We start from the raw sequence: 72,089 nt of genomic DNA, 5'->3' as shown, positions 1-72,089 counted from the left end.
ATTCTCTATCTGAAAATTTTGTTCACATGTCTTAGCATGCAAATGTGGCAAGGGATAAAAATAAACATTATTGAAGATCAGCCTTAGTCCATGGTGATCTGATAGAATGCATGAGATTATTTCAATATTTTTGTATCTGTTGAAGCCTGTTTTGTGACTGATTTGATGGTCAATTTTGGAGAAGGTACAATGAGGTGCTGAGAAAAGGGTATATCCTTTTGTTTTAGGATAAGATGTTCTATAGGTATCAGTTAAATCCATTTGTTTCATAACTTCTGTTAGTTTCACTGTATGTTTGTCTAGTTTCTGTTTCTAGCAACGGTACATTGATGAGAGTGGGGCATTGAAGTCTCCCACTATTATTGTCTATGGTGCAATGTGTGTTTTGAGTTTTACTAGTTTCTTTAAAGAATGTGGATATCCTTGTATTTGAAGCATACATGTTCAGAATTGAGAGTTTTTCTTAGAAGTTTTTACCTTTGATGAATATGAAGTGTCCCTCCTTATCTTTTTTGATAACTTTGGGTTGAAAGTCAATTTTATTTGATATTAGAATGGCTACTCCAACTGGTTTCTTGGGACCATTTGCTTGAAAAATGGTTTTCCAGCCTTTTACTCTGAGGTAATGTCTGTCTTTGTCCCTGAGGTGGGTTTCCTATATGTAGCAAAATGTGGGGTCCTGTTTTTGTAACCAGTCTATGTCTTTTTATTGGGGAATTGAGTCCAATGATATTAAGAGATGTTAAGGAAAAGTCATTTTGCTTCCTGTTATTTTTGTTGTTAGAGTTAAAGTTTTGTTCATTTAGATATCTTCTTTTATATTTGATGAAAGATTACTTTCTTGCTTTTTCTAGAAAGTAGTTTCCCTCCTTGTGTTGGGGTTTCCTTTTATTATCCTTTGAGAGGCTCAATTTGTGGAAAAATATTGTGTAAATTTGGTTTTGTCATGAAATACGTTGGTTTCTCCATCCATGGTAATTGAGAGTTTTTCTGGGTATAGTAGCCTTGGCTGGCATTTGTCCTCTCTTAGGCTCTGTATAACATTCATCTAGGATCTTCTGTCTTGCATAGTGTCTGGGAGAAGTCAGGTGTAATTCTGATAGGTCTTCCTTTATATGTTACTTGACATCGTTACCTTATTGCTTTTAATATTTGTTCTTTGTTTTGTGCATTTATTGTTTTGATTACTATGTGACAGGAGGAATTTCTTTTCTGGTCCAAACTATTTGGAGTTCTGTAGGCTTCTTGTATGATCATGGGCATCTCTTTCTTTAGGTTGGGGAAGTTTTCTTCTACAATGTTTTTAAAGATATTCACTGGCCCTTTAAGTTCGAAATCTTCCTTCTTGTCTATACCTATTATCCTTAAGTTTGGTCTTCTCATTGTGTCCTAGATTTCCTGGATGATTTGGTTTGGTATCTTTTTGCATTTCACCTTTTCTTTGACTGTTGTGTCAAGGTTTTCTATGGTATTTTCTGTACCTCAGATTCTCAATTCTATCTCTTGTATTTTGGTTGTTATGTTTGCATCTATGGCTCCTTGCTTCTTTCCTAAGTTTTATATTTCCAGAGTTTTCTCCCTCTGTGATTTCTTTATTGATTCTACTTCCATTTTTAGATTCTGAATGGTTTTGTTCAATTCTTTCACCTATTTGGATTTGCTCTCCTATATTTCTTTTTTTTAAAACATTGTTCTTAAATATTCATTTATTTTATGTATATGAGTACACTGTAGCTGTCTTCAGACACACCAGAAGAGGGCATCAGATCCCATTATAGATGGTTGTGAGTCACCATGTGGTTGCTGGGAATTGAACTCAGGACCTCTGGAAGAGCAGTCAGTGCTTTTAACTGCTGAGCCATCTCTCCAGCCCCCCTCCTGTATTTCTTTAAGGGAGTTATTTATGTCCTTCTTATAGTCCTCCATCATCATTATGAGATGTGACTTTAGATCCACATCTTGCTTTTCTGGTGTGATGGTGTGTCCTGGATTTGCTATGGTGAAAATTTGGGTTCAAATGATGCCAAGTAACATTGGTTTTTGCTGCTTCTGTTCTTAAGCTTTCCTCCTGCCATCTGATTATCTCAAGCACTCCCTGCCCTTGATATATCTGATTGGAGCCTGTCCTTCCTGTAATCCCTGTTGAGTCAGAACTTCTCAGAGTCCAGCTTTCTTTGGGATCCTGCAATTTTGGGATCCTGTGATGCTGAGAATCAATTGGGTGTATCAGAGTTCTTGGCAGTCAAACTTCCTCTGAGACCCTGAGATCCTGGTGTGACCCAACTCCTGGGATCCTGTGATTTTGGAATCCTAAAATTCTAGGTGTGTTGAGGGCCTGGAAGTGGTACCTCCTCTAGGAACTGTAAGCCTATCTGCTTAGTTTGAAACAAAGGTAGACCAGTGCTGATCAGAAGGAACCCGAGCCACTGGTCTGGTATGGTTCCTATTTCTGTGCTCTACCTGGCCCCAAGCATCCCTGGTTTTGTTGGAACAGATGTTATGTTCCAATCACCAGTGATCCTAAGATCCTGGGCATGCTAGGGAGCATGAAAGGAACCCCCTGATTCTCTTTTAATACAATTTTCTGTCACTTCTTCACAGTCGTATCACATAGTGTTTGTGCAATCTAATGTCGACCATGCTCCTTCGCCAAACATTGTGATATGTCTCATTTTACTTGATTAACCTCATTTTATATAAAAGATTTTTTTAATGTCAGTTTTTCATACTTCTTATGAAATATTTACAGACACATCATGAAGCATTAATGATTAAGTTAATTTGTTGTACAAATTATATATACAATGAGAAGCTTTCATAAGTTACCCAGGTAATGTGAACATGTAGCATGTAAAACCAGGTGAATGTGATGCCCATGGGTAACACATTAGAGTGGTAACAGGGTAAGAAGACAACATGGATGCTGTGTGTAAAGTAACTGTTCACATTGATAACACAGCCAATGCAGAGCAATAGTGAAAAGATAATATTCTCACAGGAAGGAAAGTTCAAAAAATAATGGTGGAGGAAAAATTTTCTTCTTGGAAGTAAATTGTGGAAATAAAAGTCTCCTGAAGCACAGGTGGAGGGAATTCCTGTCTGATATTATAAATACTGTTAAAACCAAGGTTAAAAAAGCTGTAGGAAAGAATTTATATATACTGCATTGCTAAATAGTCATATTGCCAAATCACCTTCTAATTATTCATGTTTATACATGTAAATGATCCTCTCTAACTTGGTCACAAAAACCTCTTATGTCAGAATGTAGTGGTTAATACAGAGACTTGTAAATGTTTAAAATGCAGAAACTGAATGATTATGAACTCATGGGCATCTTTATCAATGCCTGTGCCCAGCAAGGCTCAGGGGACAAAGCAGAAGAGTGAGTCAATAGAATATTAATACTATAGAACCATGAGATGTGTTGTGAAATGACATGGCCATTATGCACATGAACTCTATGCAACTGTAGTTACTATAGAATCTCCACAAGAGCAACATAACTAAAATTCCAAAATGCTATCCAAAAACCCCTTCCATCTGAGAAACTATTGAGAGTTGATGAGGTACAGTCATTTTATTTTGGTGGAAAACCATTCCTCTGTTTACAAGGGCAGCACTAGTAGGCTTCAGTAAGCTGTAAAAATTGACAGGAGCTAACAAGAGAATAATTAGCAGGTGATCTTCCTCAGATGACTTTGCCCTAGATTAAAAATCTATGATGGACCTGCAGTAGTCAAAGTCCAGGAGAAAATAATTTTAGGAAAGATTTCTGATATTATTATGCTTTTTCTGTTACTATTAAACATATATAACAATCACTAAGTGTTAATCCAACCACTCTTTTGAGCAGATCTCTGCAGAACTATTAACATGTATCATCTATTAGTGGTGCTATATAGACAAATAGATGAAGTCTTGATTCTTTTTTCCCCCTCAAAAGACTTGATACCCATGGGAGTGAGGAGGTCTGGCAGGGGTGGTGGTGTGGTGGTGTGGACATTCTCTTGGATACAATGAACAGTGGGGAGGAGAAATTGGAAAGGAGGAAATGTGGGAGGGCAGTCCAGGAGGAGGCTAGTGGCTGGACTGTCAAAATGTAAAACAAAACAAAACAAAACAAAAAGACTTCTTAATTTTTAATGATGATCCTACAAAAATTCCTAAATTTATATCAGTATTTATTAAGCTCTTTTGTAGTGGGACTGCTATTAAGTCCTTTCTGATAGTCAAAACTGCAATGAGAACCCTGCCAGTCTCTGTCACCAGTTAATTCCTTCTACTATTCAGAGTACATAACAAAAGGTTGTAAAACCATTAACCAAAGGTCATAAGGGAGCTATGATTTATTATAGGTGCTAGGAAAGACGATAAAATATTGACTCTTTTTATCTATACAAAACTTCACTAATAACTTATTTCTGTCATTTAACTCTCCATGAACCTGTGGAGTTGTGATAGGTGATGAATGTTTTGCCAGATAATTACTCCTAATTTATATGCATGTAAACATTCTCTGTTACAAACTTCTTTTTTTAAACATTTTTTATTAAGTATTTTCCTCATTTACATTTCCAATGCTATCCCAAAAGTCCCCCATACGCTACCCCCCCCCACTCCCCTACCCACCCACTCCCACTTTTTGGCCCTGGCGTTCCCCTGTACTGGGGCATATAAAGTTTGCATGTCCAATGGGTCTCTCTTTCCAGTGATGGCCGACTAGGCCATCTTTTGATTCATATGCAGCTAGAGACAAGAGCTCCGGGGTACTGGTTAGCTCATAATGTTGTTCTACCTATAAGGTTGCAGATCCTTTTAGCTCCTTGGGTACTTTCTCTAGCTCCTCCATTGGGGGCCCTGTACCAAAGTGTGGACACTTTGCCCCTTCTTAGAATTGGGAACGAAACACCCATGGAAGGAGTTACAGAGACAAAGTTTGGAGCTGAGACAAAAGGATGGACCATCTAGAGACTGCCACATCCAGGGATCTATCCCATAATTAGCCTCCAAACGCTGACACCATTGCATACACTAGCAAGATTTTGCTGAAAGGACCCTGTTGCAAACTTCTTATTCACTCTATGATTCAAATTTATGTGTAAACTTGTTCTGAGGTCTTTACCATGTGATCATGTATTCTGAAAGATATATAAGTGCTCAGGACAAAGAGAAGAGGCAGACGTGAGCCGAGAAAAACTTTTTGGAGAGAACAATTTTTATATAAAGAAATGATTATTCTGCATTTCAGGTTTTTCTTAGAGAGCTTTAATAGGAAAGATTTTTCCTGCAAATTCAACTAGTAGGCTGAAAGTTAAAGCCCCTGTAATTTCTGAGGAGATTGAACAAAGGATACACCACTTAAACATCTGCTGTTAGGCTACAAGTGTTAATCTCAAAAACCAGAGGCTTTTAACCCTCTGAAAGATCAAGAAAGCTTTTAGGACTTTTTAGAAGTTATCATCAGCATTCAGTATAGTTAGAAAGCTAGAACATCCAGAGACTCTCAGTCTTTAAATTTGCACCAGAGTGCTACTCTGTCTCATTTTAACCTGCTCCAGGTCAGGTGGCTCCTGGAAAAAATTAATAAATGAAATAGGTATAGGAGAAATGAAATTGGAATAGAGATGTGGGAGAACTTATCTTATTCACCCATGGGGGAGTTGAAAGAAAGAGTGGATATGGATCAGATGAAGATACATTAGATATATATATGAAATAAGGACACAGGATTTGAACTAGATCTAAATTACTCTGTAAGCTGACCATAGATAGAAGCAATTAATAGTCTGTAACATCTGTGAACTAAAACAATGACTAGCATGGCATGGTATCTGCAAAGGTGCAATATGTGGTATTCACACTGGGGATAAGTAGCAGCTGCCCATTAGACTTGAGGGCCATTGATCAGCAAAGAGATTGAGCCTGATACAAGAAACATATTCAATTCCTTAGCTGGAAGTCCTAAAAAACAATCTACCATCATAACTTTGCTAGACCAGCATAATGACTTATTACATTCTAAATTGTATCATTATACCCATAGTTAAGTATATCTAATAACCAATGATCTGTGTAGTATCTCTTTATAGCAAATGGAGACAATCACAGAAAATCACAACTGAACAAACTGCACAGATAGAATTCCCAGGAGCATGATTCAATACATATATGAATACCACACATTTTGGCTTTGTGGCTCACAGAACATTTAAGAAGAGGGGTTTGAAAGGCTGTAGGAGACAGAATACTAGGAAGTGTTTGGTGAATTTTTTCTCTTAGAAATAGCTGCAAAAGGAAGACATAACAATGAAAGTATCAATAGAAATGTCAACAAGGGGCAAAAACAATGTCATAAGGTCTCACCTCTATAATATATCTCCCAGGGATGAACTTCCTTATTGGTTATCAAATACAAAGCTGTCAGTTTTTAAACCATGTACACACACAAACAAGGAAAAAGAACTAAACAGGTTGCATTTATATTTTCATGTTTTTATAAATAATAATAATAATAATAATAATAAAAGAGAATCAACTTGAGAGTTGGCAGGGTCTGAAAAGGGTTGAAGGAAGGACACACATTGGAGGAGCTGAAGTGAGGAAAGATAAAGAGGAAAATAGTATAATTCTATTTTGTTTAAAGTGTATATTTAATAAGAATAGTGGAAAAAAGTCATAGTGTTCCACAAAACAGCTTTTTCATATTATATAATTCCAACATGATGGTCTTCTTTGTTCTGTATGTGAAGGTACTTGTAGAAGATAAGGATGTTAAACATATGCAGATTGCCAAACTTCTCAAAGGCATTTGCACAAATTCTTAGAAAAAAGTCACTAACAATTGCTGTTGATGACCTTTCTTCTTGTTGTTTTTAAGGAAAGATAACTCTGCAGTCTTCATTGCATGACAGATGGTATAATCACCTGCTTTTACATGTAACAGCTAGACAGGAAATAGACTCATTAATGTAAATTTAATCACAATGCCATCTAACATAAGCTTGTCTGCTAGTTAATCAAGGTTTTTATGCAGTTGGAGTATGACACAAGTAGTATTGGAAAATGGTGTAACACAGAAAGACAAACTCTTCAAATTCAGGATAAATACATTATATAAACCATATTTACTGTAAAACAAACACTAGAAAATCAGTTTTAAAACATCTAATCAACTGGTGTACCTAATGAATGTACACAGTGTAATTCTGATTCAAATGTTCAGATGAGTAGATAGAAAGTATAAAGAAGATACTGGATATACTTCTTCACATATCCAGTGTTCTAACTCTGGAGGAAAAGACAGGTTTCTTTCTGTGAGTCTAAAGTCAGTTTGTTCTATATAGTGAGTTTAAGATTAGCTAAGGCTACATAGTATAAACCAGATTCAAAAAATAAACAAAAAGAAAATAGAAAAGTAAAAGGAATAAAAATTAAAAACAGTAATTTATATAAATACATATGGGTTATCAGACCCATATTCAGTATAACAATGAATAATGTTTTAAGAAATTATGAAAATGAGAACAATAATATATATCATGTAAATAAACCTGATAAAATTATTTGATAATTTATATAATATATAATATACTCTATAACCTCATTTTACTTGATATACTTGCTTAATATAAATATATACAAGATATAAATGTCATAGATAAAAGCAAGCATTATATTTACCTTCAAAACAAAAAGAAAAGGTGTTGAAAAAAGTAATGCTTGTAAATTTTTATAAAATGAGAAATTGTTAAAGTAATGGGTCAGAGTTTAATTAAACAAGAGTAATTCTTTAGACTAGTATAATCTCAGAGACTATATTTAATATCAATTATATTAATTATTACATAATTAATATATTTGCATATAAATATATAATATAAATATAGAATTAATATTAATATTATTAATGTTATGGATATGTATTTAGATTTTATTAGGTATTTTCCTTATTTACCTTTCAATTGTTATCCCCTTAACTGATTTCCCTCTGAAAAACCCCCTCTCTTATCCCCTCCCCTCTCCCCATGCTCACCAACCCAGCCACTCCTGCTTCCTGGCCCTGACATTTCCCTATTACTGGGGCATTGAGCCTTCACAGGACCAAGGGCCTCTCCTCCCATTGACGACCTACTAGGCCAGCCTCTGCTACATATGCAGCTGAAGTCATGAGTCCCACAATGTATATAATCTTTCATTGGTGGTTTAGTCCCAGGGAGCTCTAGGGGTAGTGGTTGGTTCATATCATTTTATATATTTGCATATAAATGTATATAATAAATATATAATTAGTATTAATATTATGGATATTATTGAGAAGAATAGCTTTTCTCAGGGATGATCATCATTACTGGTTATCTAATAAAAAGGTGTCAGCCTTGAAAACATATACACAAAATAAAAACTGACTCAGCAGATTTCATTATATTTATATTTACAGATTTAATAAAAAAAAATTTAAAAATGATACTATGACTTCAAAGCTGGCGCTACATGGGAAAGGTTGAAGCCAGGCTTCCTAGGAGAGGCTTTAAGGACAAGAGTGAGGGACAAGGTGATATAATTCTACTTACTTAAAATATTTATTTATTTATTTATTTATTTATAATGAAAAAATCTTTCATTCAATGTATTTTGACATTAATTGATCTTACCCAATCCTCCCAGATTCTCCCTACCTCCCCTCTTACCCAGTTAATGCTTCATGCTCCCTTTCTGCCAACAAACAAATAAAATTTTTAAAAATTTTAAAAATTACATAAAACACCCCAGAAAAATGGACACCTAAATGTATATATATATATGCAAAAGAAATTATGTCATTCTTTTTACTGAAAATTCTTTTTTTTTTTTTTAATTAAGACTAAAAGAAACTACCAGTATCACTGAGGCAAATATTTCCCTCAGGGTTTGCACTAACAAGCCCTGATACAGTTGTAACCAAGGCTGACAGCCAGATTTGATAACGTGTGAACGTTTCCTAGGAGGCCCTGGTCTTGAAGTCATAAAGGGGTCATATAGAGCACCTGAAACTGAGCACTTTGAAAGGCCAGGAGAGGACTTCGGCAAAGGTGGCAACTTCTATACAGTAGAAAAACAAACAGGAAGGGCCATGTTGCAAGGTCAAAGTCCCAAGAGTCCATGAGCGGCTATCTAGTGAGGGTGTAACTCAGTAGCAAACTCCCTGCTATTCTGGAGATGTTTGTGTCATGGATTGACAAACAATGACAGCAGCAATTACGGAATGAAACTGGCTTGATCCTACTGCACATGTTGTGTAAGCTATGGCTATAGATCCAGAGACTTAGAAATGCCTAGGCTTTTTACAGCTCAGAAGATCCTGAGTCTCAGATGTCCAGAGCTTTACACTGTGAGATACTAGTTTTGCTTTGATCTGATCATAACTGTGTCCTGGTATTTCCTTTGGGAAATATGATTATATAATTTATTGATATTTTTCAGTCTTTGAACTTCAAGAAAAGCGTTTGGGTTTTTAAAGAAACTGAAATTTTAAGGGTTTGCATTTTTAAAAACTAGAACTTCTAAAACTTGGAAGCATTTTATATAAAGATATTAGTAATGATTTCTCTTTGACATAAACAAGAAAATAAGAGTTATAGTTTAATAGTAATGTACTTTTATGTCAAGTTACCAAAGGTCTTTGTACTGTTTCATTTTTGTCAACTTGACACAAACCTAGTGATATCCAGGAATAAACATCTTAATTGAGAAAATGGTTCCAATCAGAATGACTTTACGAAAAGCCATAGGACATTTCATTGATTACTGATTGATATGGCAGTGATTAGATCACAGCATTTTGTGCCATCCCAAAGTGAACTGAGCTAGCCAACAGGAGCAATAATACTATATAATGTTTCTCTATGGCTTCTGCTTCAGTTCATGCCTCCAGGGCACCCTAACTTCCATAAGTGATGGTGCATGACATGAGATATGTTGAGGAAACAACCCCTATCCTCCCTAAGTTCCTCTTGGTGATGGTGTTTATCACAGAGTAGAAACCCTTACTAAAATAGCAAAGGCAACCCATGTGTTTTAAAGCTGCCATTCCCCCCATGGACTTACATTAATTAATATATATGTGTAGATTAATTCTGTGCAGTAAATTAGTTAACTTTTTAAAGCACTACTTAAATCAGGGAGGATTAATCATTTACACTTTCCGGTGCTGCTTTGACCGTAAATGTGTTATTTTCCTTCCCAAATAACTTTCATTAAGTCCACATTTAATCTATAAATAAATTGAATTCAAATTGACATATGGTCTTGTGACCCATGAATGTACTGTGTCCTCATTCACTGTACATTCCTACACCTCTTTAAGAAATAAAAGAATACCTTCTGGTCCACTCCAGCACCGAGGTGCCTTGCCTGAGGAGACTCCGGATACCCGCAAGGACCTTCACAGGACACCCCACGGTAACCTAAGACCTCTGGTGAGTAGAACACAACCTCTAACAGGAGGCAGGTTCAAACACCAGATATCTGGGCATCTTCCCTGCAAGAAGAGAGCTTGTCTGTAGAGAATACTCTGAGAACTGAAGCTAAGGAGAGAACTAGTCTCCCAGGTCTGCTAATAGAGGCTAACGGAGTCAGCTGAGGAACAAGCTCTAACCAGAGACAACTATAACAACTAGCTTCAGAGATTACCAGATGGCGAAAGGCAAACATAAGAATCCTACTAACAGGAATCAATACCACTCACCATCATCAGAACACAGCACTCCCACCCCACCTAGTCCTGGGCACCCCAATACACCCGAAAAGCAAGACCCGGATTCAAAAGCATATCTCATGATGATAGTAGAGGACATCAAGAAGCACTTTAATAACTCACTTAAAGAAATACAGGAGAATACTGCTAAACAGGTACAAGACCTTAAAGAGGAAACACAAAAATCCCTTAAAGAATTGCAGGAAAACACGAACAAACAGGTGATGGAATTGAATAAAACCATCCAAGACATAAAAATGGAAGCAGACACAGTAAAGAAAACCCAAAGTGAGGCAACGCTGGAGATAGAAACCCTAGGAAAGAAATCTGGAACCATAGATGCAAGCATCAGCAACAGAATACAAGAGATAGAAGAGAGAATCTCAGGTGCAGAAGATTCCATAGAGAACATCAGCACAAAAATCAAAGAAAATACAAAATGCAAAAGGATCCTAACTAAAAACATCCAGGAAATCCAGGACACAATGAGAAGACCAAACCTACGGATAACAGGAGTTGATGAGAATGAAGATTTTTCAACTTAAAGGGCCAGCAGATATCTTCAACAAAATTATAGAAGAAAACTTCCCAAACCTAAAGAATGACATGCCAATGAACATACAAGAAGCCTACAGACTCCAAATAGACTGGACCAGAAAAGAAACTCCTCCCGACACATAATAATCAGAACAACAAATGCACTAAATAAAGATAGAATATTAAAAGCAGTAAGGGAGAAAGGTCAAGTAACATATAAAGGCAGGACTATCAGAATTACACCAGACTTTTCACCAGAGACTATGAAAGCCGGAAGAGCCAGGAAAGATGTTATACAGACACTAAGAGAACACAAATGCCAGCCAAGGCTACTATAACCGGCCAAACTCTCAATTACCATAGATGGTGAAACCAAAGTATTCCATGACAAAACCAAATTCACACATTATCTTTCCACAAATCCAGCCCTTCAAAGGATAATAACAGAAAAAAACCAATACAAGGAGGGTAATCACGCCCTAGAAAAAGCAAGAAAGTAATCCCTCAACAAACCAGAAAGAAGACAACCACAAGAACAGAATGCCAACTCTAACAACAAAAATAAAAGGAAGCAACAATTACTTTTCCTTAATATCTCTTAATATGAATGGACTCAATTCCCCAATAAAAAGACATAGACTAACAGACTGGCTACACAAACAGGACCCAACATTCTGCTGCTTACACATTAGTAAAGCTCAAAGCACACATTGCACCTCACACAATAATAGTGGTAGACTTCCACACCCCACTTTCATCAATGGACAGATCGTGGAAACAGAAACTAAACAGGGACACAGTGAAACTAACAGAAGTTATGAAACAAATGGTCTTAACAGAAATCTATAGAATATTTTATCCTAAAACAAAAGGATATACTTTCTTCTCAGCACTTCAGAGGACCTTCTCCAAAATTGACCATACAGTTGGTCACAAAACAGTCCTCAACAGATACAAAAATTTTGAAATTGTCCCATGCATCCTATCAGATCACCATGGACTAAGGCTGATCTTCAATTACAACATAAATAATAGAAAGCCAACATTCACGTGGGAACTGAACAACACTCTTCTCAATGATAACTTGGTCAAGGAAGGAATCAAGAAAGAAATTAAAGACTTTTTAGAGTTTAATGAAAATGAAGCCACAACATATCCAAACCTATAGGACACAATGAAAGCATTTCTAAGAGGGAAAATCATAGCTCTGAGTGTCTCCAAAAGGAAACTAGAGAGAACACACAATCGCAGCTTGACAACACATCTAAATGCTCTAGAAAAAAAGAAAACAAATTCACTCAAGAGGAGTAGAAGGCAGGAAATCATCAAACTCAGGAGTGAAATCAACCAAGTGGAAACAAGAAGAACTATTCAAAGAATTACCAAAAGGAGGAGTTGGTTCTTTGAGAAAATCAACAAGATAGATAAACCCTTAGCTAGACTCACTAGAGGGCACAGGGAAGGCATCCTAATATGCCCAGAAGTGGTATTGCTGGATCCTCCTGTAGTACTATGTCCAATTTTCTAAGGAACAGCCAGACTGATTTCCAGAGTGGTTGTACAAGCTTGCAATCCCACCAAAAATGGAGGAGTGTTCCTCTTTCTCCACATCCTCGCCAGCATCTGCTGTCACCTGAATTTTTGATCTTAGCCATTCTGACTGGTGTGAGGTCGAATCTCAGGTTTGTTTTGATTTGCATTTCCCTGGTGATTAAGGATGTTGAACATTTTTTCAGGTGCTTCTCAGCCATTCGGTATTCCTCAGGTGAGAATTCTTTGTTCAGTTCTAAGACCCATTTTTTAATGGGGTTATTTGATTTTCTGGAGTCCACCCTCTTCAGTTCTTTATGTATATTGGATATTGGTCCCCTATTTGATTTAGGATAGGTAAAGATCCTTTCCCAATCTGTTGGTGGTCTTTTTGTCTTATTGACAGTATCTTTTGCCTTGCAGAAGCTTTGTAGTTTCATGAGGTCCCATTTGTAAATTCTCAATCTTACAGCACAAGCCATTGCTGTTCTATTCAGGAATTTTCCCCCTATGCCCATATCTTCAAGGCTTTTCCCCACTTTCTCCTCTATAAGTTTCAGTGTCTCTGGTTTTATGTGAAATTCCTTGATCCACTTAGATTTGACCTTAGTACAAGGAGATAGGAATGGATCCATTCTCATTCTTCTACATGATAACAACCAGTTCTGCCAACACCATTTGTTGAAAATGCTGTCTTTCTTCCAATGGATGGTTTTAGCTCCGTTGTAGAAGATCAAGTGGCCATAGGTGTGTGGGTTCCTTTCTGGGTCTTCAATTCTATTCCATTGGTCTACTTCTCTGTCTCTATACCAGTACCATGCAGTTTTTATCACAATTGTTCTGTAGTAAAGTGTTAGGTCAGGGATGGTGATTCCACCAGAGGTTCTTTTATCCTTGAGTAGAGTTTTTGCTATCATAGGTTTTTTGTTATTCCAGATGAATTTGCAGATTGCTCTTTCTAATTCGTTGAAGAACTGAGTTGGAATTTTGATGGGGATTGCATTGAATCTGTAGATTGCTTTTGGCAAGATAGCCTTTTTTACAATGTTGATCCTGCCAATTCATGAGCATGGGAGATCTTTCCATCTTCTGAGATCTTCTTTAATTTCTTTCTTCAGAGACTTGAAGTTCTTATCATATAGATCTTTCACTTCCTTAGTTAGAGTCATGCCAAGATATTTTATATTATTTGTCACTATTGAGAAGGGTGTTGTTTCCCTAATTTCTTTCTCAGCCTGTTTATTCTTTGTATAGAGAAAGGCCATTGACTTGTTTGAGTTAAATTTATGTCCTGCTACTTCACCAAAGCTGTTTGTCAGTTTTAGGAATTCTCTGGTGGAATTTTTAGGGTCACTTATATATACTATCATATCATCTGCCAAAAGTGATATTTTGACTTCCCCTTTTTCAATTTGTATCCCCTTGATCTCTTTTTGTTGTTGAATTGCTCTGGCTAGGACTTGAAGTACAATGTTGAATAGGTATGGAGAGAGTGGAGAGCCTTGTCTAATCGCTGATTTTAGTGGGATTGCTTCAAGCTTCTCACCATTTACTTTGATGTTGGCTACTGGTTTGCTGTAGATTGCTTTTATCATGTTTATGTATGGGCCTTGAATTCCTGATCTTTCCAAGGCTTTTATCATGTGGGTGTTGGATCTTGTCTAATGCTTTTTGCACATTTAACGAGATGATCATGTAGTTTTTGTCTTTGAGTATGTTTATATAATGGATTACGTTGATGGATTTCCTTATATTAAACCATCCCTGCATCCCTGGAATAAAACCTAATTGGTCAGGATGATGATTGCTTTAATGTGTTCTTGGATTCGGTTAGAGAGAATTTTATTGAGGATTTTTGCATCTATATTCATAAGGGAAATTGGTCTGAAGTTTTCTATGTTTGTTGGATCTTTCTGTGGTTTAGGTATCAGAGTAATTGTGGCTTCATAGAATGAGTTGGGTAGAGTTCCTTCTACTTCTATTTTGTGGAATAGTTTGTGAAGAACTGGGAATAGATCTCCCTTGAATGTCTGGTAGAACTCTGCACTAAACCCATCTGGTCCTGGGCTTTTTTTGGCTGGGAGACTATTAATGACTGCTTCTATTTCTTTAGGGGATATGAGACTGTTTAGATCATTAATTTGATCCTGATTTAACTTTGGTACCTGGTATCTGTCTAGAAATTTGTCCATTTCGTCCAGGTTTTTCAGTTTTGTTGAGTATAGCCTTTTGTAGAAGGATCTGATGGTGTTTTGGATTTCTTCAGGATCTGTTGTTATGTCTCCCTTTTCATTTCTGATTTTGTTAATTAGGATTTTGTCCCTTTGCCCTCTAGTGAGTCTAGCTAAGGGTTTATCTATCTTGTTCATTTTCTCAAAGAACCAACTTCTCCTTTGGTTAATTCTTTGAATAGTTCTTCTTGTTTCCACTGTGTCCCTGTTTAGTTTCTCTTTCCATGATCTGTCCATTGATGAAAGTGGTGTGTTGAAGTGTCCCACTATTATTGTGTGAGGTGCAATGTGTGCTTTGAGCTTTACTAATGTGTCTTTAATGAATGTGGCTGCCCTTGCATTTGGAGCATAGATATTCAGGAATGAGAGTTCCTCTTGGAAGATTTTACCTTTGATAAATATGAAGCATCCCTCCTTGTCTTTTTGATAACTTTGGGTTGGAAGTCGATTTTATTCGATATTAGAATGGCTACTCCAGCTTGTTTCTTCAGACCGTTTGCTTGGAAAATTGTTTTCCAGCATTTCACTCTGAGGTAGTGTCTGATTTTTTCCTTGAGATGGGTTTCCTGTGAGCAGCAGAATGTTGCGTCCTGTTTGTGTAGCCAGTCTGTTAGTCTATGTCTTTTCATTGGGGAATTGAGTCCATTGATATTAAGAGATATTAAGGAAAAGTAATTGTTGCTTCCTTTTATTTTTGTTGTTAGAATTGGCATTCTGTTCTCTTGGCTGTCTTCATTTTGGTTTGTTAAGGGATTACTTTCTTGCTTTTTCTAGGGTGTGAATTCCATCCTTGTATTGTTTTTTTTTCCTGTTATTATCTTTGAAGGGCTGGATTCCTGGAAAGATAATGTGTGAATTTGGTTTTGTCATGGAATACTTTGGTTTCTCCATCTATGGTAATTGAGAGTTTGGCCGGGTATAGTAGCCTTGGCTGGCATTTGTGTTCTCTTAGTGTCTGTATAACATCTGTCCAGGCTCTTCTGGCTTTCATCGTCTCTGGTGAAAAGTCTGGTGTAATTCTGATAGGCCTTACTTTATATGTTACTTGTCCTTTCTCCCTTACTGCTTTTAATATTCTCTCTTTATTTAGTGCATTTGTTGTTCTGATTATTATGTGTCGGGAGGAATTTCTTTTCTGGTCCAGTCTATTTGGAGTTCTGTAGGCTTCCTGTATGTTCATGGGCATTTCTTTCTTTAGGTTTGGGAAGTTTTCTATAATTTTGTTGAATATATTTGCTGGCCCTTTAAGTTGAAAATCTTCATTCTCATCAACTCCTATTATCCGTTGGTTTGGTCTTCTCATTGTGTCCTGGATTTCCTGGATGTTTTGAGTTAGGATCTTTTTGCATTTTGCATTTTCTTTGATTGTTGTGCCGATGTTCTCTATGGAATCTTCTGCACCTGAGATTCTCTCTTCTATCTCTTGTATTCTGTTGCTGATGCTTGCATCTATGGTTCCAGATTTCTTTCCTAGGGTTTCTATCTCCAGCATTGCCTCACTTTGGGTTTTCTTTACTGTGTCTACTTCCCTTTTTAGGTCTAGTATTGTTTTGTTTATTTCCATCACCTGTTTGGTTGTGTTTTCCTGTTTTTCATTAAGGACTTGTAACTCTTTAGTAGTGTTTTCCTGTATTTCTTTTAGTGAGTTATTAAAGTCCTTCTTGATGTCCTCTACCCTCAACATGAGATATGCTTTTAAATCCGGGTCTAACTTTTCGGTTGTTTTGGGGTGCCCAGGACTAGGTGGGGTGGGAGTGCTGCATTCTGATGATGGTGAGTGGTCTTGATTTCTGTTAGTAGGATTCTTACATTTGCCTTTTCCCATCTGGTATTCTCTGGACCTGTGTAGGATACACTTGGCGGGGTCCCGGAATCAAGATGTCTGCTGCTGATGCTCAGGAAAAGCGTTCCTGTGCAGGGCAGATCCCTATCCTCAGAAGTCTTAAGATCCCGTGGTGGGTGTTGTGGGTAGCTGGCGGATATCAGCCGATCCCGGTGCTGCTCAGACCGGAAGGCGAGTATTTTTATATATGTGCGCAAAAGTATTCCATACTTTTGCTGTTTCAGTTTCTTTCATTCATTATTTTGTTATATAAATTATTGCTATCAGATGTATCATGTTACATCTCAATTTTATTCTATGGCTTTAAATTCTGAAGAAGATTATGATTTCTGAGAACTATGATGGTATTAACCAATATGCTTGCCTGCCTTCTCTCTCTCTCTCTCTCTTTCTATTTTTTTCCAAAATAGATGTTATTTTTCTTATCTAATTTTTCTAGACAAAACCATCAGCATACAATTACATTGCTTTTCATTTTAATATGACATCTAGTATTGTATTGCCTAACCCAAAGAATAATATTTATCTATTATCTTTCTTTAAAAGTTTTACATTTTATCTTTTTGTTTGTTTGTTTTAATGTATTGAGCATATAGCGTTGTTTCCTATACATTTTAAAGTAGAGTTTAAATATCACACTTTGAGATTATTATTATCTTTCACTTTTTGATTTCTAATGTATATATGGTCTTTTATCTGACACTTATTTGTGGTTGCCAGGATACTGACAAATTTTAACTTTGTATTAAACTTACAAAATCCATTTCTTTGTTGTTTTATAACATTTACAATAGATCTGTTTACAAAACAATATTCATGGTCAAATTCTACTAGATTACTATGATTTTTCATTTGAATAAAAAAGTTCTTTTACCCAATTTCCTTTTATTTTCTTACCTTTTAAACTTGTGTTTTACTGATTTATATGATTAGTTTTATCTATTCTGTTAGTTTATTACTAAAATATCTGATTATCATTGTAAAAATTAAAGATTCTTATTTAATTCAAGAAGCAACTATATTGCCATAATGATATAATCCCCAATAGAGTTTCCAAACTTGCTGAAGTTTAGCAGGAGAATAACCTGTCATTTTAAATTCTTTGTTGCTGTTATAAATGTAGAATCTTGTCAATTGTAAACCACATATATAAACAGCAAAGTGAACCATATAGTAGGTTTTTTTAAAAAAAAAACTATTAACATATAAAAGTCACTATGTGATATATTTGGCATAAACATGTAAGTGGAATATATAAAGTTAAAATATCAGTAAAGCTGGCATACACAAATGCCTCTATATTAGAAGAACCCTATCAGTAAGTGACATGAATGCTAATTTAAAACCACAAACCAGATAGGTAGTAACCTTAAGCTAAGGGAGTAAAATTGGAACCAACTTAACATTCCAGGAAATAACTGAAAGTCTGAAGCTAGCTGATAGCAAACAACTAGCCAAGAGGACAAAGGGCCTATATAAGACTTACATACCATACTGTGTAGTCTTTCACCTGTTCATATTAAAATCAAGCTTCCATACAGATGTAACCAAGAGACATCCAAGCATTTCATCTGATTCCACATGTCTCTTTTCCATATTGCACATGAGAAAACAAAGTGTAAAACAAAGAAACAAGAGCATGAAAACCAGCTAACTGGATTTCAATAATTTTATAGCATTTCTAGATCTGATTTTAAAACAAAACAAAACAAATATATTTCACTTTCAAACAATGGCTTTCAATATTTTCAACCATCCTGGAATAGAAACCCTTTACTTTCTTCAAATCCTGGGGGGAAGTAAAGCCTCATCTAACTTAGCAATATTTGTAAAATGTTGTATGCACCATGTTTATTATTGCAATAATTAAATATAATCAATAGCTACTATTTTAAATACTTACATTATATTTAATAACAGAAACATGAATAGATTCCAATTCCTTCATGTTCTAAAAAGGGAGAAATATTCAGTGGGCTCCAAAGATTATAGGGAAAAAGGAGAATACTAAGTCAAAAGAATTACTCCTTTCACAAATATTAGAAATAATTGCCTACTTATTTCTCCATAGAATAGGTTTTTAAATTTTTTTCAAGTCTAACTTAAAACACTATTAATTATAACTGAAACCAGAGTAACAAATTTACATTTCATAGACTTACTATCGAGAATTAGTGAAGGTAACCCCTTGCTTTTCATTGTGTGGCTAACTTGTTTTATTTGCAAATTTGCAGAGTTCCATAAATACAGATATATTCTTCAGCCATATACATATTCTGCTCTTTAACTGGTACAAGTAAGTGTTTATTACAAACTCAAAGACACCTTTAAATAAAATGTGAACATGTAAATATTTTAGCCTTTTTAAGCCAGTGCAACAGTGTTCTTCTCATTATCCAGGAGTCTGAATTTTCCCTGCCTCAACTACCAACAATCCAATTCATGTTATCACAGACATACCACAAAATATAATAACTTCTGAAATAATTTGTCATGGTAATTATTAAAGTTAGTTTAAAATTGCATTCCCTGTACTTTGAGCATTATGTAAAATATAGTAAAGTATTCAACCTATAAACATACTTGAGTTTAGTGACAATAAATATTAATGCATACACTACACTTAACACATATTAGAGAACATATTACTTCTTTTTCATGAAACACAAAATGTTAAAATTTTCTCATTTGACAAGTAATAAATGTAAACTCATAAAATATTTCCACCTTGGTTTTATAGACTCCTTTTATGCTAGTTTTGCTAAGGATCGCTTTCCTTGTTATCTCCAGAATAGAGTGTGTGTGTGTGTGTGTGTGTGTGTGTGTGTGTGTGTATGTGTGTGTGTGTTTATGAAAGCAAATAATCAACACATAGAAGTGACAATCATAGACCCATGAACAAAAAGACAAGACAGAGATATATCAGTTCAATCTCATTATAAATCATTGGTTCAACATTATTCACAAATACTTAACTCACTGATCCATATAAAAGACCTGCTCTTTTCCTCCTGGAGAAACATTTCTTATCATTTATCTGTCAAAAAAAGAGAGACAGAAAATTTGAACATACAATATCATTTTTCAGACCTCACTGAATTAAACTAAGATCTCAGCAAAAGTGCAATTAGTTTATAAATGGCATCATCTTGTAAAAGTACTGAGCCAAATTTTCCTCCTCTGCTATTGGTGATCATGATTCAAATACATGACCAAGGGCTTAGCCTTCTACAAAAGTTTTTGAATAGATTTCACAAAAGGAACAAGAAGGGAATGCATTTATCTGGTATGAGGACAAATGACTTGAAAAAAGTTCTGATCATAAAATCTGATGTGAAAGTGGAAAGGATAATGCATTTGGGGAACTGAGAAATTAATTTCATTTAAATTTGTAAAAATGTTGACTTCTTGAGAACATTATTTCAGGAATGAGAAAATTAAGAATACAAAACACTTTTTTTTCTCCCCTAGACGCTAACATATGAGTTGATATCTACTGTACTTGAGGAAGAGTGACTTCCAGAAGTAAGTTGTTTATAAAAACAGCACAAGGAAGACTGCTTTAACCAGTGTTTTTTTTCCCTGAAGCACGGGCATTAAATTCTAGCATTATCAAAAGAAACATGCATTTGCTATCTCTATGCACTGGAAAGGCAACTGAAAGCAGTGACCAAGGTTACCATAAAACTTGTCTTTGCTTGAGGAAACCTTAGATAGTTTTTTTTTTTCCTGACAATATCATTTGCCTTAACAACTGGGATGTCAATCACTTTGATCACTTTTTCTGTGTTTTGTTTGTTTCCTTGCCTTGCCTTAAAAAAGTGGGACCCACATCATAAATCTGTTATCAATCTTAGTATCTCTAAGATAATAAGATTTTATCACTTCCCCTTCTCTCTCTCTCTCTCTCTCTCTCTCTCTTTCTCCCCAGCCCCCAAGAGAGAGTGTGTGTATGTAGTACAGAATTTATAATGAGGATGTACCTCAGTGATAGAGCACTTGAATAACATATATAATGTCATGGACTCCAACACTGAATAACCAAACGAACAAAACAAAAGAAAGAAAGAAAGAAAGAAAGAAAGAAAGAAAGAAAGAAAGAAAGGAAAGAAAGAGATAATTAAGTAAAAAGAGAAAGAAAGAAATGTCCTCAGATTAAGTATTCATTATGGAAACTATACAGAAAATATTATAGGCCCTTACAGGAAATCACATCAATCAAAATGCAAAGCCAGTTTCAATAGATACATCCACAAAGCTCTCTTGCTTGCATCTATAGATCAGGGAATATCACAAAAGATGAGACAGAGAAATTATAAAAGCCAAATCATGAAATGTGCTGTGAAACTGTCTCCTAGAAATTTTAGAAGCTACACCCAGAGAGTCTCCCTAAACATGAGCTCTATAAACACAATTACAATAGATACATTAATGCAGGAAGAGAATAGCTGAGTAAACATTAAACCTATACTTTAAGGTCAACGTGCAGGCACAGGAAAGCCACAAACCAAACTGGAGGAACTCAACTCAAATGGCTGATGGACTATGATCCATGGACCATGATGGATCATCCATGGTTTGTTCAAACCTCGAACTTAAAGTACTCCACTAACATGACTTGGGTCTAAAGGTCTGCTAATAATATTCCAGAATGACCTAGAAACCACCCTGTGTGACTAACGAGCTGGAACACTTAGGAACAAGGGTGCTGTATGTACTATGGAATGAGTCCACACTGATACCCAGCTTCTTAATAGTGTGACCCTTGATGGCAGGCTCCACCAATCAACTATCTCAAAGTATTCTCATACCTGACATTGTCTTGGGTGGAGCACCTATGATGACTAAAATGTCATAGTGGCTCTGGGCTCCATCTTCAGCACCAGGTAGGGAGAAAATATGAAATGAGTAGAAAAGAACAGAACTACAGGCAACTGAAGAATACTTAGTGTGGGGAAATAATCTTCTCCTAGGAAGACTGTTGCAACTGGTATTAAATACCGAAATGTCAAATATATATATATATATGTATATATATATATATATATATATATATATATATATATATATATATATATATATGTATATATATATATATATATATATATATGTATATATATATATATATACATATATATATATATATATATACATATGAGGAAGAGAGACAGAGAGACAGAAACAGAGAAAGAGAGAGAAAAAAATATATATAATTGCTCAGTCTGTATTATATATAATATATATATACATAATATATAATATATATATATTATATCTATGTGTGTATATGTCTGTATGTATGTTTGTAACAATACTTAATGAAAAATTAATTTGAATAAATAAAAGATGGTACATGGAAGTGTTTGAAAGGAGGATAGAAAAGGAAAAGTGTAAAATATCTTGGGGTAACTCTAACCAAACAAGAGAAAGACATGTATGACAATAACTTCAAGTCTCTCAAGAAAGAAATTGAAGAAGATCTCAGAAAATGGAGAGATCTCCCATGCTCATGGATTGGCAGAATTAATGTAGAAAAATGGCCATCCTACCAAAGACAATCTATAGAGTCAATGAAATCCTCATCAAGATGCCAACACAATTTTTCAAAGACATCGAAAGAGCAATTCTCAAATTCAACTGAAATCATATAAAAACCAGAACATGAAAACAATTCTTATCAGTAAAAGAACAGCTGGAGGAATCACCATCCCTGACTTCAAGCTTTACTACAGAGCAATAGTGATAAAAGCTACAAGGTATTGGTACAGAGACCCACATGATGATCAATGGAATAGAATTGAAGACCCAGAAATAAAACCATACATTTACCATCACTTGATCTTTGACAAAGATGCCAAAAATAAACAATGGAAAAAAGAAACAGGCAATAAATAGTGCTGGTCTAACTGGCTGTCTGTATGTAGAAGAATTAAAATAGACCCATATTTGTCACCTTGTACAAATATCAAGACCAAGTGGATCAAGGACCTCAACTTATAACCAGATAAACTAAATCTAATAGACAAGAGAATGGGAAAGAGCCTTGAACTCATTGGAACAGGGTTCATGCTCTAAGGTCAAGAATTGATAAATGTGACCTCACGAAACTGGAAAGCTTCTAAGGCAAAGACCATTGATTTTGACTGGAAAAAAATTTCACTAACCCCACATCTAATATATATATATATATATATATATATATATATATATATATATATATATAAAGAACTCAAGAATCTAATCATCAAAAAACCAAACAACCCAATCAAAAATTGGGCTACAGAACTAAATTGAGATTTCACAACTGAGAAATCTCAAATGGCTGAGAAACACCTAAAGAAATGTTCAGGTCGCCATCTTGGTCCGGGACCCGCCGAACTTAGGAAATTAGTCTGAACAGGTGAGAGGGTGCGCCAGAGAACCTGACAGCTTCTGGAACAGGCAGAAGCACAGAGGCGCTGAGGCAGCACCCTGTGTGGGCCGGGGACAGCCGGCCACCTTCCGGACCAGAGGACAGGTGCCCACCCAGCTGGGGAGGCGGCCTAAGCCACAGCAGCAGCGGTCGCCATCTTGGTCCGGGACCCGCCGAACTTAGGAAATTAGTCTGAACAGGTGAGAGGGTGCGCCAGAGAACCTGACAGCTTCTGGAACAGGCGGAAGCACAGAGGCGCTGAGGCAGCACCCTGTGTGGGCCGGGGACAGCCGGCCACCTTCCGGACCGGAGGACAGGTGCCCGCACGGCTGGGGAGGCGACCTAAGCCACAGCAGCAGCGGTCGCCATCTTGGTCCGGGACCCGCCGAACTTAGGAAATTAGTCTGAACAGGTGAGAGGGTGCGCCAGAGAACCTGACAGCTTCTGGAACAGGCAGAAGCACAGAGGCGCTGAGGCAGCACCCTGTGTGGGCCGGGGACAGCCGGCCACCTTCCGGACCGGAGGACAGGTGCCCGCCCGGCTGGGGAGGCGGCCTAAGCCACAGCAGCAGCGGTCGCCATCTTGGTCCGGGACCCGCCGAACTTAGCAAATTAGTCTGAACAGGTGAGAGGGTGCGCCAGAGAACCTGACAGCTTCTGGAACAGGCGGAAGCACAGAGGCGCTGAGGCAGCACCCTTTGTGGGCCGGGGACAGCCGGCCACCTTCCGGACCGGAGGACAGGTGCCCACCCGGCTGGGGAGGCGGCCTAAGCCACAGCAGCAGCGTTCGCCATCTTGGTCCAGGACCCGCCGAACTTAGGAAATTAGTCTGAACAGGTGAGAGGGTACGCCAGAGAACCTGACAGCTTCTGGAACAGGCGGAAGCACAGAGGCGCTGAGGCAGCACCCTGTGTGGGCCGGGGACAGCCGGCCACCTTCCGGACCGGAGGACAGGTGCCCGCCCGGCTGGGGAGGCGGCCTAAGCCACAGCAGCAGCGTTCGCCATCTTGGTCCAGGACCCGCCGAACTTAGCAAATTAGTCTGAACAGGTGAGAGGGTGCGCCAGAGAACCTGACAGCTTCTGGAACAGGCAGAAGCACAGAGGCGCTGAGGCAGCACCCTTTGTGGGCCGGGGACAGCCGGCCACCTTCCGGACCGGAGGACAGGTGCCCACCCGGCTGGGGAGGCGGCCTAAGCCACAGCAGCAGCGGTCGCCATCTTGGTCCAGGACCCGCCGAACTTAGGAAATTAGTCTGAACAGGTGAGAGGGTGCGCCAGAGAACCTGACAGCTTCTGGAACAGGCGGAAGCACAGAGGCGCTGAGGCAGCACCCTGTGTGGGCCGGGGACAGCCGGCCACCTTCCGGACCAGAGGACAGGTGCCCACCCGGCTGGGGAGGCGGCCTAAGCCACAGCAGCAGCGGTCGCCATCTTGGTCTAGGACCCGCCGAACTTAGGAAATTAGTCTGAACAGGTGAGAGGGTGCGCCAGAGAACCTGACAGCTTCTGGAACAGGCAGAAGCACAGAGGCGCTGAGGCAGCACCCTGTGTGGGCCGGGGACAGCCGGCCACCTTCCGGACCGGAGGACAGGTGCCCACCCGGCTGGGGAGGCGACCTAAGCCACAGCAGCAGCGGTCGCCATCTTGGTCCGGGACCCGCCGAACTTAGGAAATTAGTCTGAACAGGTGAGAGGGTGCGCCAGAGAACCTGACAGCTTCTGGAACAGGCGGAAGCACAGAGGCGCTGAGGCAGCACCCTTTGTGGGCCGGGGACAGCCAGCCACCGTCCGGACCGGAGGACAGGTGCCCGCCCGGCTGGGGAGGCGGCCTAAGCCACAGCAGCAGTGGTCGCCATCTTGGTCCGAGACCCGCCGAACTTAGGAAATTAGTCTGAACAGGTGAGAGGGTGCGCCAGAGAACCTGACAGCTTCTGGAACAGGCAGAAGCACAGAGGCGCTGAGGCAGCACCCTGTGTGGGCCGGGGACAGCCGGCCACCTTCCGGACCGTAGGACAGGTGCCCACCCGGCTGGGGAGGCGGCCTAAGCCACAGCAGCAGCGGTCGCCATCTTGGTCCCGGGACTCCAAGGAACTTAGGAATTTAGTCTGCTTAGGTGAGAGTCTGTACCACCTGGGAACTGCCAAAGCAACACAGTGTCTGAGAAAGGTCCTGTTTTGGGCCTTCTTCTTCGGCCAGGAGGAGGCCCAAATACAAGATATCTGCGCACCTTCCCTGTAAGAGAGCTTGCCAGCAGAGAGTGCTCTGAGCACTGAAACTCAGAGGAGAGAATCTGTCTCCCAGGTCTGCTGATAGACGGTAACAGAATCACTAGAAGAACAATCTCTAAACAGAGTCAACTATAACTACTAACTCCAGAGATTACCAGATGGCGAAAGGTAAACGGAGGAATCTTACTAACAGGAACCAAGACCACTCACCATCACCAGAACCCAGCACACCCACTTCGCCCAGTCCAGGGAACCCCAACACACCTGAGAACCTAGACCTAGATTTAAAAGCATATCTCATGATGATGGTAGAGGACATCAAGAAGGACTTTAATAAATCACTTAAAGAAATACAGGAGAACACTGCTAAAGAGTTACAAGTCCTTAAAGAAAAACAGGAAAACACAATCAAACAGGTAGAAGTCCTTACAGAAAAAGAGGAAAAAACATACAAACAGGTGATGGAAATGAACAAAACCATACTAGACCTAAAAAGGGAAGTAGACACAATAAAGAAAACTCAAAGCGAGGCAACACTAGAGATAGAAACCCTAGGAAAGAAATCTGGAACCATAGATTTGAGCATCAGCAACAGAATACAAGAGATGGAAGAGAGAATCTCAGGTGCAGAAGATTCCATAGAGAACATCGGCACAACAATCAAAGAAAATGGAAAATGCAAAAAGATCCTAACTCAAAATATCCAGGAAATCCAGGACACAATAAGAAGACCAAACGTACGGATAATAGGAGTGGATGAGAATGAAGATTTTCAACTCAAAGGTCCAACAAACATCTTCAACAAAATTATTGAAGAAAACTTCCCAAATCTAAAGAATGAGATGCATATGAACATACAAGAAGCCTACAGAACTCCAAATAGACTGGACCAGAAAAGAAATTCCTCCCGACACATAATAATCAGAACATCAAATGCACTAAATAAAGATAGAATACTAAAAGCAGTAAGGGAAAAAGGTCAAGTAACATATAAAGGCAAGCCTATCAGAATTACACCAGATTTTTCACCAGAGACTATGAAAGCCAGAAGAGCCTGGACAGATGTTATACAGACACTAAGAGAACACAAACTGCAGCCCAGGCTACTATACCCAGCCAAACTCTCAATTATCATAGAGGGAGAAACCAAAGTATTCCACGACAAAACCAAATTCACGCATTATCTCTCCACGAATCCAGCCCTTCAAAGGATAATAGCAGAAAAAAACCAATACAAGAACGGGAACAACGCCCTAGAAAAAACAAGAAGGTAATCCCTTAACAAACCTAAAAGAAGACAGCCACAAGAACAGAATGCCACCTTTAACAACTAAAATAACAGGAAGCAACAATTACTTTTCCTTAATATCTCTTAACATCAATGGTCTCAACTCGCCAATAAAAAGACATAGACTAACAAACTGGCTACACAAACAAGACCCAACATTTTGCTGCTTACAGGAAACTCATCTCAGAGAAAAAGATAGACACTACCTCAGAATGAAAGGCTGGAAAACAATTTTCCAAGCAAATGGTATGAAGAAACAAGCAGGAGTAGCCATCCTAATATCTGATAAGATTGACTTCCAACCCAAAGTCATCAAAAAAGACAAGGAGGGACACTTCATTCTCATCAAAGGTAAAATCCTCCAAGAGGAACTCTCAATTCTGAATATCTATGCTCCAAATACAAGAGCAGCCACATTCACTAAAGAAACTTTAGTAAAGCTCAAAGCACACATTGCGCCTCACACAATAATAGTGGGAGACTTCAACACACCACTTTCACCAATGGACAGATCATGGAAACAGAAACTAAACAGGGACACACTGAAACTAACAGAAGTGATGAAACAAATGGATCTGACAGATATCTACAGAACATTTTATCCTAAAACAAAAGGATATACCTTCTTCTCAGCACCTCATGGTACCTTCTCCAAAATTGACCACATAATAGGTCACAAATCAGGCCTCAACAGATTCAAAAATATTGAAATTGTCCCATGTATCCTATCAGATCACCATGCACTAAGGCTGATCTTCAATAACAAAATAAATAACAGAAAGCCAACATTCACATGGAAACTGAACAACACTCTTCTCAATGATACCTTGGTCAAGGAAGGAATAAAGAAAGAAATTAAAGACTTTTTAGAGTTTAATGAAAATGAAGCCACAACGTACCCAAACCTTTGGGACACAATGAAAGCATTTCTAAGAGGGAAACTCATAGCTCTGAGTGCCTCCATGAAGAAACGGGAGAGAGCACATACTAGCAGCTTGACAACACATCTAAAAGCTCTAGAAAAAAAGGAAGCAAATTCACCCAAGAGGAGTAGACGGCAGGAAATAATCAAACTCAGGGGTGAAATCAACCAAGTGGAAACAAGAAGAACTATTCAAAGAATCAACCAAACGAGGAGTTGGTTCTTTGAGAAAATCAACAAGATAGATAAACCCTTAGCTACACTCACTAAAGGGCACAGGGACAAAATCCTAATTAACAAAATCAGAAATGAAAAGGGAGACATAACAACAGATCCTGAAGAAATCCAAAACACCCTCAGATCCTTCTACAAAAGGCTATACTCAACAAAACTGGAAAACCTGGACGAAATGGACAAATTTCTGGACAGATACCAGGTACCAAAGTTGAATCAGGATCAAGTTGACCTTCTAAACAGTCCCATATCCCCTAAAGAAATAGAAGCAGTTATTAATAGTCTCCCAGCCAAAAAAAGCCCAGGACCAGACGGTTTTAGTGCAGAGTTCTATCAGACCTTCAAAGAAGATCTAACTCCAGTTCTGCACAAACTTTTTCACAAGATAGAAGTAGAAGGTATTCTACCCAACTCATTTTATGAAGCCACTATTACTCTGATACCTAAACCACAGAAAGATCCAACAAAGATAGAGAACTTCAGACCAATTTCTCTTATGAACATCGATGCAAAAATCCTTAATAAAATTCTCGCTAACCGAATCCAAGAACACATTAAAGCAATCATCCATCCTGACCAAGTAGGTTTTATTCCAGGGATGCAGGGATGGTTTAATATACGAAAATCCATCAATGTAATCCATTATATAAACAAACTCAAAGACAAAAACCACATGATCATCTCGTTAGATGCAGAAAAAGCATTTGACAAGATCCAACACCCATTCATGATAAAAGTTCTGGAAAGATCAGGAATTCAAGGCCAATACCTAAACATGATAAAAGCAATCTACAGCAAACCAGTAGCCAACATCAAAGTAAATGGAGAGAAGCTGGAAGCAATCCCACTAAAATCAGGGACTAGACAAGGCTGCCCACTTTCTCCCTACCTTTTCAACATAGTACTTGAAGTATTAGCCAGAGCAATTCGACAACAAAAGGAGATCAAGGGGATACAAATTGGAAAAGAGGAAGTCAAAATATCACTTTTTGCAGATGATATGATAGTATATATAAGTGACCCTAAAAATTCCAACAGAGAACTCCTAAACCTGATAAACAGCTTCGGTGAAGTAGCTGGATATAAAATTAACTCAAACAAGTCAATGGCCTTTCTCTACACAAAGAATAAACAGGCTGAGAAAGAAATTAGGGAAACAACACCCTTCTCAATAGCCACAAATAATATAAAATATCTCGGCGTGACTCTAACGAAGGAAGTGAAAGATCTGTATGATAAAAACTTCAAGTCCCTGAAGAAAGAAATTAAAGAAGATCTCAGAAGATGGAAAGATCTCCCATGCTCATGGATTGGCAGGACCAACATTGTAAAAATGGCTATCTTGCCAAAAGCAATCTACAGATTCAATGCAATCCCCATTAAAATTCCAACTCAATTCTTCAACGAATTAGAAGGAGCAATTTGCAAATTCATCTGGAATAACAAAAAACCTAGGATAGCAAAAACTCTTCTCAAGGATAAAAGAACCTCTGGTGGAATCACCATGCCTGACCTAAAGCTTTACTACAGAGCAATTGTGATAAAAACTGCATGGTACTGGTATAGAGACAGACAAGTGGACCAATGGAATAGAATTGAAGACCCAGAAATGAACCCACACACCTATGGTCACTTGATCTTCGACAAGGGAGCCAAAACCATCCAGTGGAAGAAAGACAGCATTTTCAACAATTGGTGCTGGCACAACTGGTTGTTATCATGTAGAAGAATGCGAATCGATCCATACTTATCTCCTTGTACTAAGGTCAAATCTAAGTGGATCAAGGAACTTCACATAAAACCAGAGACACTGAAACTTATAGAGGAGAAAGTGGGGAAAAGCCTTGAAGATATGGGCACAGGGGAAAAATTCCTGAACAGAACAGCAATGGCTTGTGCTGTAAGATCGAGAATTGACAAATGGGACCTAATGAAACTCCAAAGTTTCTGCAAGGCAAAAGACACTGTCTATAAGACAAAAAGACCACCAACAGACTGGGAAAGGATCTTTACCTATCCTAAATCAGATAGGGGACTAATATCCAACATATATAAAGAACTCAAGAAGGTGGACCTCAGAAAATCAAATAACCCCCTTAAAAAATGGGGCTCAGAACTGAACAAAGAATTCTCACCTGAGGAATACCGAATGGCAGAGAAGCACCTGAAAAAATGTTCAACATCCTTAATCATCAGGGAAATGCAAATCAAAACAACCCTGAGATTCCACCTCACACCAGTGAGAATGGCTAAGATCAAAAATTCAGGTGACAGCAGATGCTGGCGAGGATGTGGAGAAAGAGGAACACTCCTCCATTGTTGGTGGGATTGCAGGCTTGTACAACCACTCTGGAAATCAGTCTGGCGGTTCCTCAGAAAATTGGACATAGTACTACCGGAGGATCCAGCAATACCTCTCCTGGGCATATATCCAGAAGAAGCCCCAACTGGTAAGAAGGACACATGCTCCACTATGTTCATAGCAGCCTTATTTATAATAGCCAGAAACTGGAAAGAACCCAGATGCCCCTCAACAGAGGAATGGATACAGAAAATGTGGTACATCTACACAATGGAGTACTACTCAGCTATTAAAAAGAATGAATTTATGAAATTCCTAGCCAAATGGATGGACCTGGAGAGCATCATCCTGAGTGAGGTAACACAATCCCAAAGGAACTCACACAATATGTACTCACTGATAAGTGGATACTAGCCCAAAACCTAGGATACCCACGATATAAGATACAATTTCCTAAACACATGAAACTCAAGAAAAATGAAGACTGAAGTGTGGACACTATGCCCCTCCTTAGAAGTGGGAACAAAACACCCATGGAAGGAGTTACAGAAACAAAGTTTGGAGCTGAGATGAAAGGATGGACCATGTAGAGACTGCCATATCCAGGGATCCACCCCATAATCAGCATCCAAACGCTGACACCATTGCATATACTAGCAAGATTTTATCGAAAGGACCCAGATGTAGCTGTCTCTTGTGAGACTATGCCGGGGCCTAGCAAACACAGAAGTGGATGCTCACAGTCAGCTAATGGATGGATCACAGGGCTCCCAATGGAGGAGCTAGAGAAAGTACCCAAGGAGCTAAAGGGATCTTCAACCCTATAGGTGGAACAACATTATGAACTAACCAGTACCCCTGAGCTCTTGACTCTAGCTGCATATGTATCAAAAGATGGCCTAGTCGGCCATCACTGGAAAGAGAGGCCCATTGGACACGCAGACTTTGTGTGCCCCGGTACAGGGGAACGCCAGGGCCAAAGGGGGGGAGTGGGTGGGTAGGGGAGTGGGGGTGGGTGGGTAAGGGGGACTTTTGGTATAGCATTGGAAATGTAAATGAGCTAAATACCTAATAAAAAATGGAAAAAAAAAAAAAAAAAAGAAATGTTCAAAGTCCTTAGTGATCAGAGAAAAGCAAATAAAAATGACACTGAGATTCCACCTTACACCAATCAGAATGGTTAAGATCAAAACCTCAGGTGACAACACATGTTGGAGAGGATGTGGAGAAAGAGGAACACTTTCCCATTGCTGGTAGGATTGCAAACTGGTACAATCACCCTGGAAATCAATCTGTAGGTTACTCAGAAGATTGAAAATAGATCTACGTGAAGACCCAGCTATACCACTCTTGGGAATATTCCCAAAAGAAGCCATACAATGACAAAGGGGCACATGTGCCTCTATGTTCATAGTGTCCATAATTCTCATAGCCAGAAGCTGGAAACAGCCTAGATGTCCCATTACAGAAGAAAGGGTACAGAAAATATGGTTCATTTACACAATGGAATACTACTCAGCTATTAAGAAAGAAGACATCCTGAGTTTTGTAGGCAAATGAATGGAACTAGAAAATATCATCCTGAGTGAGGTAACTCAGACCGAAAAGGACATGCATGGCATGTACTCACTAATAAGTGGATATTAGCCAACTCCCCCCCCCCCCCCAAAATCAAAAACTAACCAAACAACAACAACAAAAACGTAGGCAGGGTGGTGGTGACACATGCCTTTAATTCCAGCACTTGGGAGGCAGAGGCAGGCAGATTTCTGAGTTTGAGGCCAGCCTGGTCTACAAAGTGAGTTAGGACAGCCAGGGCTATACAGAAAAATCCTGTCTTGAAACAAAACCAATAAATAAATAAATAAATAAATAAATAAATAAATACATATAATGAAAAAAAAAAACAAAAACAAAAAAAAAAAACCCCAAAACACAAAACGTACAGAATACTCAAGATACAGTCCACAGAACTCAAAAAGGAAAACATGCTGAAGTGTCCAAGAAAGGACTCCTCAGTCCCACTTGGGAGAAAGAAAAAAGCTGTCACAAATGGGGAGTGACAGAGTGACTTGGGAGGGAAAGTGGATGGTATGGGATGGGAGTGGTAGGGGGAGGGAAACCTGATCTGATATTGGGGGAAGGAAAAGGACTGAAGCCCTGAGGGTCTACAAAAAGAATGGAAACAGGCAACCTCAGGAAATAGGAGGTTGGGGGAACCCCACCCCCACCCTCAGAATGTACCAGAGACCTGGAAGGTGAGAGACTCCCAGGACTCAAAGGGAGTCCCAAATTAGAAGAAATGCTCAACAGTGTCAAGAGAGAACTTATAGAGCCCACCTCCAACAGGAAGACAGGACATTAAGTGTGGGATAGGGTTGCTATTCCACAGTCACATCTCTGACCCATAATTGTTCCTGTTTACAAGAACTGCAGGGATGGAAATGGAGAAGAGCCTGAGGAAAAGGAGGTTCATCGACAGGCCCAAAGTGGGATCCAGCTCAAAGGGTGGTCCCAAAGCCTGACCCTATTACCTAGGCTATGGAACTCTCACGAAAAGAGACCTATCTGACTGCCCTCCGAAAGACCCAACAAGTAGCTAAAAGAGTTACATGCAGATATTTGCACTCCTCCAATGGACAGAATCAGCTGACCCCTGTTGTTGAATTAGGGAAAGCTAAAAGAAGGTGAGGAGAAGGGCGATCCTACAGGAGAACCAGCAGTCTCAATTAATCTGGAACCCCCAAGATCTCTCAGACACTGGACCATCAAACAGACAGCATACACCAGCTGATTTGAGGCTTCCAATACACATACAGTAGATGACTTCCGGGTCTGTGTTCACTCAGTGATGATGCACCTAACCCTCAAGGGACTGGAGGCCCCAAGGAGTTTAGAGGTCAGGTGGGATGGCAGATGGGGGTATCCATGTGGAGACAGCGTGCGGTGAGGAGGAGATGTGGAATGTAAAGCATTAGGAGGGTGGATGCGGAAAAGGGAAATGGAATACGGGGTGTAAAAAAATAAATTAAAAATTAAATTAAATTAAAAAAATGGAAAAGTGATGTAATTACATTACAAACCCTACCATAAAATTAATAAAAAATTTCATAATAAAGAGGTTAATATGCTTTTGCCCTAAGATACTTATAGGTTATTTCAAATATAAGTATGTACATTTTAATGTAATATATATATATATATATATATATATATATATATATATACAGTTAAAATGTTAAAATATTTTCATTGAATAAATCTATCACTCATGGAAGTAACAAATAGTCATAAATACTTGAATAGTTTCTTCTTACAACGAAATTACTGAGAAAACTAGCAAGATTATAAAACTAAAATTTCTAGAATTGACCGTAACTGTCAGGCATTGCATTTCTGGAATTGAAAAACTGACATTTTCCTCATGATGGTTAAGAAATTATCCTGGAACCAAAAAGAATATAAGTTACATTTGAATAAGAAAAATAAAATAAAAATCACAGTATGGTGTCTGATGGCAGTTGTGGTGCTAGGTTCATGAGCCTTCATTGTGTTTAAACCTGATTGTCCTTAACCTTGGGCATGCTAGCTTCTGCCTGTAATTCTAATTACTCAAAAGTATCTGTAAATAGAAATTTAAGGCCAGGCTAGCTGCATCTGTTATTAGACGCGTTCTCACGACCGGCCAGGAAAGACGCAACAAACCAGAATCTTCTGCGGCAAAGCTTTATTGCTTACATCTTCAGGAGCCAGAGTGCAAGAAGCAAGAGAGAGAGAGAACGAAACCCCGTCCCTATTAAGGAGAATTCTCCTTCGCCTAGGACGTGTCACTCCCTGATTGGCTGCAGCCCATCGGCCGAGTTGACGTCACGGGGAAGGCAGAGCACATGGAGTGAAGAACCACCCTCGGCACATGCGCAGATTATTTGTTTACCACTTAGAACACAGCTGTCAGCGCCATCTTGTAACGGCGAATGTGGGCGCGGCTCCCAACATCTCCCCCTTTCCTTTTAATAAGAGCAAATAGGCCACCCATATTAATGAGAGTGGAGATAGAGGTCAAATCCCCAGTGTGTAGGTAAAGGAGCCATGTACAGGATTAGCTCTTAGGCTCACAGGCTTTTACCCAGAGCAACCCTGACCTGCTCCCGTGTCGTTTTGCCTGGGGGAAGGGAACTAGGACACTGAACCTTCATGAAAGATGACATGTCTCCCTAGAATAGGCTCATATATGCCGCAGAGCCTTTCCATTGCAGTGCTTAGCCGTGCAACTCTCTCGGGCTGCTGAAGCACACTCACTCTATCCCGTGCAATGAGACTAGCCTCATGGGATATAAGAGCTGAGTGGCCAGCGACCTATTGCCTAAGCATAGATATATCAGGGGAAGCTCCATGTTCTAGTCCTGCAAGCGCCTGGGCAATAACCACCTTGTCTCTCCTAGTTTGGGCCTTAAGCTTACAGACCAATCAAAGAAGCAACACTAATCCACAGCAAAGTGTATCTCCAAATAATATTAATCCCACCCATTTTTTAAAGAAGGAAAATGCTGAGGAGATCCAATTGGGTAATCCTTTGGTCAGGGACAGGTCCAAGCGCGTGGAGTTGACCTGAAGTCTCAATTCCCGAAGGATCTGTTCAAATTCAGCCATCCAATTCTGTAACATATACTGAAAAAGACTTTTTGACAAATTAGCTGCCCTAGTAAATTTAACATACTGAATGGAAATAACACACAATCCCGGAAACTTTTGTTCACATCCCTGCTGAGTTATTTGTCATAATACATCTAGTTGTATCTGGACAAGATCTATGAGTTGATTAACCAGCATGAGACCTCTCTGTATCTTGACATTAGCTGAGGCCTGTTCATCTATGACTGTAGTCACTGAGGCTGACAAAGTGTTAATGGTGTCAGTCGTCTGGACCTGTCCAGACAGAGCCAAGGCTGTCTGAATCAAGGCCAAACCCAGTTCCTAGTTAGTGGTAAAAAAGCAAGAGAATACTTGAGCATTATACATCACCGTCATTGGGAGTGGAAATGTCGACATTATCCCCCAACGCTGCTCTCTCATTGGACAAAATAAGGCCCAAATGCTGCATAATATCCCTTCCCCAGAGGTTAACCGGGAGTGGGAGCACATAAGGTATGAATTTCCCTTGCTGTCCTTCAGAGGATTCCCACGTCAAGGCAACGGAGCTTATAGTGGGACATGATTGATATCCTAGGCCCTGTAATGAATGAGATGACTCTGTGGTGGGCCACGCTTTGGGCCACCAATGTGTAGAGATTATACTTTTATCTGCTCCGGTATCAAGGATGCCTTCAAACTCTTTTCCGTTAATCTTAAGGCAGAGCTTAGGTCTATCATTTAAAGATACAACCAAATAGGCAGAATCATTTCCTGAGGAGCCCATTTTCTTTATCTCAGGTCCTGCAGATTTTTCCCTGGTATTATCAGGGAGGAGCAGCAGCTGAGCTATCCTATCTCCTTTACTAATAGAAAAAACGCCTTTAGGGCTTGAGCACAGGACCTGTATTTCAGGGGAATGTTGACAATCCATAACTCCAGGGTGGACTACTAAGCCCTGCAAGGTGAGTGAACCCCGGCCGAGAATAAGGCCCATGGTTCCCGGGGGCAAGGATGGTATAGGCTCCACTGGCACCGGCTGAATACTCATTTGAGGCATTAATAGGAAGTCGGAGGCGGCACGCAGGTCCACCCTTGTGGGTCTTCCTGGGTCGCCTCTCTGACTGCTTCCTGGGTCCTGACAAACCGGTTCCCATATCTTTGAGGGCCCTGGGACCGAGGGCCCGATGACCCGTTTTTTGGCACATAAGCTGATTGACTATCAGGTGGGGGAAGAATTCTGCCCTTTATATCCCTCACAGAGCGACACTGGTCAGCTCTATGATAACCCTTGCCACACTTAGAGCAAAGAGTGAGAGTCCCCCCCTGTTTATCTGGAGCTCTGCAATCTTTCTTAAAATGCCCAGGCTTTCCGCAATTAAAACATGTCCTCTGATTATTTCTGCCCATGGAGCGGTTTTGAGATTGGAGGATGGCGGCCGCTAAGCCTGCATTGGTGAGAGGTCCCCCAAGCTCTCGACAGACCCTGAGCCAGTCTTGTAAGCCTTTGTTCTTTCTTGGGGCTATGGCCGCTCGGCACTCCTTTGTGGCTTGCTCATAGATTAGCTGTTCTATCAGAGGCGCAGCTTGCTCTGACTCTCCAAAAATACGCTCTGCTGCCTCTGTCATTCTGGCCACAAAATCTGAGAAGGATTCCTGAGGTCCCTGGATTATCTTTGTTAACTGACCAGTGGTTTCACCTGCTTGGGAGAGCGCCTTCCAGGCCCTAATAGCCGTGGAAGAAATCTGGGCATAAGCTCCCCAATGGTAGTTTGTCTGATCAGCAGAATAAGCTCCCTGACCCGTTAACAAGTCAAAAGTCCAATCTCTCTGCTCTGGAGTCAAAGCAGCTGCGTTTGCTCGGGCCTGCGCTTGTGCAGCTTCGTGCCAAAGCGCTCTCCATTCCATATATTTGCCCATACTAGGGAGAGCGGCTTTTACAACCGTTTGCCAGTCGGCAGGAGTTAGTGCCATGCCGGCAAGCCTGTCTAACTGCACCAAGGTAAAATTAGCATTGGTTCCGTATTTACGGACCGACTCGGCAATTTCTTTAATTTGTAAGTATTCTACCGGAGCGTGGACACGCCCACCCTCGGCTCCTTCAAAGACTGGAAATGCCTGTTGTATTTTCCTTTGTTCCTCTCTGGGAATGAATGAGTCTGCGCACTGCCTCTCTGCGCAGGGCTGACGCACTACGCAGGGCGGGGACTCCGCATAGGGCGGACCTTGAAGCCGACTGCCCTGAGGCCAATCAGCAAACTGGCCTTCGCCAGCCGCTTTTGGCTTCCTTAACTGATTAGCTAGCACTTTACCTGGCTGGTACCCTTTTTTCTCATAATGAGCTGCTTCTTCCTCCCAGTCTGTTTCTTCAGAGGAGAATTCTTCATCTGCTTCAGAGCTACTAAGAGCTGGCTCCCCGAGCCCATCCAGCGATGAGCACAGGCTCCTTTTCCTAGAGACCTCCGCTAATTGATCTTTCTTCTTTTCCCTTTTTCCTCTTTTTCTTCTAATCTCTCTCCAGGTATTCCTACCTAACCTTAACTTTTCCTCGGGTTCAAGACCCTTGGAAAGGCCTGTATACTTATTTTGTGTACCATATTTCCTCTTTGTTCCTACTCTCTCTCCCCGCTTTACTTCTGATAGATTGTCCTGAATTTCATCTAGAATCCTCCCTGCCTTAACCACTTGATAACATGTGAAAAGGAACAAAAGGGCTTCTAACACCAGAAAAAATTCAAGGCCAAACATTTTCCACTTTACTTCTGATAGACTGTCTTGAATTTCCTTAGAAAGTTCAAGGCCAGGCTTACCTCGTAAAGCTGTACTCACTGGTACTCTCGTTCCCCAGCTGAAAAGTTCTGAATTCATACAGTTGAATCCTTCTTAACAGTCTGCTTTACGGGAACCTTTATTACCGCGACCCGCAGTTCTGGTTCTGGAATGAGGGATCTTCCTTGCGCCAGTCCCGAGTTTTTTCTCGTCCCGGAATTCGGCACCAATTGTTATTAGACGCGTTCTCACGACCGGCCAGGAAAGACGCAACAAACCAGAATCTTCTGCGGCAAAGCTTTATTGCTTACATCTTCAGGAGCCAGAGTGCAAGAAGCAAGAGAGAGAGAGAACGAAACCCCGTCCCTATTAAGGAGAATTCTCCTTCGCCTAGGACGTGTCACTCCCTGATTGGCTGCAGCCCATCGGCCGAGTTGACGTCACGGGGAAGGCAGAGCACATGGAGTGAAGAACCACCCTCGGCACATGCGCAGATTATTTGTTTACCACTTAGAACACAGCTGTCAGCGCCATCTTGTAACGGCGAATGTGGGCGCGGCTCCCAACATGCATCAAAATTTGCTTCAAAGAATCAATCCAGCAAAATGGAAGAATGAGGAGGAGAAGGAAAAAGACCATGGTTTATTTGGATTTTCACCTGTTACAAGTTTTAGAACTAAAATTACAATTTCTTCCACATTTCTGCCTTAGTTAGCATTTCCATTGCTATGAAGAGACACCATGAACAGGGCAACTCTTACCAAGAACACTATGCAATTGAATCTTGCCTTACACATTTTCAGAGATTTAGTTCATTGTCATATGGCAGAGGGTGGAACAGTGTCCAGGCAGTCATGGCGCTGGAACTGAGGGTTCTACATATTGATCCACAGGCATCATTGTGTATAACCCGAGCGGCAGAGACCTCAGTGCTCATGGCCACAGTAACACATTTCCTCCAACAAGGCCACACCTGTTCCAACAAGGCCACATTTCTTAATAGTGCCACTTCTTGTGCCAAAGCATTCAAACTCATGAGTCTATGGGGACCATGCCTGCTTAAACCATCACAGTTTCATACCAAGTGGTTGGGAGGACATTCATGATTGTCAGATGCCTTAGGTAAATTCCTATCTCCACCTTAGTATCCCCAAATCAGATAAACCCATTGTGCTAATCTCATCAATCACATAGGATGTCTTATATATCTCCTACAATGCCCTCCTGTCAATACTGTTCACTCAAGACACACCAGAAGGCTTTCCTCTTTCCAAATATACCTATTATTCTCTCCTTGTTTCTGGTCTCTGTTCAGAGTAGGTGGTAGAGGCTGATACTTCTTTGGTTTGCTGTTGTTGTTTTCTTCCAATCAAATTTCATATACATTCTGATCACAACCAATCATCCCATTTCTTTTTCTATTCCTACCATTGCAAATCTCTCCCTCATTTACCCCTCCCCTTCTCCGCAGAGAAAGTGAGCCCTAGGCGATACCACTCTACCCTGGGACATCTAGTTCTAGCAGGATTAGGCATGTTTTCTTTCACTGAGGCCCAAACAGGTAGTCCATGTAGGAGGAGGTTATTCAATGACACGAAAGAGAGAACACAATTCCTCCTCCACTTGTTAGGGTATCCACATGAAGACCAAGTTGTACATTTGCCACAAGAGTACAGATACACTTGAGCCTACACAGGTCGGAAAGATACTTTGATACAGCAAGTTTGAATAAATAGCCTTTACTTGTCTTCATTTGATTTTCTTGACTTTTTTCAATATCTGTCCTGGAAGTATATCTGTAACTCTGAAATACACTAGGTATTATTGTTCCTCCTATGGGGCTGCAAACCCCTTCAGCTCTTTGGGTATTTTCTTTATTTCCTCCTTTGGGGACTCTGTGCTTAGTCCAATGTTTGGCTGAGAGCATCCACCTCTGTATTTGTCAGGCCACTGGTAGAGCCCCTCAAGAGACAACTATATCAGGTTTCTGTCAAAGAGCACTTGTTGGATGCAGTAGATTTCCTGAAAGGCCTTCAGAGAGGCAATCAAGCTGTTATCCTGTGTGAAAATGAGGGGGGAGCAGGGGTCGGGGTGGGAGGTGGGGTGAGGGCTATTGACTGTGGTTTCTGTTTCTCTGTGTGCAGCAGAACTCCAGGGAAGTTTTCAGTCTCTTTGGTCAGTTGCCCTATGTGCTGCAGAGGTCCTGGGAGGTCTTCAAACTGGTGTGGGTTGCATCTGTATACAGAGGAACTACCTGGATGCCTTCAAGCTGTGGTGTCTTCAAGGGAGCAGACAAACTGCTGATCAGTTGCTCAGTTGCCCTGTGTGCAACAGATCTCCTGGAATGAATCAGGATGTAGTGTCAGGTACCCTGAATGCAGTGGATCTCTTGGGATGTCTCTGGCTGTGGTGTCAGATGCCCTCAGTGCAGCAGATCTGGGAAGCCTCAGGGTATGGTGTCTTCAGGGGAGCAGACTTGCTAGCAGTCTGTCCCAGCAGAAAGGATGGGGCAGATGGGGGGCTGGTAGTAATCAGGTGGGATTTTTTTTGGGGGGTGGTGGTAATAGGTCCCCGAGCACACTGAGATCCCAGTGGCAGTTGTAGGATTTCAGGAGGAGTTTTCCCATATGCTCTGAGTACAGTGGATCTTCTGGGATGCCTCAGGAAATGGTGTCTTCAGGGGAGTAGACTAGCTAGTAGACTGTCTTAGCAGAAAGGACTGGATGGAAGGTAATATAAATTTCTTATATTGTTAAACCATGGCAGGCTTCTCTCCTTCTCCCTCTCCATTTCTAGAAATATTTTTTTTTTAAGTGTGAGATAGCAGCATGTTAAATTACCTGATGGCCTCCTAGAAATAAGGAGAGTTTTTCTGACCAAAAAAGATTCTGTCCTAATTCTTCTTAAGTGTATGGATCCTATATGTAAGTTTATGTGTGGATAAAAATCACATATTTGATTTATGTGCAGGTTTATGATGAATATAAATATGTACATTTGAATCATTAATATTGCTTTCTTTGTCACTCTGGTTTTCAACCAGGAGTTCCACAAATAAATTCCAACTTCTTTTTGTTTGGGTTCAGCTGCCCTTTGATCAAGTACATTATACTTATGACACCAATTTTGTTAACACGAATTTTGCAAAGAAGATTGGAAAGATATTTGAGTTTTACCATCTGTTCAATGTTGTCATTTTCTACCTATGTAGTGTATGTGAGTTTCCACATAATTTCAAGTGTCTTTTTTAAATTTCTGTTTTTTTATGACATGTTTCTGCAAGAAGCAAATGATATGCAATGATAGTTTCATGACGATAGTGACAGCTCTGTTACAACAAGAGAAGCTCAAGAACGGAAACTACATTAAATTTACTTTAATTAGCTTATTTGATTTACATATAAGAAGCAAGAGTGGTTATTAGCATATATGCTATGGAGGTGATCTCACCAAGATTATTTAGGTTAACCTGACTAAGGTCACTTAGCCATCAGTGTTGGTGCTAGACTTAGAATCTAGATGACTAACTAAACTCTTCTCTCATTGTGTTTCTTAGTAATGTGATAAGTAAAGGGAGCTTTGCAAATATCTCTATTTGGGACTCCTTTTCACCTGAGTAATTTCTAGGTAATTTCCAAGAATGTAGATCTAGAGGATAACTATCTGTATTGTGTGTACTTACACATACACAAATAAATCATTTGCAGATAATAAATGTGGATTTATTTTAGAGCAATATATATATATATATATATATATATATATATATATATATATATATTGTATATGTAAAACTTAATTAAAGACTAAAACATTTGTATGTTAATAAGATGGCTGTGCTTTTGAAATTTCTGCATAAAGAATCAAATCTTGGTTCAATATTTTATACTCTGGTTTATAGATGCTCTTCAAATTGTTGCAGCATTTGTTTTCAATTTCTACCTGCTGATGCTGAGAATGCTACCTCTCATAACTATTTAGTAATGTGGTGGAAGTGGGTTAATGGTTCCTTCAGAAATGGCTGGAATTATTTCTGTTCCAAAGTTAAATTTAGGAATGAAAGTTTTTCGAAACTCAGGGCAGCAGCTGTTATAGTTATTCTTCATTGTCAGAAAGGGTGGATTTATAATCAACAAGGAAACTCACATGTGTGGGTGTCAAGTAAGGTCTCATAATTGTTCAAATTAAAAAACAAAAACAAAAACAAAAACAAACAACAACAACAACAACAACAACAAAAGAACCCCACCTCATCTTGAATGTGGGAAGAACAATTCTTTGAGTGTGAGATAACATAGGAAGGAGAAACCAGCAGTCATTTATCTCTGTTTTCTAAATGCAGGTGGGGGTGGGGGAAGGAGGTGTGGGATGTAGAACAGTTGAAGAAAGGACCAGGAGTGGAAGAAAGTCTGGACTGTAAAAAAAGATTAAATAATAAAAATAAAAATATAAATTCTATAATTCTTTTTAAAAATAATGTAATTTTAGACATCACAATGAAAGACATTTTCATGGTATGTCTTTATTTCATTTTATTTGGTTTGTCTAATGTTTCTTATGCATTAATAAACAGCAACCATAACAATAATTTTATTAATCTTCTTTTTTCCTATTCCTGAAAACTTTTATTTTATTTTTTATTAGATATTTTCTTGATTTACATTTCAAATGTTATCCTCTTTTCCCAGGTTCCTCTCTAAAAACCTCCTATCCCCTCTCCCCTCCCCCAGCTTACCATCCCACCCACTCATGCTTCCTGGCCCTGGCATTCCCCTACAATGGGGAATAGAGCCCTCACAGGACCAAGGGCCTCTCCTCCTATTGATGACCTACTAGGCCATCCTCTGCTACATATGCAGCTGAAGCCATGAGTCCCACCATGTGTACTCTTTGGTTGGTGGTTCAGTCTCTGGGAGCTCTGGAAGGTACTGGTTAGTTCATATTGTTGTTCCTCCTATGGGGTTTCAAACCCCTTCAGCTCCTTGGGTACTTTCTCTAGCTCCTTTACTGGGGATCGTGTGCTCAATCCAATGGATGACTGTGAGCATCCACTTCTGTATTTGTCAGGCACTGACAGAGCCTCTTAGGAGACAGCCATTTCAGTTTCCTTTCAGCAAACATTTGTTAGCATCTACAACAGTGTCTGGATTTGGTGGTTGTCTATGGGACAGTCTCTGGATGGTCACTCCTTCAGTCTCTGTTCCACACTTTGTCTCTGTAAGTCCTCTCATGGGTGTTTTAATATTTAATATTCTAATTGGCTTGCCTAAGCACCCAGCACGTTCTTTTAAAGAAAATGATCATGTGTTCACTCCCTTGCTATTCTTAAAATAATCACTCTTTAAACCTTTAATTGTTCACAATTTTGTGCCTCTTTAAAGTGGATGTGAATCTTTCAGACTATTACTGGTTTTATAATCAGGTAAATTCTATTTTAAAGACCTAAAAAGAAAAAAAAAATTCAACCCTCTTAAATGAAGGTTTTTAAGTTAATTTGCTGGCTTTCCAGTCTAGAGAGGATAGGTCAATAACTTCCTCTAGTCCCAAGTAGGTAACATATAGTTTTAATAAAGAGAAATGTGGTTTCAAATAATTCTATATGCTGGAAACCCCCACAAACAACACCCCCTGAATATCTGTCATTCCTTTTCTACATTTTACTCAAATGTATAACAATTGTCCATTCACCACATATAAGGAATAGAAAATATCTTTGAGATGTATATCAAAAATACAATAATTGCAACTCTTCACTTTTATATTTATGTTTCATATTAAATATTTTGTGTATGTTTATATGTTTATATGTGTATGTGCATGTGTTACATTTTGAGATTTTATATATATATATATATATATATGCATAAATAAACTTATACTCATCCTATATATTATCTGCCCATTTTCTTCAGAAGCATTGTATTTTTTTTATTTTAACCATATCAGCAAAATAATCAGAATCATTATTGATAATTTTGTCTATATAGTGATATTTTTACAGGTAAGACTAAACCACAAAAATACTGTATGCTTCAGTGGCTTTAAACTCATGGTAGTCTCCCTGCCTCAGTTTCTTGAATGGGCAAATAAAATAATATACCCCACTTGATAAGTTTTCTAAATTTTATAGGTGTTTTAATGAGACACTTATCTATGCAACAGCTTTAGTACAAGTGTCTGTACTTAATTTCTACTAAATGTTGTAAAACCATATTGAAACTCTCCGTAGAAAAGGCTGCTTTGAGTTTGTTGCTTCCACATTGCTGTGTAAAACTGTGACTGTCCTTGGCATTCATTGTTGAATTTTAAGGCCCTCTTCGGCAGCAGAGAGCTTAGGTTATTATCCTGAGTAATAAAATATTTAATAAAGGTAAGAAAAGAGGCACCAGAGACCTCAGTAGCTCTTTTGGCCTTTGAAATGCATTACTTGCCTGGAAGCTATTAACTTATTACACTGTTGTAGTAAAAACTGTAACTCATCTTCTGAAAGCAAAGAGATTTCACTGGATCTGTAAAACTTGTCTTCATCCTCACCCAGGAACTCCGTCTGATGTGCAGTACAATCTTCACATGCACAGGGCAACCCTGTGAAGGACATGGTATTCCCACAGTGTCATTTTCTTATCAACCAACAATCAACAAATCTTCAGGGCTGAAAGGACAGCACTAACTTGCTCAATTACCTCCTGATTCTGTGCACTGATGTGAAGAAATCTGAGATGAGCAAGCATACCACTGACCTTATGAGGCCACTCTCCCATGAATTGTTAATGATTATCTTCACAGAGAGATTGTCACCCTGGGTCATCCCTTTCATTTTGTTAAACTAGAGTTAAAGATCATGGAGTAGCCAAACTGTCACAGCAAAGGACTCTCTAGGAGGAAGAGTCATACTGTCACAGCCACACTTGTTAGTCAATGTTAATTTCTGTGTTGAGAATGCAACTATTTTCACAGATCCTAGAAGAAAACGGCTAAACATTAAGACAAATTTTGAACAATAGATTCTGAAAAAATTCAGAAAAAAAAAAAACCAAAGAAGATATAATGAAGAATGAAAAATGCTATAGGCCTTTAGGAGTTATGTGAAAACTTCGATTAGGCTTATATTTTTCAATGTCTTAACATTTTAAATATGTATTAAAAAGATAAATAAATATACATTAATTTATCTTAATTTAACAGTATTTAAGAGAAATGGTAATATTGTTTGGGAGGCTTGTACTCTTAAACTCTGATCACATTTGTAGATCTAGAAATGATATATATGAAAAATGTCATTCATACATATTTAATCTCATTCAATCTGAGGATGAGATAGATCTCATTTACCATAAGATTCAGGTTAGCAGGTAAGCCACAATCCAAATTGACATATCCCAAAGTAATTATGACAATTCTATCTAAAAGCTCAAAGGGAATAAGTTTTTAATATTTGTCATTTATTTTGTGTATTTCTGTGGGCATGGGTGGCTGTGAAGTGGAGGACTATGCTGGTATTGTTCCTTGGGTCTTAGGTGCTTTTCCAACTTTTCTATTTTCTTCTCTTTTAAGTGTTTTTCACTAGCCCAGAATTTTAATTTGCCAAGGCTAGTTGACTGTCAAGTTTCTGGTATTGTCTTGAATAATTGAGCCTTCTCCACAGGCATTTCATTTTCACTGATTAACAATAGCATGTTCCATTTCTTTCATTTTTTCCTTGAGTGCCATATTGGTCAATAACATTAGTTTAGTTTTTGGCTTTTTTATCAGTTCTGATTACATAAAATATTTAATTATGTATATCTATATATATGTATATGTATATGTATATGTATATCTATATCTATATCTATATATATACATATATAGATATACACATATATGTAGGGATGTGTGTGTGTGAAAATCTAAATATTGTTATCAAATAATGGGAGAGAATACTCTAAGTAGATAACTCTTACAACGAAATAAAATTTCCAATGTGAGGACTAGGTTACATATAACTGAATTACTGGCCAAATGGGGCCCATGTACACCCCCCAAATCCAAGCTATTGCAAAGTTTTCTCCCTATAAATTAATGTAAGGTCTCATTGCTGAAGACAATACCTGAGTAATAAATTGAACAAAAAGAAATAGAGATGCTGTCATAAGAAAGTCTTCATCACTTTAAATAGTGGCGCTTGAAGTTTATTCCAATCTGCAAGAAGGAAAAAGTAAACACCAATCCAGCTATAAACCCTTTGACCTACAGTGGTGACCTGCCTATGCGATATGCTGGTGCAATGGTGGCACCAAATTTGAAGAAGTAACCAACCACTGTCTGATTGTATGTAAGCCCCTTCTGTGTTACAACCATGTCTGAAACTGCTCAGGTAGCCAAGACTAGGAGGATAGACCATGGTCCTATGATTAAACCATGTACTATTATTCTACTAAATAAATGTATCAATATAATGGCTCTAAATGACATTCTGCTATAGCAATATCTCAATGTCTTACTTAGCCATCACCAAAGAAACTTTTAGATGTAGTATCTGGGGGGTGGGGAGGGGGAGAGAAAGACACAACTGGAAAATATGTAGTTGGAGCACCTTGCCTTAAATAAGATATCTCCATCAAATACCTCCTTTCAGGGCTCAGGAAACATAAACGAAGCAGAGAAATTTTAAGAGTCAATGGAGATGGAGGATTCCAAGAATACAAGAGGACTAATACACATATAAACACACAGATATTGTAGCAGCATTTACAGAGCCTGCACAGGTTTGTCTTACAGGTTCCAGTCCTGAGAGAGACATAATCCCCTAACCCTACCACAGAAATAATTTGCAGGTGACAACTTCTCACAAAAATGTTGGTTTTCTACATAGGTATGTTTTGACATTATTCTTTTACTACATAATGTTTTGTCTGGATATGTTTTTACTTCACTTGTGCCTTTGCTTACATATTATCTTTTATACTCTTGTGTTTTATGGGGTTACTGTGTGTGCATGTGTCTCTGTTTAAGTGCTTCTCCTGCTGTTTCTCTTTCGTATTTCCTCTCTGTCCAAATGTTTTTATCCTATCTTTGCTTGTTTGTTGTTTTATGTGTTTGTTTCCTTTCTAAATTGAGAAAGAGAGATAGAAAGAGAGAGAGAGAGAGAGAGAGAGAGAGTGGTCGCCCGACTTGCCAGCAAGAACAACGCCACAATAGGATCCTTCTGAACACATTTATTGGGAGAGCTCAATTACAGAGGCGAAAAGACCCCGAGCCAAGAAATGGTGCTGCTTATATAGGCCTAGGAGTGACATGTCCATATCTGATTAGTTATGCTACCAGTACCTCATTAATATGCGTTGGGCCAGGCAGTGACTTGGCAAAAAACTCTTATGCACATGCGCACATTGGTTGTTTACCCATAATCATGGGCGGTGGCCAGTGGTAGCCAGCGCCATCTTGTAATAGCGTTTGCGGCTTCCCACAAGAGTGTCTTGGAGTTGCATGGATAATCAGCTGGGGGTGATCTGGGTAGAAATAAGTGAAGGCAATCATTTACCAGAATATTTTGCATAAAATATATCCCCAATTAAAATATTTTTTATTTTCTTTATTGTGTGTGGAAAAGCTAATTAAGTCTTTTATATTAGAATATTCCTAAACAAACTATGAGAATCACTACTAGAGTAAATATACTGTTTAGATAACACTGAGTCTAGGAATCTGGCTTTGAACAGAAAACTCAGTGTGTATAAACTCAGGTGTAAGTCCTTATAAGGATGATACGGAAGCTTGATAGTCTTTGTTGTTGTACTTGCTTTACTAAAGACCAGGTAAATAAACACAGAAAACTAATGATGTTCTTTATTTTCCATATCTGTAATACAGAATTTCAGTGGACTTGTTTGCTACAGACCATGTCATAGGCATTCAGTTGGGAAACAGACAAATAAAAAGGGTATCACACTTTCTGCTAAAATTATAGTATTTTTGTTATTTGTGTTATGTTTATTTAATGTATTGTAACCTCAGAGAATTTTCAATACTTTGCTTAATAGAAGGAAAATTTTTAAATAAAAATGAAGAAAAATTGTGGTAAAGAATTTACACTATATTTTTTTCATCTGCATTTTGTAAATTAAGCTTTATATTTAATGAGCCTAGATCATTATATCTCTTCCGGTATTTAAAAATAGAAATATTAAAATATTAGAAGTTTTAGTTTTAGTATTTCTTTATAATTTCCTAATTATTTGTGTTAGTATTTCAAATGGGAGTTTAGGGTAGCATTTCTAACAACCAAATTACAATGTTTAGAAATCATCTGATTCTTTTCATCTTAGTTTTAATTGTTAAAATAACCAACCTCATATAGATTTACTTTCTTAATTTATGGGTCACATTGTGCCACTGCATATGTGTGGAAATCCGAGGCCAAGTTTTGCAAGTCAGTCCTTTCCTTAGGTCATGAGAGTGTAGATCATCAGGCTTCCAGCAAATATTTTTACCACCTAATTATTTTATTAGATTTCCTCACTGTAGTAAATTCACCTCTAGTAAGGTATCCTAGAGTGAAAATACATTGTCTGAATTTAATGGCTATTTGATCCTAATTTTGGAAGACAACCACCCCTGAAAGTTATTCATTGACATTAACCCATGTGAATGTGCCAAAACATCATATATATACACACAGAGAGACACACATGCACATATGCACACAAATAAGTACATGGTCTAGTCAGCCATCACTGGAATGAGATGCTCATTGGACAGGCAAACTTTATATGCCCCAGTACAGGGGAACGCCAGGGCCAAAAAATGGGAATGGGTGGGTAGGGTAGTGGGGGGGGGGTGGGGGGAACTTTTGGGATAGCATTGGAAATGTAATTGAGGAAAATACGTAATTAAAAAGAAACTGAAAAAGAATACACACTCAGCAAAGGAAAGTTTCCTACAAAAACTCATAGCTCTTTACACTCTCTCCGTATTTGAACATTTTGTGACCCTTAGAGAAAATCAAATGCTGGTCAGAGAGCCCAGCATGGTGGTGTATGCCTTTAATCCCAGCACTCGGGAGGCAGAGGCAGGCAGATTTCTGAGTTCAAGGCCAGCCTGGTCTACAAAGTGAGTTCCAGGACAGCTAGGGCTATACAGAGTAACCCTGTTTCAAAAAAACAAAACAAAACAAACAAACAAACAAACAAAAAACAAAACAAAACAAAACAAACAAACAAACAAACAAACAAAAAACCAAAAGCCAAAACCAAAACCCAAAACTGAAAAACCAAAAACCAAAAACCAAAAAAACAAACAAAAACCAAACCAAAAAAAAAACAACAAAAAAACAAAAACAAAAAAACCCCAAACCAAACCAAATAAATGCTGGTCCGAGAAACATGCCTGGTATGCAGTTTAAACAAGTATTTAAATAACTTTATTAATTCACTAGTAGGTACATAAAATGTTTCTAAATTCATTAACTGGAAATAAACACGTGGTGAAAATCTACTACTCAGGATCTCTGAACGCAATTAATTTAATTGATTAATCAAACCCAGAATAATTAATTTTTGCTTTGTTCATTCTTGAACTTTTTATATGTAAAATAAGCCCTGACATATTGGCATAGATATAAAAGGTTGCTAATAAATAACTATGTTCTGCTCAGCAGACATGTAAAAACACAAATTTGATAATATCAAGTAGCAAAATAGAATTTTAGTAGGATTATGAATTAGTGTTACAAGGTACAAGAGCTTGAAGCCATTTAAAAATTTAAAATTGATGTCATGTTAAACTATAGGCCACGACTTTCAGGAAATAGACTAACTATTGATCTTCATCTTTCCTTCCTCTCCTCCAAATCCAATCTTCTAGTATCACTCCTATCTCTGTAGCAGACAGCCTACTGTGACCTCCCCTTCTTCTCTGTTCCCTTCTCCAGCATATTATGGAGATCTGATCCTCCAACTTCTTCCCCACAGATCCTGTTATCTCAGCCCTCCAAACCAGCAGGCTTTCTCTGGGAGCATATCCGCCAAGCCTTTAAGAGAAGAAAGTGGGCCAGGGAAGCAGGGCAGCTTTAATAGTCTTTCACTTTTCCATATCAAATACCTCAGCCCTATTTTCATGTCTGTAGCTGACTACTGGTTGGATTGTGGCCTGTCTTCATTCTCTGTCCCAATTATCTGAATACTAAGTAGACATTGTACAAGACCTTGATATTCTCCATTTTATGGATCCTTTCAGCCTATGCTCCAGACTATCTCGTTTCCTAAATGTCAGCATTCAACACTATGACAACATTTTACCTAGAACCTCAAATGGTCACAAAAACAGGATTGCAGAAGAATTTCTTACTGGTCAATACACAGCCAGAATAATCGTCTAAGAACCAATGTGACCAATAGAAAGCAAGGAACACAACCTCCACTCAACATGGACAAGACCAGATACCAGCATTTAGTATAAAAATTTCCTAAACCCAGATGTATGGGCACCAATGTAAAAACACAATCTATAATGGCATAGACAAAGTATGTCCACTAAAGATCAGGAATATTACCACAGTAGGCACTGAGTACTGCAACAGAGCTGAAGAACAAGCAAAGACCTTAAAATAGACTTATGAATATGATAAAGGTCTTTAAACAGAGAAAGAATAATCACTTAAAACTATAAATCTTATCTGGAGTCTGGAATTGCTGCCTGGGCTTTTGTTAAGTAGTGAATTGGAAGAAACAGCAATTGCAAACTGAAGGAAACCAGAGAGCCACTAAACCTCATGCAGCTTCAGTAAACATTGGCTTTTGTTTCTTGTAGCATGGATCAAGCCAAAAACCTGATTAGACTACAGATTCTCAAGCTGCAACCTGGGACCCCAATCTATGCCCTGATATCGGAACATGGAGGCTTTGAAAAGTAATGGAGAAGGGCCTATAGGAGAGTTTGAAGGAGGCGAGTGGGAGGGCAAGATGTTGTCATTATATTATAATCTCAGAAAGAAAATTAAATAATGTCAGCAGTAAATTTTTTCTGAACATCCAACCACAACAATAATTAAAAGTCAAATGAGTAATGAAATACAGAAATCTATAAATACACACACACACACACACACACACACAGAAAACAAACAAAACTCAAAACAAAACAACAATACAAAGCATGATAAGCAAACAATCATAAATAGTAAAACAACTTTTAGAGTTATTACCATTTGTGACCATCCCTGACACAAATTGTTCTGCAGAATTATAGTAATTAAAACAACATGGTGTTGACCACAAAACAGACACTTCAACCAATGGAATCCAATTGGAGATTCAGACATCTAACATCTATGGACACTTCATTTTTGATAAAGAAGACACACTGAAAAAAAGGAACATCTTCGATAAATGATGCTAGTCAAACTAGATATATTCATGTAGAAAAGTCCAAATGGATCAATCCACACTTATCACCCTGCATAAAACTCAACTGTAAATCAAGTGGAAGAATGGGGTTTCCATCCCACAGTCAAAAACTCTGACCCAGAATTGTTCCTCTCTAAAAGAACTGCAGAGACAAAAATGAAGAAGAGGCTGAGGGAAAAGAGGTCAAATGACTGGCTCAAATTGAGATTCAGCTCAAGAGGAGGCTCCAAGGTTTGATACTATTACTGATGCTATGGTGTGCTTACAAACAGAAGCCTAGTATGGCTGCCTTCAAAGAGGCCCAACTAGCAGTTGAACATGCAGATTCTTACACTCAACCAATGGACAGAAGCTGGGGACCCCTGTTGTTGAATTAGGAAAAGGCAGGAAGAAGCTGGGGAGTAGGTAAAATCCATATGAAGACCAGCAGTCTCAATTAACCTGCACCCCAAGATCACTCAGACTTTGAGACAGCAACTATGCAGCATACACTAGCTGGTGCGAGGCCCCACACATATACAGCAGAATAATGCCTAGTCTGGCCTCAATGAGAGAAGATATACTTAACCCTTGAGATACTTGAGGTCCCAGGGAGTGAGGAGCTCTGAAGGTGTGAGTGGGAGTTGGGATATCGTCTTGGATATGCGCTAGGGGGAATGGGAGTAGGAACTGTCGGAGTGCAGACCAGGAGAGGTATAACAACTGAACTGGAAAGAAAGAAAGAAAGAAAGAAAGAAAGAAAGAAAGAAAGAAAGAAAGAAAGAAAGAAAGAAAGAAAGAAAGAAGAAAGAAAGAAAGAAAGATGATTAGTATCATTAAAAATTATATCTCAACATAAAACCAGACACACTGAAACTGATAGACGATTAAATGAAGAATATTTTCCAACGCAAGAAAAATTTTTCTGAAAAGAACACCTTTAACACAGTTACTATGATCAATAATTAATCAATGGGGCCTTATAAGATTGAAACACTTCTGGGCAGCAAAAGGCATCATCATTCAGACAGAGTAGCAGCTTACAGAATAGGAAAAATCAATGATATCGAAGATACAATCCTTAGAACCAGAGGTTAGGTATAAAGTAAGAGAGTGAGGGGACATGGAAAACTGTCTTGGAAATAAAATATCTCTGTACAGGATCATCTAGTTGTGAATGGGTAAATGGGGGTGGGGGAGATGGAACAGGGGGGTTAAGATGAGATGGGAGGAAGGAGGGAGATAAGACAGGGAACGGAGCAGAATAAACAGCTAAACTCATGGGCCATTTGAAGAATATTATGGGAACTTATTACAGTAGAATATATGTGTGTGTGTGTGTGCATTAAGGTAAATGGAATGAAATTGTATTACCATAAAAATTTAAAGAATTTAAGAATAATATGCTAAAATTGTTTAACAATTTTATTACAGAAAGAATCATGAATTATTGCAATTATAATGCTTATTCATAATATCTTGATTTTTCTTCAGAAACATTTTATTGAGTGAAGGATATTATTATAGGAGGTGTTTATTTCTTCCATATCCTTTTGAAATTAAACCTTATCAATAGAACATAATGTATGTTTAGTAATCTCAAGTTGAAATATGTTTTGAGTTTTCAAAATAATGGCTGCAAGAAACAAAGCTGAAACTTTTTGTAGTGGTGATTCTTGTTTCAAAGTATAAAATAGAAGTATTTATTTCATTTTGTGTATATGTACATGTGCATATACAGGGTTATGTGAAGGTGCATATAACCTAGCCCATAAGGAACGTATATTGTAATTGAAAAATTAAAATGTGTATTTTAAAATTTCAAAAATATTTTTTAAAAGTGTTCAAATTGGTCATGGTGTTGAATGGCTTAATTAATTAATTAGCGTTTAAAAATTAAATTGTGTATCCTCTCAATCAGAGATACTTTGTTTTTCTGAAAGAATGTGCTTCTTGACTTTGGCATACATTGTAGCTCTAAGAAATGGTTTGCCAACAATATTCTGTAAATGGCTTGTACTTATAAAGTAATGCATTATTAATTGGAGCAGAGAATGTGTTTCAGACTGTGACTAATTTCGGTTTTCAAATAGACCTTTCCACTGGTATTATATCCTGAAAAGGATGCCTTAATTTGAAACTGCATAATTTTTCTAAAATGTACACATAAGAAAGGAGACTGGCTTTTTTGTATTCACTCTGGTTTGTTGTAAAACATTAAGACAATAAAAACTAGAAGAGGAGAGTTTAGTCATGTTACTTATTATATAAGATCCAACGGAGATAGCAAAATTTAGATGACATACATGTGCTTTAATCAGCAATAGTTTTGGGTTTTAGAAAAAAACTTAATAGCTCTTTAGACTTTAGGTGTTATATTAAATAAATAGCAATATTAAATGATGTATGCAATCTTGCTTCAATTCAACTATTTCTATTATTTAACAGAAAAATATTGTATCCCATAAGGGGTATGGACTACATTCATTTTTGCTAATGAGCTAGATATGAAATACAAATGAAATTTCTTCATAATTTTTGTTTATTTTCATGTATTTGATTAGCCATATGATGTTTCTTCTGGAAATTGCTATGACATTCTAGATTACATTTAACATATATTCCTGAACCAAGAAGTGTGTACAATTAGTTTGTGAATTTCTCTATCAGCTGTACATTGTCATTAAAATTAAAATACAGCATTATTTTATGAATGAATTTATAGCCAAACTACCCTGAAATCCACACTCAAATGAAAGTTTACAAAAGGTCATTGCAATTACTTGTATAAAAATGACAGCAGAAAATGAAATGCATAATGAGATTAATAGATAAGAGATAGACTAAATACATGCACATTTCTTCGATGACTAACATATGAACTTGCCTAACTCATTAAGTAGGCATCATCCATTACTAATGTTATGCTTATGCTGACAGAGATAACTTGAAATTTAGAGACTTATCAGCTTCACTAAATTTAGTTGAAGCATTTTATTATATAATTTAAAGGCAATCAATTGTGAGATTACTGCTTAATTGTTGCTTTGATATTCAGTATTATACCAGAGATGCAACATGATAATTATGTGTTAGTAAACATCATCAGAAATGACAATACCGGAATTTGGGGAGAAAATGGTAAACTCAAATCTTCTAAAAAGATGCATCAGATCTGAAGTTTAGTGTAAATAAATCAAATACTGCATAACTACATGAACTTCAGTTTTCTAATCATCTAAGATGAGTGTGCAAGCTGCTTGCGTTCCTCTAGTTCTAAAATACTATCACTAAATATTTAAAAAAAACGAATGTTCACTAAAATTACTAGAACTTGAAATATAAAAACAATAAAATGGTCCAATTTTGTATATGCTTTAAGGCAAGTTAATGTCATCCATTTTGATAGCATAAAAATAAGCATTTCTTGCATTTCTTGGATCCTTTTGCTTGGAAAACCTTTTCCCAGTCCTTTATACTGGGATAATGACTATTTTTGTTTCTGAGATGTGTTTCATGTATATACAGTGAAATGATAAAGCTTTATTTCATAATAGCCAGAAACTGGAAACAACCCTCAGTTGAAGAACGGATAAAGAAAATACGGTACATGTACACAACTAAATATGATTCAAGCATTAAAAACAAGGTAATCATGAATTGCACAAGCAAATGGATGGACCTAGAAAATATCATTCTGAGTGAGGTAACCCAGACCCAAATGACATGCCTGTTATGTGTTCATTTATAAGTGGTTATTTGCCACGAAGTACTGGCTAACCATGCTATAATCGACAGACTCAACAAAAGTCAGATAACAAGGAGGGCCCAAGAGAGGATGGTTAAATATTTCTCAGAAGGGGAAACAGAATAGGTATTAGAGGTTGATGGAAAGAAGAAACTGGGTGGAAAAGGAGATAGGCAGGGGAGGAATAGGAGGATCATATACAGGGAAATCAGGAGAGAGAGGAGGGATAACGGCAGGGATTGGAGTTTGGGGTTAATCTCTAATACATGCCGTAGACCTGGGATGCAGGAGAACCTAGAGGTCTACAGGATTGGCTCTTACTGATCCTCCTAGCAGCAGGGTATATGGATCCTGAAGTGGCCACTTCCTCTAGCCAGGCAGGACTTCCACTGGAGAGATAAACATAGCAACCTACGCACAAAACCTTCAACCCAAAATGTATCATGCATATAATACATGCAGAGATAAAGCGGAGACTGAGGTAATAGTCAACCAATGACAGACCCAAATTGAGACCTATTCCAATGGTAAGAGCCAATGACTAACAATATTAATGATATTTTGTTGTGCTTGAAGACAGGGACTTAGCATAAATGCCCTCTAAGGTGCAGAGACTCATTAGATGGAGCTTGGGGGTGGGGGTGGTGGTTATGGGAGAATTGGGAGAAGGATTGAGGAACCAAAGAAGACAGGGACGGCACAGAAACCCAACAGAGTCACCTAAGGTAGACCCTTTAGGGCTCCCAGAGACTCACTCACCAACCAAAGTTAGGACCCCTGCACATATGTAGTAGATGAGCAGCATGGTCTTAATGGGGAATCCTACTCCTGGAACAGGGGCTGTCCCTAAAGCTGTTGCCTGTCTGCCTGTGGATCTCTAAATGAACTGTTTTGTCTGGCCTTAATGGGAGAGGATTGCCTTGTCAGCAGTGACTTGAAGTGGAGGATGGGGTTTGGGGGATGTTAGTTGGGGATGATACCCAGAGACCCCTTCCCTTTCTCAAAGGAGAAGTTGAAATTGGAGCACGCCTTGCATGAAGGGATCTGGAAGAAAGAAGAGGACTAATATTTGGCTATAATGTGAATAAATAATTAAATTGATAAATAAATAAGCATTTAATTTTAAATAAAATATTACTGATTATTTAAATTAAATTATGAATAACAAAGTGCTTGATAATTTATGTAATTATAAATAGACATTTTAATGTCATATATTTAGACATCACAAATTTTTGTTTGTTTGTTTGTTTGTTTGTTTGTTTGTTTTTCGAGACAGGGTTTCTCTGTATAGCCCTGGCTGTCCTGGAACTCACTTTGTAGACCAGGCTGGCCTTGAACTCAGAAATCCACCTGCCTCTGCCTCCCAAGTGCTGGGATTAAAGGAGTGTGCCACCACTGCCTGGCCACAAAATATTTTTAAAAGAAGAAATAAGATTGTATTGTAGTGTTAGAAAAAAAATCAACACATGATTATAGGATAGTTTACAAATTTGCTTATATGATAAAAAATAAATTTAAAGGGAGTTCCACATTTATTTATAAAGTAACAAAGTATTCATAAATGTATACTGCCATAAATTAAATTGCAGAAGAAAAATGTTTTAAACATTTAATTTGAAATTCATATATAATACACCATATATGTTTCTTTGCATACATTGTATGTATGTGGGGTTCAATATAATTATACCACATAGAGTAATTCATTTGTATTATTTTCAAGAGGACCCAAGACTATTCAAATAATATCCTCTATTGCCATTGCCTTTTGTGACCTCCTATAAATCAAGCATAAAATACTATTAATGATAGTGTACTCTTCATATACAGGATTTTGAGGAATTGACAGGCAATCTTTCTCCCTAAGGATTGACTCACATACTACCTGAAACTACTACTTCGCAACCTGCCAAGAGGGAAAATCAATCAGCACTCGTACACAGAGGCAAAATCTATGAACAAAAATGATCGAACTAGTGAAAAACTTCTAATAGTGAAATAGCTGTAATTTTATCCTAAAGCAAACCAACAGCTTTCTAATCAGACCTGAGAACTACTCAATGGGAGGAAATTTACATATAATATTGTAAACATAGCCTACTACCCATGAATGGAGAGGTAATAGATGTGAGAGAAGAAACTACTAATGATATTTTTCTACATTAGAATAATTTCTTAATGTATTTTCAATTCTATTTTTATTCTCATAGATAAGAATCATTCTCACCCTTCATCAAAGAAAGTTATATTTGTAGCAGATAGGGGATAGCAAAGAGTTTTGGCAACTGCTCAAAACTCAGAGAACAATTAACTGGGGGATTTTTACTCTTAACTAGTACCTCACCAATGTGAATCTTAATGACTAAGGCTCAGAATCTTTGTAAATAGGGTGAGAACATTTGTTAAATCCAGAAAACCTGTATGACTATTGTTAGCTTGCTATGATGTGAGAAGGTAGATTCTCCAGTAAAAATTTAAACACTATTGTTATTTAAACAAGACCTTCTCATTAACACCACCAGCTGACAAATAAACATGAATGTAGGAGATTTCCCAAGGCTCCATGCATAGATGAAGAGTTACAATTCATTGTTGCAAAAAAAATGGAGAATCAGTGTTCTTCAGGGAACATCCCCCAGACAGGCTATCCAGTTCCAGTGCTTAGTCCTAAACATAGGCATATAGAATCAAGAATAAAAGGATTCAGTAGACGGTGGACAACAATAATTAAAAATTAGGTGTCATGAGCCAAGCGTGGTGGTGCAGGCCTTTAATCCCAGCCCTCGGGAGGCAGAGGCAGGTGGATTTCTGAGTTTGAGGCCAGCTGGTCTAAAAAGTGAGTTCCAAGATAGTCAGGGCTATACAGAGAAACCCTGTCTTGAAAAACAAAACAAAACAAACAAACAGAAAAAAATAGGTGTCATGAATTTGAAAGGAAGTAGGGGAAAACATGAAATGGTTAGGATTGTCAAAATAATGTAAACACAGTACTCTTCTTGAAATTCTCAAATTATAAATAAAATTAAAGTAAAAGAAAGTAGTTAAAGTAAAAAGAAAACTTTCCCACAACAAGAATAATGTAGCTAGCTTATCTGAGGTGTGAAAGAGAGATGAACTGATTAACTAACTATACAATAATGAAAGAGAACAGAGAAACCTCAGATATTAATGAAAACTTGAGATTTTTAGTGATTCAAGAATATCAATATTTGAGAGTATGTTTCTAGACTGGCAATCGTCTAATACATGTCATACTGTATTTTAGGAAGATAAAGTTAAAAAGGATACAAAGATAAAAAGCCTTTAGGGAACATAATTTAATTTAGTTACAAACATAATTGAAAGGCCATTTCTATGATCAAATATATTCAAGTATATTCGATGGGAGAGTTTGCAATTGAAATTAAGATGCCAAATTAACTGTATAAACCTGACTTCAGTAAGACCATGATTGTCTGCTAACCTGCTTCTCATATTCCACATACCACATTGACTACCATATATGAAGAAAAAGTAACAAAATGTTACTTATGTTACAATGAAATTTTTATATACAGTATGTGTAATGTAAACTTGTAAATAGACGACTAATTATAGGAGACATGGAAACCCTAGTATGTCACTTAATAGGATGATTGAAATAAAAATGTTCTCATAGACCAGGAGTGGTGGCACATGCCTTTAATCCCAGCACTTGGGAGGCAGAGGCAGGCGAATTTCTGAGTTCAAGGACAGCCTGGTCTACAGAGTGAGTTCCAGGACATCCAGGACTATACAGAGAAACCCTGTCTCGAAAAACCAAAAAAAAAAAAAAAAAGTTCTCATAGTCATGCAGCATGTTAGATAATTACAATAATGAACTGGTAAAGATTGTAAATAATTTTTCTCATTGATAAGAGGATATTAGCCCAGAAACTCAAAATACCCAAGATACAATTCAGACCAAATGAAGCTCCAGAAGGAAGACAAAAGTATGGATACTTCGGTACTTTTTAGAAAGGGGAACAAAATAACCATGAGAGGAGATACAGAGACATAGTGTGGATCACAGACTGAAGGAAAGACCATCCAGAGACTGGGGATCCACCCCACGTAGTCACCAAAACCAGACACTATTGTGGATGTCAACAAGTGCTTACTGACAAGAGCCTGTCTCCTGAGAGGCTCTACCAGAGCCTGACAAATACAGAAGCAGATGCTTGCAGCCCACCATTGACTGAACATGGGGTCCCCAATGGAGGAGCTAGAAAAAGGACCCAAGAAGCTGAAGGAACTTGCAGCCCAATAGGAGAAACAACAATATGAACTAATCAGTACTCCAAGAGCTCCCAGAGACTAAACCACCTACCAAAGAGTACACATGGAGTGACCCATGGCTTCAGCCACATATGTAGCAGAGGTTTGCCTTGTTGGGCATCAATGGTAGGAGAGGCCCTTGGTCCTGAGAAGGCTCTATGCCCCAGTGTAGGGAAATGCCAGGACAGGGAATCAGGAGTGGGTGAGTTGGTGAGCAGGGGGAAGGGGATGGGATTGGAGGTTTTCGGAGGGGAAACCCGGAAAAGGGATAACATTTGAAATGTAAATAAAGAAGATATCTAAAAAAAAAAAAAAAAAAAGAAGCATCACACACACACACACACACACACACACACACACACACACAGAACGTTTTCCTAATTGCAAGTGAAAAACAGGAGGAAAGAGAAAGGCAAAAGGAAGTAACAATATGCACTCATGTGGTAGAAGACATGTTTTACCAATGGTTGCCATTATGTAGACATCAAATATCTCAAAGGGGAAAAAAGTTTATACAACCAATTGTTTCAATTCTGGTCTTGTGTGAAAAGTTTAACTCTCCTGTGCTATTTCCACAATAAAACAGAGCTCTAATTTCTAGGAATATTAGTATCATGTGTAAATTCATTGAAGGGTGTGTGCCAGGTTTAAAATTGTGTGCCTTAAATGGTAATTATATTTTACATCAAAGATTAGTATTCTAAGATCACTGTATCTGTTTCTAAATTACCTTCATGACAATGAAAACACTCGCTTTGATGGTGGCGCGTTGTTGATAATTTAACACTTTTGCCACAGTTTCAGCATTACATGCATTGCATATTTTGACCTCAGGGTCTATCATTAATTTAGTCTATAATACACAATGATGATCATTATTTTCATAATTATTCCAGCAACTGTGTAGCAGTTCTTTATCTCTTTGTTGACAAAAGGTCAGTGCTTGAAATACATGCTTATAATTAGTTAGCTTTTCAGTATATCAGCTTAGCTTTTTAGAACGACATAATCAATGAAGACAGAGTTATATAAAAAGATCAGGCAGTATTTACTAGGAAAAGGTCCTATAGTGTCACAAATGCATCCTGTAATTTGTTGTTTGAAGGCTTGTGAATTAGAGGAATTTCTGGTACAAGCCCAAAGTCTAAATGCCAGAATCCATGGCACTTGAGATACAAGGTCAGCAAAAATATAATATGTTATCTTCAGAGTTGAAAATGTTTCTTTTTGTTTTCATTTTATTGATGCCCCCTGATAATGGATGGTAGTTTCTTAATCATAAGTGAGTGTAAACATATATTTCAGATAGGATCCACTGACTTACATGTTAATCTTGTTTGAAATTCCCTCCCTGACTCCCCAAATAAAAAATGTTCTTCAGTTAGCAGTCATCCTCTAAGTCAATCAAGCTAGAATCCCAGGACATTGAAGGACAGAGGATGAGCGCTTTGTCTTCTCTTAATTTTTCATTATATTTAGACCTTAATGTTTGGATGGTGGCATCAATGCGCCTTGGATACAGGGTGTGAAGGTGGTGTGCTGATTGAGACACTTATCTCTTATGAATGCCTATACAGAGAGAATTTGTTGGCTCTTGGACACCTCTTGGCCCAATAAAGTTGACACATTACTTTAACTGCAATAGAAAATAAGAAAATCGTCTCTTAACACAGAAAACAAGGGAATTCTTTTGGTATGGAATAGCAAAATGCTTAATAAAACATTTGTATCATTTAACAGAAAATAAAAATAAATCTCATTAACTTGATGGAGTAACTAAGAGGATTTTTAAACAAATAACTAGGTGTAAAATTGGTTTTGCTTTGAATCTCTCATAATTTATGTGAAATATACTGACCACGTTAGAGCTGAAATTATTAGCCCTGAGGACTTATAGTTATTATAAACACACACACACACACACACACACACACACACACACAACATATTGACTTTTCCCTTTTCCAGGGGAGTGATTGTGTGTGTGTGTGTATGTGTTGTGTGTGTGTGTGTAAGTGAATATATATATATGTATATGTATATGTATATATATATATATATATATATATATATATATATAATGCAAGTGACATGTCTTCTGAGCCAGTACGCTGAGTGATGAAGGAACTTTGAATAATCACTTAATTCTTTATGCAACTCTGTCAAATTCTGGGTCGATTTATTTTGACACAAATTAAGATAATAAATATGTATTAATATCAACTATGGCATTTAGACAATGATGTCAAAAGAGTTTAATTTTAAAAAAACAAAAACTATATATATTCAAGACAGGGTTTCTCTGTGTAACCCTGGTTGTCCTGGAACTCATTCTGTAGACCAGACTGGCCTTGAACTCAGAAATCTGCCTGCCTCTGCCTTCCAAGTGCTGGAATTAAAGGCGTGCACCAGCACCACATGGCTATATTTTTTTATTATTCTCACACAAGTCATATTTAGGCAACTCTGGTCCATGGGCATAGTTTCTCTGATTCATTCAAGATACAAGTTTATGGACTGGACTGATATATATATATATATATATATATATATATATATATATATATATATATATATATATGTGTGTGTGTGTGTGTGTGTGTGTGTGTATGTGTGTGTATGAATATGTATATAAATTTGTATGTATATATTCATATATGTACATACACTATTAACTATAGATAGATATAGATATAAAACCATTTAATGCATTTTAAGAAAGGAAAGAACTAAAGCTAGAGATTTTAAAATATTATTGATCAAAGAACCAGAAATAAAGCAATTAAGGAGCCAATTAAAAAGACTCTGCTTCAGTCAACTTGCTAAATGACCACTCTATTTTTCAGCAGGACTCTTTTTTTTTTTTTTTTTTTTTTTTAGTTTACAAAGGTTATATTTGTTATATTCAGATATCAAGATGGCTCAATGAGTTAGTTATTAAGCACGTGAAGCCAAAACCAGCTCGCTTAAATTGTGCCTTGACTTATATCACTACACCATGTCATGTCCACTTGGCACATACAATCAATAAAGATAATAAAAATCATTTTTAAATCTTAAAAAAAGGTTATACTGAATTTGTTTCTTTTATCCATATGAATATTTTTAAGAGGATTTTTTTTCTTTTTTCTTTTTTTTTTTTTTTTTTTTTTTTTTTAGTTTACAAAGGTTATATTAGTTATATTCAGATATCAAGATGGCTCAGTGAGTTAGTTATTAAGCACGTGAAGCCAAAACCAGCTCGCTTAAATTGTGCCTTGACTTATATCACTACACCATGGCATGTCCACTTGGCACATACAATCAATAAAGATAATAAAAATCATTTTTAAATCTTAAAAAAAGGTTATACTGAATTTGTTTATTTTATCCATATGAATATTTTTAAGAGGATTTTTTTTCTTTTTTTTTTCCATTTTTATTAGGTATTTAGCTCATTTACATTTCCAATGCTATACCAAAAGTCCCCCATATCCACCCACCCCCACTCCCCTGCCCACCCACTCCCCCTTTTTGGCCCTGGTGTTCCCCTGTACTGGGGCATATAAAGTTTGCAAGTCCAATGGGCCTCTCTTTCCAGTGATGGCCGACTAGGCCATCTTTTGATATATATGCAGCTAGAGTCAAGAGCTCCGGGGTACTGGTTAGTTCATAATGTTGTTCCACCTATAGGGTTGAAGATCCCTTTAGCTCCTTGGCTACTTTCTCTAGCTCCTCCATTGGGAGCCCTATGATCCATCCATTAGCTGACTGTGAGCATCCACTTCTGTGTTTGCTAGGCCCCGGCATAGTCTCACAAGAGACAGCTACATCTGGGTCCTTTCAATAACATCTTGCTAGTGTATGCAATGGTGTCAGCGTTTGGATGCTGATTATGGGGTGGATCCCTGGATATGGCAGTCTCTACATGGTCCATCCTTTCATCTCAGCTCCAAACTTTGGCTCTGTAACTCCTTCCATGGGTGTTTTGTTCCCAAATCTAAGGAGGGGCATAGTGTCCACACTTCCAGTCTTCATTCTTCTTGAGTTTCATGTGTTTAACAAATTATATCTTATATCTTGGGTATCCTAGGTTTGGGGCTAATATACACTTATCAGTGAATACATATTGTGTGAGTTTCTTTGTGAATGTGTTACCTCACTCAGGATGATGCCCTCCAGGTCCATCCATTTGGCTAGGAACTTCATAAATTCATTCATTTAATAGCTGAGTAGTACTCCATTGTGTAGATGTACCACATTTTCTGTATCCATTCCTCTGTTGAGGGGCATCTAGGTTCTTTCCAGCTTCTGGCTATTATAAATAAGGCTGCTATGAACATAGTGGAGCATGTGTCCTTCTTACCTGTTGGGGCATCTTCTGGATATATGCCCAGGAGAGGTATTGCTGGATCCTCCGGTAGTACTATGTCCAGTTTTCTGAGGAACCGCCAGACTGATTTCCAGAGTGGTTGTACAAGCCTGCACTCCCACCAACAATGGAGGAGTGTTCCTCTTTCTCCACATCCACGCCAGCATCTGCTGTCACCTGAATTTTTGATCTTAGCCATTCTGACTGGTGTGAGGTGGAATCTCAGGGTTGTTTTGAGTTGCATTTCCCTGATGATTAAGGATGTTGAACATTTTTTCAAGTGCTTCTCTGCCATTCGGTATTCCTCAGGTGAGAATTCTTTGTTCAGTTCTGAGCCCCATTTTTTAATGGGGTTATTTGATTTTCTGAAGTCCACCTTCTTGAGTTCTTTATATATGTTGGATATTAGTCCCCTATCTGATTTAGGATAGGTAAAGATCCTTTCCCAATCTGTTGGTGGTCTTTTTGTCTTATTGACGGTGTCTTTTGCCTTGCAGAAACTTTGGAGTTTCATTAGGTCCCATTTGTCAATTCTCGATCTTACAGCACAAGCCATTGCTGTTCTGTTCAGGAATTTTTCCCCTGTGCCCATATCTTCAAGGCTTTTCCCCACTTTCTCCTCTATAAGTTTCAGTGTCTCTGGTTTTATGTGAAGTTCCTTGATCCACTTAGATTTGACCTTAGTACAAGGAGATAAGTATGGATCGATTCGCATTCTTCTACACGATAACAACCAGTTGTGCCAGCACCAATTGTTGAAAATGCTGTCTTTCTTCCACTGGATGGTTTTAGCTCCCTTGTCGAAGATCAAGTAACCATAGGTGTGTGGGTTCATTTCTGGGTCTTCAATTCTATTCCATTGGTCTACTTGTCTGTCTCTATACCAGTACCATGCAGTTTTTATCACAATTTCAGCAGCATTCTTAACCTTCTTGCATCTAATCAATTTCTACTGTGGCCCAAAGCAACTCGCTTAATTTACAGGTATGTCCTGGGCAATGATGACTCTTTTCAGGGTTATTTTAATCAACATGGCATTCATGGTCATTCATGCACAAGGTTTTGGCAAATAATAGGAACAAGGTAAAGGGTAATTAACTTGGAATCTGTATAGCTGCCATGATACTGAGTTTTAGATTCTGTTTTACTACAGATGATCATCAATTTGTGTTGCTTTCTCAGTGATTCACTGAGTAGTTTTTTAAGTATATATGAATAAGTAATGCTAGATGTAATGACCTGATCTAATAGCAAAATCCCACACTATGCTGCATTACACTTAATTTGGATTGCAGTGGCTTGGCTCTAAATTTCTATGTAACTGTGTATTAACCACTTCATATATTTGCTTGTTTACTGTGATTATTTTGCATTGTCTTTCTAATTAAAAATAGATTCATATCTGTGATTGCAGAATTTATACGGTTTTACTCTTCAAAAAGGTGTATGTATGTACTCACTGATTAGTGGATATTAGCCAAAAAATTACAGAATACCTAGAACAAAACCCACAGTTTATAAGAAGTATAACAAGTAGAAAGGCCTAAGTGAGGATGTTTCAATTCCACTTAAAAGGGGAATGGAAATAATCATGAGAGGCAGAAGGAGGGAGGGATCTGAGAGAGAAAAGCGAGGAGGAGGGGAAAGGGGGAACAGTATCAGGTATGGGGGGTGGGTCAGGAGAGAAGCCCAGAACGCCAAGAGAATTAATGAAGATAAGCAACATCAACAGGTGTGTTGGGAATAGGCAGGTGGATGGCACTCTAGAAAGTACCAGAGACATGGAAGGTGAGAGACTCTAAGGACTGAATAAGGGATGACCTTTGCCAAAATGTCCCACATTGGTGAGAGGGAACTCAAAGAGACAGAGAGGGCCTCCAGCAAAGGTACAGAGTTACTAACAAACAATCAAAATCTTTTACACAGAATTGTTCCTGCCTAAAAGAACTTCAGGAACAAAAATGGAGAAGAGACTAAAAGAAAGGTGATCCAGTGACTGGAACAATTTGGGATCCATCCCATGGGTGGGCATCAAGACCTGACACTATTACTGATGCTATGATATGCTTACAGACAGGAGCGTGGCATGGCTGTCCCTTGAGAGACCCTACCAACAGCTGACTGAGACAGATGCAGATACTTATACCCAACAATTGAACTGAAGTAGAGAACCTCTATGGTTGAATTAGGGAAGGGATTGAGGAAACTGAGGGGAGCAACCTCATAAGAATACCGGCAGTCTCACCTAATACAAACCTCTGGGAGCTCCCAGAGACTGAGACACCAACCAGGCAAGTACATGGGCCAGTCCAAGGCCCCTGGCACAAATATAGCAGAGGTCTGCCTGATCTGGCCTTAGTGGGAGAAGCTGTGCATAATCCTCAAAAGACTTGATAAGGGGGAGTCCTGGTGGAAGGGGAAGAGGCAAGGGGTAGTAGGAATGGGATGAGGAACTGTGAGAGGGAAAATGAAAGGGGACAATGACAAGAATGTAAATAAATAAAATAATAAAAAGTTGGAGGAAAAATAGGAAGTCTAGCTACATAGACAGCACACACAATAAGTGGGAGGTAATCAATAAACAATTTCCTACTGTTTAAATGTCTCCATCAGTATTTTCTAAGCACTAATTGTTTCAAACAAACACTTTTTACAAATGTGCAATTTAAAAGAATTCCATATTTCCGAGCCAACTTGAACTGAACAATTACTTAAATATACACTGAATTTTGTATCAAGACTTAACTTGTCTCTAAGAAAAAAGTATTGGGAATAAATAAGGATCCTGTTTAGAGAAGGATTAGAGGTAGACACAGCACATCTTTATAGACAAATATTGAAGCTATATAAGGTCATTTCATCATTTAAAGTGATGTGTACACTTATTCAATTAAATATAGCCATCAATATTGTATTCTATTACAAAAATTATTTGACAAAAAGAAATATTTAACTCTGGTCAATCAAACACACACACACACACACAAGCACACACACACACAAACCCAATTATATAACATCATGAGGTTTTTTTTAATGACTTAAAGTGACTGTATCTACTAGGCAGTGTAGTGTTTCTCTATGATACCTTTGTTATTTTGAAATAAAAAAAACCCTACTTGTATAAATAGTAGAGTTTTAACTCATTTTTGGCTACACTGCTGCAAATAAAGACAGATCTGTATTTAGCCAATTAACCTAGTGGTTCCCTAATGGTTTTTGGAACAAAATTGTGAACATAGAAACTTCTTTTTTAGTCTAGCTCATTCAAATATAGAACAGTGCATTTTCTTCTCTACCCATGGCCTATAATTTGTTATCACTATCTTATTATAATAGATTTGCCTTTGACATGAAAATTAATCTACTGTGGTAATATACACAAGAATTCTAGCATATGAGAGTGCTCTCGACGCTGCAGGACCTACAGAACACCTCAGGATCACCTCAGGATGACAGGTGAGTGGAACACAACATCAGCTCCGGAGAATCATGGAGGGTCTTGTGCCAGCAGGAACAGGGACAAAGGAATCCTGCCTGACCAGAAGCTGGGATCTGTTCTAGTCAGGGCCACCCCTGCCATATTCCTTCTGAGCCCATAAGAGGCCACTAAGGGCTCCAGATTGCTCTGTACCCCTCAGGACCTCGGGATCATGGGTGAGTGGAAAGCAACAGCAGCTCCAAAGAATTGTGGAGGGTCTTGTGTCAGCAGGAACAGGGATGAAGGAATCCCGTCTGACCAGAGGCTGGCATCCATTCAAGTCAGGGCCAAACCTGCCATCTTCTGTGTGAACCCAGCCAAGGGTATCTAGGTCACCAGAGGACTCTCCAAGCCTCAGGACCCCTAGCACACCCAGGACCTCCTGATCACCTGAGAGCACTTGGGCAGCAGAGCTTCTTGGTCAGGGTCCCATCAGGCCTTCATCCTCAGCCAAGGGGTGGAGCTGAGACCAAGACCCCTGGGCACATTCCTTGCCAGAGGAGAGTCAGCCTACAGGGAGAGTTCTGACCCCAGAACTCAGAAGGTGGATCAGAGCTTCAGACTGCTGGATACTTGCCCTGAAAGAGGAGAGATTGCCTTCAGAGAGTGCTCTGGCCACTGGAACTCAGGAGAGAGTTGGACTCCCAGGAGTGCTAACAGAGACTAACAGAATCACAGGAGGATCAAGCTCCAGCCAGAGACAGCTTGAACATTAAACCAGAGATTTCCAAATGGCGAAAGAAAACATAAGAATCTTACTAACAGAAACCAAGAACACTGGGAATAATCAGAACCCAGTATGCCCACCACAACATGTCCTGGATACCCCAACATACCCAAAAGGAAAGACAATGATTTAAAATTATATCTCATGATGGTGGTAGGCACAAAAATTCCTCAAGGAATTACAGGAGAATACTGCTAAACAAATAGAAGCCCTTAAAGAGGAAACACAAAAAACCCACAAGGAATTACTGGTGAACACTGCTAAACAGGTAGAAGTCCTTAAGGAACTACAGGCACACACTGCTATACAAGTAGAAGAAATACAAAACTCCCTTAAAGAATTACAGGAAAACACAACCAAACAGGCAATGGAATTGAACAAAACCATCCATGATCTAAAAATGGAAGTAGAAACAATAAAGAAAAGCCAAAGGGAGAAAACTCTGGAGATATAAACCCTAGGAAAGAAATAAGGAAACACAGATGTGAGCATCAGCAACAGAATACAAGAAATGGAAGAGAGAATCTCGGGTGCAGAAGATTCCATAGAGAACATTGGCACAACAATCAAAGAAAATGCAAAATGCAAAAAAGATCCTAACATCAAGGAAATCTAGGACACAATGCGAATATCAAACCTAGGAATAATAGGAGTAGATGACAATGAAGATTTCAACTTAAAGGCCCAGAAAATATCTTCAACAAAATTATAGAAGAAAACTTCACAAACCTAAAGAAAGAGATGCCCATGAACATACAAGAAACCTGCAGAACTCCAAATAGAATGGACCGGAAAAGAAATTCCTCCCAACACATAATAATCAGAACAACAAATGTACTAAATAAAGATAGAATATTAAAAGCAGTAAGGGAAAAAGGTCAAGTAACATGTAAAGGCAGGCCTATTAGAATTACACCAGAATTCTCACCAGACACTATGAAAGCCAGAAGATCCTGGACAGATGTTATACAGACATGAAGAAAACACAAATGCCAGCCCAGGATACTTTACCCAGCAAAACTCTCAATTACCATAGATGGAGAAACCAAAGTGTATCATGACAAAACCAAATTCACACAATATCTTTCCAAATATCTAACCCTTCAAAGGATAATAACAGAAAACAACAACAAGAACAAGAACAAGAACAACAACAAACCAAAAATAATACAAGGACAGAAACTACGCCCTAGACAAAGCAAGGAAGTAATCCTTCAAGAAACCTAAAGGAAGACAACCACAAGAGCAAGATGCCATCTCTAACAACAAAAATAATAGTAAGCAATAATTACTTTTCCTTAATATCTTTTAAAATCAATGGACTCAATTCCCCAATAAGAAGACATAGACTAACAGACTGGCTACACAAACAGGACCCAGCATTCTGCTACTTACAGAAAACCCATCTCAGGGAAAAAGACAGACACTACCTCAGAGTGAAAGGCTGGAAAACAATAATTTTCCAAGCAGATGGTGTGAAGAAACAAGCTGGAGTAGCCATTCTAATATTGAATAAAATCTACTTCCAACCCAAAGTTATCAAAAAAGAGAAGGAGGGGCACTTCATACTCTCAAAGTTAAAATCTTCCAAGAGGAACTCTCAAATCTGAATATCTATGCTCCAAATGCAAGGGCAGCCACATTCATTAAAGAAACTTTAGTAAAGCTCAAAGCACACATTGCACCTCACACAATAATAGTGGGACACTTCAACACCCCTCTATCATCAATGGACAGATCGTGGAAACAGAAACTAAACAGGGACAGAGTGAAACTAACAGAAGTTATGAAGCAAATGGATTTAACAGATATCTACAGTTTTATTTATCCTAAAACAAAAGGATATACCTTCTTTTTAGCACCTCATGGTACCTTCTCCAAATTGACCATATAATTGGTCGCAAAACAGGCCTCAACAGATATAAAAATATTGACATTTTCCTATGCATCCTATCAGACCACCATGGAATAAGGCTGATCTTCAATAACAAAATGAATAATAGAAAGCCTACCTTCATGTGGAAACTTAAAACACTCTTCTCAATGATACCTTTGTCAAGAAAGAAATAAAGAAATAAATTAAAGACATTTTAGAGTTTAATGAAAATGAAGCCACAACATACCCAAACTTATGGAACACAATGAATACAATACTAAGAGGAAAACTCATAGCTCAGAGTGCCTCCAAAAAGAATATAAAGAGAGGCCATACTACCAGCTTGACAACACACCTAAAAGCTCTAGAACAAAAGGAAGCAAATTAACCCAAGAGGAGTAGATGGCAGGAAATAATCAAACTCAGGGGCAAAACAAACCAAGCTGAAACAAAAGAACTATTCCAAGAATCACCCAAACCTGGAGCTGGTTCTTTGAGATAAACAACAAGATAGATAAACCCTTAGGAAGACTCACTAGAGGGCATAGGAACAGCATCCTAATTAACAAAATCAGAAATGAAAAGGGTGACAAAACAACAGATCCTGAGGAAATTCAAACCACCATCAGATCCTTCTACAACAGGTTATCCTCAACAAAACTGAAAAACCTGGATGAAATTGACAAATTTCTAGACAGATATCAGGTAACAAAGTTATATCAGGATCAGATAAATGATCTAAACAGACCCATATCCCCTAAAGAAATAGAAGCAATCATTAACAGTCTCCCAATCAAAAAAAGCCCAGGACCAGATGGGTTTATTGCAGAGTTCTATCAGACCTTAAAAGAAGACCTAATTCCAGTTCTTCTCAAACTATTCCACAAAATATAAGCAGAAGGTACTCTACCCAATTCTTTCTATGAAGCCACAATTACTCTGATACCTAAACCACATAAAGACCTAAAAAATAGAGAACTTCAGACCAATTTCCCTTGTAAATATCGATGCACAAATACTCAAAAAAATTCTTACTAACTGAATCCAAGAACATATCAAAACAAGTATCCATAATGACCAAGTAGGCTTCATCCTAGGAATTCAGGGATGGTTTAATATATGGAAATCCTCAAGGTAATTCACTATATAAACAAAATCAAAGACAAAAACCACATGATCATCTCATTAGATGCTCAGAAAGCATTTGACAAAATCCAACACCCATTCATGATAAAAGCCTTGGAAAGATCAGGAATTCAAGGCCCATATGTAAACATGATAAAAGCAATCTACAGCAAACCAGTAGCCAACATCAAAGTAAATGGTGAGAACCTGGAAGGAATCCCACTAAATTCAGGGACTAGACAAAGCTGTCCACTTTTCCCTACCTATTCAATATAGTACTTGAAGTCCTAACCAGAGCAATTCAACAACAGAAGGAGATCAAGGGGATACAAATTGGAAAGGAAGATGTCAAAATATCACTTTTTGCAGATGATATGATAGTATATATAAGTGACCCTAAAAATTCCACCAGAGAACTCCCAAACCTGATAAATAGCTTCAGTGAAGTAGCTGGATACAAAATTAACTCAAACAAGTCAATGGCCTTTCTCTACACAAAGGATAAACAGGCTGAGAAAGAAATCAGGGAAACAACACCCTTCACAATAATCATAAATAATATAAAATACCTTGGTGTGACTCTAACTAAGGAAGTGAAAGATCTTTATGACAAGAAATTCAAGTATCTGAAGATAGTAATTGAAGAATTTCTCAGAAGATGTCATTCTGTTCTTGAGGGTGTCTTCCTTTAGGTTTGTTGAAGGATTACTTCTTTGCTTTGTCTATGTCATATTTTCTGTCCTTGTATTTTTTTCTTCTGTTATTATCCTTCGAAGGGCTGGATTCTTGGAAAGATATTGTGTGAATTTGGTTTTGTCATGGAACACTTTGGTTTCTCCATCTATGGTAATTGAGAGTTTGGCTGGGTATAGTAGCCTGGGCTGGCATTTGTGCTCTCTTAGTGTCTGTATAACATCTGTCCATGATCTTCTGGCTTTCATAGTCTCTGATGAGAAGTCTGGTGTAATTCTGATAGGCCTGCATTTATATGTTACTTGACCTTTTTTCCCTTACTGCTTTTAATAATCTATCTTTATTTAGTACATTTGTTATTCTGATTATTATGTGTCAGGAGGAATTTCTTTTCTGGTCCATTCTATTTGGAGTTCTGTAGGCTTCTTGTATGTTCATGGGCATCTCTTTCTAGGTTTGGGAAGTTTTCTTCTATAATTTTGTTGAAGATATTTGCTAGCCCTTTAAGTTGAAAATCTTCATTATCATCTACTCCTATTATTCATAGGTTTAGTCTTCTCATTGTGTCCTGGACTTTCTGGATATTTTGAGTTAGGATCATTTTGCATTTTACATTTTCTTTGATTGTTGTGCCAATGTTCTCTATGGAATCTTCTGCACTGAAATTCTCTCTTCCATATCTTGTATTCTGTTGCTAATGCTCACATCTATGGTTCCAGATTTCTTTCCTAGGGTTTCTATATCCAGTGTTGTCTCACTTTGTGTTTT

The sequence above is a fragment of the Mus musculus genome, chromosome 12 (assembly GCF_000001635.26).
Source record: "Mus musculus strain C57BL/6J chromosome 12, GRCm38.p6 C57BL/6J".
NCBI lineage: Eukaryota > Metazoa > Chordata > Mammalia > Rodentia > Muridae > Mus > Mus musculus.
This window is presented reverse-complemented; position numbering follows the sequence as displayed.